The sequence below is a fragment of the Nansenia antarctica genome, assembly GCF_963989245.1.
Source record: "Nansenia antarctica genome assembly, chromosome: 4".
Classification (NCBI taxonomy): Eukaryota; Metazoa; Chordata; class Actinopteri; order Argentiniformes; family Microstomatidae; genus Nansenia; species Nansenia antarctica.
Window position 1 is genome coordinate 40,974,548 of NC_137689.1, and position 72,089 is coordinate 41,046,636.

Consider the following 72,089-nt stretch of genomic DNA (forward strand, 5'->3'; position numbering starts at 1 on the left):
GGTATTTTTATTCAGGACATTTACATTTAATATTGTTAAATGAAAAATGGTAGTACATTAGGTTTGGCGTAATTGTATGTCTCTGCTGTGTATAGCTCCCCACCGGAAGTTTAACAACAAAATACAGCAATATAAGGCAGTCCATCACTATCATTTTTGTATTTAATTTCTAAATCAGATATTTGACACCTAACCTACTGCGATAGTGCGCTCACAGCACCAACACCTGAAGCTTGTTGTAGAAAGTTTTTGCTGGGTCCTGTCTGGGCAGATTAACATATTGACTACCCCAACCCGGAAAACAATGAAACCGGTTTCTCTACTCGAGATTTGGCATTTGCTCAACAACAGATACATTTAAATGATCACGAAGACTAGTCTGTCTATAACACCTAAAAACCCACGACAATGTTGAACCACACCAGGGGGTTCAGCTTTACAATAAAAGCGTCAGCTAAACAGCATCTAGAGAACTTCAGAGATGTTATGACAGGATTCCTATGGTGCATCAAGGAGATCGAGGGATGGCCTGTCCAAGCACTGCTGTCATGGCAAAAACTGTCCGGGCGGCCAACATTTTCATCAGGTCATCTTTCAAAGGGCCTTGCTATGCCGATGCTAGCATTCTGGACAGATTTATTGCGAAGTAGCTAGTGTTTTAGATTGTACTTAAACTACCACGATAGCTAGCTAGATTTGTCCGGGTTGCCAGAATGTGTCCAGGTGATCGTCAAAGCTAGCATTCCTACCGCTCGCTGCGATGTACCCAGGGTTCCCACAACTTCTGAAAAATTCAAGCACCTTTCAAGGACTTTCAAGACTCAATTCCCTCAAATTCAAGGACAGATGAGAGACAGATCTAGATGAGAATTTATATAATAGGAACTATCCGCTCACAGACAACAATTAAAAAGAGAGGCTTAAATGTGTGAACACTAGATGGTCTCTTGCCTTCTCTACCACAGCACAGCAAAACAATATATTGTGAAATATGTGTAAAGTGAAGCAATACAGAGACTTATTTACTAGTTGACGAGCTAAGTAAAGAAAATGTGAATATATATATATATATATATATATTATTTTTTTAGAGAGAGGGGGGGGGATTCAAGCACTTTCAATGACCCATGTCTATTTTCAAAAACTTTTAAGACCTTGATTTTCTCAAATTCACAAACTTTCAAGGATTTCAAGGACACGTGGGAACCCTGGATGTACCTGAGTTGCCCTGCACATAATCCAGACATTAATCAGTGCCAGAGAATAAGTCAGAGAAGTGGTACTATACAGAGACTCAAGTGATCCAAAGGTGGCTAAAGCAGGGATCCAAGTGAGGCCTGGCAGGAAGTGGAGGGTTGAGGAAGCTGTTCACAGTGGTGTAGTCTACGTGATACGCTGGACTACGCCGTATACCCACTAGGAAAGGCCAAGGATTTCCATATACCCACTTAAAAATGTGTGAGGATACGTAACGTAGCGTTTTGTGACAGAACTTTCACTTTCATTCATAAAATTAACCCTGTCTGTGTTACGAAGCTCTTGACTTTTGGACCATTGCGACTGACTATAGCGTCATATACCATCAACGGGGGTACGTTTACCATTAACATGTAATTTATATATATATATATATAACGTTAGACAGGGAGCGCAGATTTATTTTTATGGCGAAATGAACGATATGAGGCTGGGAGGGGAAAATCACAGTATACCCACTAGAAAAAACGACACTACACCACTGGCTGGTGGCTGTAGTCACACGAGGCCGACCCGGGCTAGGGTCCCCAACTGAGCACCATCAGAGGGAAAGAAAAGAGCCGCCTAGTTCAGGAGGAGGTGAGAGCATCAGTTGAGGAGACAAGGATCTGCAAGGCTATAATTATGAAGCAACAGGGAGGTTGGACACAATGGGAGAATGCGGTCGAGTCCAAAGTCACCTGGGCCTGAGCTTTAGAAAGCCGAGCGAGCCACAACGCATCGAATTCCTCATCCAGGCAGTCTACTATGTGCTTCCAAGACCATCAAATCTGCACACATGGGGCATAGCAGAGTCACCAGCGTGCCCACTGTGTTCCAAGCGAGGAACTCTGGAGCACATCCTCAGCTGCTGTACAAAGGCATTGGAAGAGGGACGGTAGCGACGGAGGCACGATCAGGTCCTGAAGGCTATTGCTGAAGCCATCAGTGCAGCAGGTGAGTGGGCGAAGCGGTCCTGACCCTCCAAGCAGGCCGTCGCCCAGCAGCCAGAACCCACCAGAATAACATCTGCAGGCCTCCTGACCTCTGCAAGGGACTGACAGCTGGTGGTGGACCTCGAACGACAGCTGAAGTTCCCCAACCATATTGCAGCGACCACCCTGCGACCAGACATAGTCCTTGTGTCTGAGTCCACCAAGCAAGTTGTGCTGCTGGAGCTGACAGTCCCTTTAAAGTTCTGCGTAAAATCGACGCCGTAGCCTTGCGTAGTCCCGCGTGGGCCCGTCTTGCCTACGGAGAGGGTTGACGTGCACATCTCCAAAATGTTAAGAACGCTTCAGTTTCTACGCAACAGTAAGCTCTGTGATTGGTCCGCTTGGTAGCACATGATTCCGACTCTCTCGTCGGCCAAAATGCGGAAGCCATGACAGAAATGTCATTCACTTTTTCTGTAATTACTTATTAATAAAGATTTGAAAAATTATGATAACCATCGTATTATCTTAGTTTAATGTCATTTCAATGCATCATAGAACTTTTATTTACAACAAGCATAACAACAAAAAGAACGCTATTATGCCGCTTTGAGCTTTGAGCTCCGTTGCGTTCCTAACCGGAAGAGGCACAGCACAGGGGCATAGAAAACACACTGCCACCTAGCGATGTGACGGTGTAATTGCAGCGCGGCCTACGCAGAAGTGTAAAGTGCGAGAGCCCTTACGTAGGGAACGTAAGCTACGCACGTAAATTCGACGCAGAACTTTAAATCGGCCTTCAGACCAGCGATTCCCTCTGGTGGTCCGCGAGAGTACTGCAAGTGGGCCGCCATATCGTGGGCAGAATATTTTTTTAATAATTGTTTTTTTTTCCAAAAACGTTATAATTAAAAAAATATATGCATGGTACTGTATTTTTTTCTTTAAAACCTTCAAAAATGCCTCATCAGTGTGACACCGATAGATAGGAACTCCTAGTGTGTAAAATGCCTGTGTGGGCCGCAAATACTTTTGAGATTTTTAAGTGGGCCTTGAGTCCAAAAAGGTTGGGAACCGCTGCCTTAGACCCTTAACTGACGGTCCTTTATTCGCTTAACTACCTTAGAAGAAGAGAACAAGATGATAGGCTTAAAATCATGGAAGAGCCAACACAGTCTCCAGACTCCAAACCCCATCGAGCTGAAAAGCAAAAAGTGAAAGCAAAGCAGCCAACAAATGCAACACATTGTGGGAACTTCTGCAACAGTGTTGGGAAGAACTTTCTGAACAATATTTGATTTCCATTGGAGAATGCCATGTGTTCAGCTGTTATATCTGCAAAGATGGCTACTTTGATGAGTCAAAAATGTAGATTAAATTATGTTAACGAGAACAGTTTTTTATTTTTTTATTGCTTATTTGTATGCTTTAATTTCAGAGTACATTGAGACATTAAACTGCGTAGTGTAGCTTTGCCTGGCTCAGTGGGGCAAACTCCAATAGCCAACAGATCATCTCGTCAGATGACCAAAGTCTACATTCCTAACACTGCTATCAAAGCTACAATGGATACAATAGATACTAGCTACAATAAAAAACACTAATATTGGTCAAGGCTTGCATCATCATTTCATGACTTTTAGGTTTCATCTTTCAAATCTACATAGTTCCCTTTGGTCCAACACACTGGCCATCGGCGTTACTCCTTGTTGATTTCCTGTGTTTTATCCATCTGAGACAGCTGGACACTGTTGGTGTAAGCAGGTGCAAGGTGGTTTCCAACAAATAGGTTGCACAGCGAGTGGAGCTTCTGGTGTTTCTGTTATATTCCTTTCCCCTAGCCAGTCCTTTCAGATTGGTACATATGGGGTAGCAGAAAACTGAAAATAGAGGTCAAAATAGGTATGACCTTTCCTCCTACATGAGGTCACTGTTATGAATGGTATATCAACTGACCAGTTATTCTGTTTCAGCTGACAGCAAAAATAAAGAACCAATTCTATTGTTTTGTTCCTGCTGACCGCTCCACACAACTGGAAGTTTCTCACACAAATTGACACAAACACCAGCAGAACAATAATCTCTTGGCATTGTTCTGGTTGCTTCTACAAACTGAGGCAACACTGTTGTGTAATGTGTTGAAAAGGAAGAAGGATAAAAAAAAGGTATCACAGATTGAATGCAGTTATCAATGCCCTTTCAAGAAATTAATAATCATCTACACTACATTTGAGCTGAATCACCTTCGGTGCTAATACGTAGATTATATATTTTAGCTCTACAGGAAAAAAAACTTCCACACTGACAAATAGTAACAGCCACACCATTGAAAAGATGTGCATGTTTAATCACATTGAACTGCCAAATGATTCTGGATGAAACTGAACATGTTTGAATCACAGACATTTCAGGAGCTAAGGAACACCATTCCTTGTTTGTTGTATCATTAAGACATAAAACCCCAGATTTATTAGCCCACATATTCCAAGTCTCTCACGATATCACCATGGCAGACATCTGAGTAGTGAAACATAATGACATGTCAACTCTGCTCTATGCATTATGGGATTAATCCTAACTTGTGTGTGTGAAACCAAGACAATGTAAATCAATGTTAGTCCACCCTGTATAAAACCTCCCTTCTCCTCACACTCTGTCCAGCAGCAAGACCTAGGTCTGCATTAGGACCATGTTAGCACACTCAGGCGAAGCCTAAACTACAAGTACGGGTTCTAACATGAGTCTTCAGGTGTCAAGTTGTAGCTCATCGCATGGGGCGCGACTTGGCAAACCACCTCAACTACACACACGCAAAACTCAAACTTTCGCATAAATCGTGCATTTATGTGAAATCAAGATTTTGTGTTTAAGTGAAAGACATGCATACATCTGAAGTTAGGATTAGTCTCACTGTAAACCATGCAGAAAACACTCTCCCCACACTCACCCTAACCCCACCTCACACTCACCTTTAAAACAAATGGACCAATCATCACCAGGGCCCAGTTGTTCAAAACATTTAATCTGGATCAGAATGATCCATTCTTTTTTTGCTATCCAAGATCAGACCGAGCTGGCTGATTTCCCCTATACAACTCAAAATAATCCAGGTAGATTTGATCCTGGATAGCAAAAAAGAATCGGGATCATTCTGGTCCAGATTAAAAGGGCTGAGAAGGTTGAACTGTTCTTTTGGTTCAGAGCCAGGTCTGGAGGCAGCCTGGCCCCTTCCACCCACTGCTACATTGCCAGAATGCTGCATGACAGGAGGTGATGGGTTAATACCTCTAGGTCCTGTGGGGTTCTTCCAGGGAGGGTGGCCTACACTGCCAAGACCATGTGACTATGGGAGAGACACACACCTGACAATTGTGTTGGCTAACATACTATCCATTAAATGATCAAACGCTACACGTTTTCAAAGACATGACTTAAACCATGTGATTCTGAGAAGTCAAATCATATCGGCAGACAACAGTTTGTTAGCAGATTCCAAGTCATTCTGAGAAGACAAATCATATCGGCAGACAACAGTTTGTTAGCAGATTCAGACCACAGGATTGGATAGCTGACAACCTCAGAACAAGGTGGACATTTCCATAGTAATGTTCCCCTCTACTGCATCTACTTTAAGACCTTAATCTTGTTACATGTAGGAAAAGATCCCCTCCAACACCGGGAAGATCAAGACTGATTTGTTTTTCTTAATTTGTCAAATTGGGTTAATGGACATGTCAACAAGATGCTTGGTTGCGAGTGGGCAGACATACATTTGTCACACGACTGATGTTTGAAATGGGGAATATCATGGCACTTTAAAATACCTGTCGATTCATACACACAGGTTGGTAGTCAAGAGTTTATGGAGGGGGAAACATAGCTATACATAGAGTATCATTCCAACATAAAATACCACTCTATTGAATGAGTAAAAGATTCTGTCTTGGTTGTGATTCCTTTATAGCACACCAGGGGGGGCCCAAACACAAACACTCCCTTCATGAATTAGTGTGAAGAGTACTTATATGGAATGAATGGTGAGACAAACAAATGTTTATTATATAATAGTTGATAGGGGAGCATGAAACCAAATCATTGAGGGGAATAAATGACAGCAAACATGAAAAATCAAACATTCTCTTCAAGTGAGGATATCTCAACCAAAGGCTCTCGGCTCATTTCTCACCAACGACCCAATATCTCAAAAGTTGCCGGTCACATATCATTAAACATCTCTATTGCACAAAAGTTTGGCTGTGGAACAACCCAATCCTAACATCTCAGGGGTTTCTTCTTGGCTCTCTTCTTAGTCTGTAAATCAAAGACACACAAGGACCTTTCCAAAGCACCACTCCTACTCCTCACTTATCATATGCCGTTTACATTTATTTTTCACTATATTGATCTGTTTATGATTAAATGTGCCGGTGGTCGATATCTATGTTTGTGATGTGTATGTATGCCTGCGCGGTTCTTCTCTGAGCCAGTGGGTGTGTTGGTTGTTGGTTTGATGTTTGGACACATTCTGTATTACCTGCAAAAGAATCAACCGACTCATTCAACTCTTTTCTCAGTCCATTCCAGTGCAGGAGGAGCCAACTGGGGCAGTAGTAGCATGTATCGGTTATATATATATTTTGTTTATGGTTCTGTTAATGCAGTTCCTAAAACAGAAAGCAAAGAAAGAGGGGAAACTCTTAAAGACCCAACAATTTAAGAATGTATGTTTGTCCTTCCAAACAGACAGACAATATGGAACGATCCAAAAACAACAGCAGAGAAAAGATGAGGGGGGGAAAAAAACCATGAGCAACAGTCGCAGGAACAGAGAGGGCACTTCTTGGGAGTCAGGTCTCTGTCCTGCGACAGTACGTCAGTACGTCAGTTTGCGTTTTTTCAGGGTTCGGGTGTCAGGGTGTTCAGACGTTTGTCACACAAGAGCCGCTGGGGGCGCCCGTTCCTTGCCACCCACCATTTTGTAGACCGGCATTCAGCAGTGGAAGATGGCAGCTTCGTTGGCTGGGAGCGTCAGCGGAACCTTTTCACCTGTGGTACGTTAAGAGCAGGCCAGTAAGCTCCTCCCTAACCCACCACTCACTTTCCTTCAGCCCCGTCTACAGCACATCCTTTGGACAGTTACATTTTCATTTTGGCCAATACTGCAGAAAAAGCGAAAGAGGCATGGAATCCCAAAACTAATCACCCTAAACCATCCATCTCAAATTTCAGGTGTGCGTTTCTTTCGTTGCCCCCCCCCTCATGTCACTCTTGCCACATAGTCTTTCAGAAGAGCTGAGTCATTATGTTTAAGTGCGATGTCCAGAATAGGGTAGACACCAGAAGTACGAGGCTGGCTGGGCTTTCTCCACCCTGTGCTTTAGTGGGCAGGCCGGGGCAGGGAGGGGGGGCCTGTGTGGTGGGTGGTACTGTACTGGGAGATTGGCCTGGAGGGGTGGAGGGTGGGGGACCTCAGCTGGCCGTGGCGCGGGCCATGAGGTCCTCCAGCGCTTTGTCCTGGTCGTTGTTGTGCACCAGCAGCACCTCCTTGATGGCGTCCCTCTCGAAGCCCATCTCGCCGAAGCGTGACATCAGCTGCAGGCACTCCAACGCCTGAGACGCAACACACAGAGAGAGAGAGAGAGAGAGAGAGAGAGACAGGGTTGGGTTGGATATGGAATGGAATGGAATGGACTTTATTCGTCATTGCTACAGTACAGGTACCAAACAACGAAATTTAGGAGGGGTGGCTCCCCTGGTGTTAGGAAAGGAAAAAGAAAACACATTTTAGAAAAAAGCATAGATGCATAAAATCACAAGAATATACAGTGGGGTGCAAAGATTTGGACACCCCTGGTTTAAATGTTTGTTACAATTAATCTCCATGTGATTGAAAGCAAACCTGAACACTAAATGCTACAAAGTTAAACATTCTGCAAGCAAGGTTTCTTTTCATATTAATTAAAGTTTTTAAATGATAAAAAAGGAAAAGGGCCCTGTGCAAGAGTTTGGGAACCCTTTTGGATTATTCTTTGTTACCTTTTGAGAAGATGATTACCGTATTTTCCGCACTATAAGGCGCACTTAAAAGCCTTTAATTTTCAAAAAAACCGACAGTGCGCCTTATAACCCGGAGCGCCTTATATATGGATCAATTGGTTAATTTGTTGATCCATACTGGTTGTACACGGCGCTCAAGGCGCTCTGTCAAAATGTTTCAGTACGACTGGTAAACTACAAAGCCGCACCGCTTGCAGCATTACGGTAATCAGTAAACACCGGTATACTGTGCTTACACAGTCCCACACCACTTGTGTGTGTATAAAGACCCCAAGTAAAGAAGACTAAACAGAGTTTCCGAGGGAACAAAGTGAGATTCTTGGTGCTTTCAACTTTAAGTTTTAAAGTACCCACTCGATATAATAAACAACAGTTTAACGATCACTAAACACTTATCATTTGTGTATTGGATTCATTATTCTCGTTTGCCGGAGGCTACCGGTAAGGGAGGGTTGACTTGTAAACATAGTTTCGTTTTAGCTCGTGTTCAAAAGCAAGAACTGTGTGTTCATCTAGTTATGTGTAGTTATGTGTTTTTAGCATGTCGATGTTCTCCCAGTATGTTGTCATGTTATTAAAATACAGTTTAGACCTTCGTAGCGATGTGTTTTGTTAGCTGTTAGCCGCTAGCAGCGTTTGTTGTGGTTTGGTCAGAGTCACTTTTCTCCCATTCAGTGTTTGAGGTGAACCAACATTCAAATACGCCTGTCGTGTTCAATCTTTCTCTGATTTGAATGTATGACACATCATTTGAAAGCTTACAATCTGTAGTTTAAGCATGTGTAAAAACTGAAAAAGTACGTTGCACATTTCACCAGGAGCTGTCACATATTGGTTGTTGGTTATAATTGTATAGCCTATTGGTTGTTTTCTGGTGTTGTTTTGCTCTGTTTGTAGTCTACTTGATGTATTTTTATCAGCTGTTAAATCACCACAGCGGTTAATCCACTAATAGAGATAATAGCAGATTGAAAATGCTTGTAGCTAACTACTCTATATCTCGTGGTTGCAGCTATTGCGAATTGCTATTCACGCGAGTCAGCTGTGAATCACCGCAGGTCCTTGACGCTTGTTGCAAAAATGGATGACGAACGGCTGATACTTGAGGTGGAAAAATATATATTTTTGACAGTGGAGCAGGTAGAACGTTGACGGTGACAACGCTCAGGTGGAGCTTGGACAACGGGAAGTTGACACAACACCGATGGAGAGGTGACGCAACGCAGTAGGTGGAGCTTGGGCGTAAAGCAACCCCAGTCAAACGTTTGACTGCAGTATCTATTCTATGCGCCTTATAATCCGGTGCGCCTTATAATCCGGTGCGCCCTGTATATGAAAACAGTTCTAAAATAGGCCATTCATTGAAGGTGCGCCTTATAATCCGGTGCGCCTTATAGTGCGGAAAATACGGTACTAAGGCCCAGACCAAGGTGATTTACTCGTTAGGGCTTCAATGAGTCAGGTGAATATAATTCCAGGGTTAAACTATATATTCTGAAGTAACTCCATGCCTTCTAAAGCATACGACTGCGATGGCTGTGGTGTCTGGTGTTAAAACCATGGGTTCCTCTAAACAGTTGGATGGACGATGGACACGAGGATGTCAGAATCAAGATAGTTCATTCACCATCAAGGAGAAGGCTACAAAAAACTGTTAGAAACATCATCAGAAAATGGAAAATAAATGGAACAATTGAAGCCAAGGCAAGATCTGGAAGACCAAGAAAACTTTCAGATAGAATGGCCGGAGATCTGGTGAGAAATGCTCAGAAGAACCCACACATCACTGCAAAAAAGAGTATCAGAGATCAGACACCGGTCTAGTTGTTCACAGGACAACAATACAGCCTACCTTAAACAACAAAGACCTACATGGCAGAGTTGCTAGAAAGAAGCCTTTCCTACGACCTCAACACAAAATTAAGCGTCTGAAGTATGCAAAAGAAAACCTTGAGAAACCTGAAGCCTATTGGAACAATATGCTTTGGACTGATGAAACCAAAATGTAACTTTTTGGCCACAACCAAAGAAGGTAGGTTTGGAAAAAAAAGGGTGAAGCATTTGTAGAGAAGAACACCTTGCCAACTGTTAAGCATGGAGGTGAAGGTCAGGTTAGATATATATAAGAGAGAGAGAGACGACGAGGCCCCTACTGACGAGGCGAGCCACACTGTGGACGTACCTTCTCCTCTGAACACTATGGACGAGGTACCTTCTCCTCTGAACACTATGGACGAGGTCCCTTCTCCTCTGAACACTATGGACGAGGTACCTTCTCCTCTGAACACTATGGACGAGGTACATTCTCCTCTGAACACTGGGGATGACGTACCTTCTCCTCTGAACACTGGTACATCTCCAAGCACTCCTCCACCGCGCTGGCATCAAAGCCCCGCTCACACAGACGCGCATGGGTAAACAGGTAATCCAGCACCTGGGACAGAGGGTGGGACACAAACCATGAGGATGGCTTTATGTGTTGGCAAAGCCTTGATCTAAGACACGGTATGGGTTAGTCCAGATGAGTCAAATGTTCAAAATGAATGAAGCCCAACACTTAGGATGACATAATGGTTATAGGATACAAAAAGAAGACTGAATATGTACCTTTAGTGAAAGTTGTTTTGCTGTGTTCAGATCTAATGATGATGATGGCATCTAAATAGAAATATATTTTCTCGATGCAACCTAAGCTAACTGGCTAAATGTTATTAACTCTTGATGTTGCTAACACCTGCATGATGATGCAGGGGCACTAGCAAATACGTGTAACATTCTAAACAAAAAAGTGAAAAGTGCTACATTATTGCTACACTGTTTAAAAGGAAAGATCCCTGGGTGTTAAAACTATGGTGACCTCATGGTAATGATGCTGGATAGGTGTTTTTGAGACAAAAAAATCCCTAATCCAAATGCAATTATTTGATTAATCCCAGCATTATTTTTATTGTCTGGTGGATCAAACACATTGGCATACACACTGACAGACAGACAGAAACACAGACAGAGACACACAGACAGAGACACACACAGACAAACAGACATAGAGAGACAGACAGACAGAGACACACACACACACACACACACACACACACACACAAACAGACAGACAGAGACACACACACACAGACAGACAAACAGACAGACACACAGACAGATAGAGACACACAGACAGAGACACACACAGACAAACAGACAGACACACAGACAGATAGAGACACACAGACAGAGACACACACAGACAAACAGACATAGAGAGACAGACAGACAGAGACACACACACACACACACACACACACAAACAGACAGACAGAGACACACACACACAGACAGACAAACAGACAGACACACAGACAGATAGAGACACACAGACAGAGACACACACAGACAAACAGACAGACACACAGACAGATAGAGACACACAGACAGAGACACACACAGACACAAACAGACAGACAGAGACACACAGAGACACACACAGACACAGACAGACAGAGACACACACAGACACAGACAGACAGAGACACACACACAGACACAAACAGACAGACAGACACATCTCTCATGGCCTGCGGCTGCTGTGCCCACCTGCTCCACGTTCTGGCCCTGCCTCTGCATGGCGCGGAGGACCCCCTCGTAGGAGTAGCCCATCCCCACGATGGTCTCCACACACTGCCGCTCGCTGGGGGAGAGGCTGGGCAGGGCCCCTCCACAGGGGAGAGGGGCAGGCTCCGTGCCTGGGCCAGCATTCATCTGCATGGGGGGGGGCGGGCGGAGAGAGAGGACAGTCGTTATATTTGTCGTTAAAGCAGCTTACAGGGTTCCCACACCTTCTGAAACATCAAATTCAAGCACCTTTCAAGAGTCAATTCCCTCAAATTCAAGGACCCAACACGGCATAGTTTGAGACAGATCTAGATGAGAATTTGTATAATAGGAGCTATCTGCTCACACACAACAATTAAAAAGAGAGGCTTGAATGTGTGAACACTAGATGGTCTCTTGCCTTCTTTACCACAGCACAGCAAAACAATATATATAGATGTCATCCCTTTCCCTTCCACTTTAGTGATGTCATCTCTTTCCCTTCCACTTAAGTGATGTCATCTCTTTCCCTTCCACTTAGGTGATAAATGTCATCCCTTTCCCTTCCACTTAAGTGATAAATGTCATCTTTCCCTCCCACTTAAGTGATGTCATCCCTTTCCCTCCCACTTTAGTGATAAATGTCATCTCTTTCCCTCCCACTTAAGTGATCTCATCCCTTTCCCTTCCACTTAAGTGATCTCATCCCTTTCCCTTCCACTTAAGTGATCTCATCCCTTTCCCTCCCACTTTAGTGATGTATGTCTGTGGTGGACACCAGTGAAGATGTTTGCCAGCCAGGCCAGGTGGAGAGGCCAGGCTAGGTGGAGAGGTCTTGGAGAGCTCATTTTGCATCACTTTACTCATTACTACCTCTCACACCCACTGCCACCGAGTGCAATACTCATGACATTTTACTGGTACTATTTTATTTTAGTGTTGTGTCAATTGTCCCAATTGTCTCACTTATGTCTCTTGTACTATTGTTACTAATAGTGTGTTATTGTGTTGTGCTGCAATGTCAGGAAGGCCAAGGAGTCGACTCTCTTAGACTTGTGTAACGTGACATAACAACACAACTTGAAACTGAATGCAACCTGGTTTGGGACTGTGGCCTACGTGTGGGCTTACAGGACACTAGCCAGATGTTGTGGTTGGGTTCTCAGTGGTTCTCTACCTGTTTTGGGTTCCCGTTCTGGATGTGACTCTGTGGCTCCTGCCGCCCGATCACATGATGGGCTTTCTGCTGGGGCGGCAGGCTGCCGTTAGGGAGGGTGCGTGGGGCAGGGGCCGGGGCCAGGCTGTAGGAGTCCACGGGGTCAGACAGCTTGGGGAAGGTCAGCGAGCGGATGTTGCACGGGCGATCCGCCCGGCCCCCAGCTCTGTCCATGTCCAGCAGCGCCACCAGCCCGTTGGGTTTGTGGACGAAGCTTCCTTTGGTTGTCTGGGGTGTGGCCGCGGGTGCGGGGGGAGGAGGAGGGGGGGGGCTGTTGCTGCGCGAGGCCGGCCCGGCCTGGGGGGGGGGGGCCTCCGGCGGGGACACGGACTGCGGCTGGTGCTGCAGGATGCTGCGCAGCTCCTCCCGGTCGTCCAGCGTCTTCAGCTCCAGCTTGTCAAAGGGGTCCTCCTCGCGCTCGAAGTCGGCCAGGTCGAAGCTCTGCGGCTGCGGGGTGCTGCTGGGCTTGGCCTGCCTGGCGGGGGCCGGCAGGGGGGTTAGGATGTCGTTGTGCCGGAGGCCCGCCATCACCGGGTTCATGGCCGGCGGCGGGGGGGGGTCCTGCTCCTCGGCCGGGGGCTCGGCCTGGGCCGGGGGCTGGCGCTCCCTGCTCTCCGCCTCGGCCCGGGCCAGCGCCTCGGCCGCCCGGCCCTCCGCGGCCCTGGCCTCGTCCAGCTCCTCCCCCCAGCGCACGCTCCGGGCCTCCAGGGAGAAGTCGTACTGCCGTGAGGAGAGAGAGAGAATTAAACACACAGGAAAGAAATTTCATTGCACCACATTTACAACCCCTAAGTTCATGCGTCAATGGAACCTCTCCGCACACCTCACCCGTGCTTCAGCTGAAAGACAAACTCTCCTGACCCACCGGCTGAAAGACCTAAACTCTCCTGACCCACCGGCTGAAAGACCTAAACTCTCCTGACCCACCGGCTGAAAGACCTAAACTCTCCTGACCCACCGGCCTCGCACAGAAACAGCCCCCCACACACGGGGTCATGAGCAACACGTCAGTAGGTAGGACTGCACACGGCTGTTGAGCTTCCTCTGCTTGTTTTCTCTGGCGGCCTCGTAGCAAAGTAGCGAAAGCGCATCATCACATCATCACCCCCAAACTAAGAGTTGTAAAACCTTGTACAGGCAGGAGGGATCTGACTATGGTTTGACTACAGTCAGGTCCAGAGATATTTGGACTCTGACATCATTTTTGGAATGAATGAATGGTCTTTATTGTCATTAATACAGTACAGGTACCATACAACGAAATTTAGGAGGGGGGGCTCCCCTGGTGCTTGGAAAAAAAAACAAGAATTTTAGCTGTTTACCAAAACATCTTCAAGTTACAGTTATATACAGAATACAGAATTTGGGATTTAAGTGCAGGCTCTCAGGTCATGTTCTCACATGAAAGTCCAAATCGAGACCCGGAGCAAGTGGATGACTTCGCAACATTGTTGCATAAATTATTTCTCTGATTTGCGTTCTCACAGCCCTTCATGTAAACAAAGTAACATACGCAATCGAAGCAACAGACTTTGTAGTTGATTGGTCAGAAAATGTTAGAATTGCCCGTTGTCCCGCTCTTATCCAGATCAACACGCGTGCGCTGTTGTCTTCCTATGGACTGCGTCGGGCAGCGTTCTCACCAAAAGCGAAGCGAAGCAAAGTGATGGATGCGTCGTTTCTAACCAAAGCGAAACCACCCTTTTCAAGCGGAGCATCCGTTGGTTCTTTGCTGCGGGAGCAACTTCGAATGCGCGTTCTCACAGCTCCAAACGATGCAGAGCAAAGCGAACTTTATCCTAAACTCTGTTTCAAGTGAAGCAAATGTTCTAGTGAGAACACACCCTCAGCTTTAATTTGAGGGTATTCACATCCAAATTGGAGGAGGGGTTTTTGATATGTGGCCCCCTCTTTTTCAAGGGTCCAAAAGTAATTGGACGATTGAATCAACAGCTGTTTCATGGACAGATCTGGGCTATTCCTTTGTTATGTCTTCATCAGTTAAGCAGGTAAAAGGTCTGAGTGGCATCTGCATTTGGAAACTGTTGCTGTGAACGCACAACATACGGTCAAAGGATCTCTCAGTGCAAGTGAAACAGGCCATCCTTTGGCTGCAAAAACAAACAGAAAAATCCATCAGAGAGAGAACATTAGGAGTGGCCAAATCAACTGTTTGGTACATTCTGAGGAAAAAAGAACGCACTGGTGAGCTCGGCACCACAAAAAGGTCTGGACGTCCACGGAAGACAACAGTGGTGGATGATCACAGGATCCTTTACGTGGTAAGAAAAACCCCTTCACAACATCCAGGCAAGTGAAGAACAGTCTCCAGGAGGTAGGCATATCATTATCCAAGTCTACCATGATGAGAAGACTTCACAAGAGCAAATACAGAGGGTTCACCACAAGGTGCAAACCATTCATAAGTCTCAAGAATAGAAACACCAGATTAGACTTTGCCAAACAAACTCTAAAAGCCAGCCGAGTTGGAAAAATGTATGGAGGAGGCTTGGAACGGCTCATACGACATCATCTGTAAAACATGGTGGAGGCAGCGTGATGACATGGGCATGCATGGCTTCCAATGCCACTGGGTCACTTGTGTTTATTGATGATGTGACAGAAAACAGAAGCAGACGGATGAATTCTGAAGTGTTTAGGTCTGTCTGCTCAGATTCAGCCAAATTCAGCATAGTTGATTGGACAGCGCTTCACAGTACAGACAATGGCCCAAAACATAGGCCTACTGCGAAAGCAACCCAGGAGGTTTTTAAGGCAAAGAAGTGGAATATGGTGCAATGGCCCACGAACAAACAACATCTGAAGACAGCTGCAGTAAAGGCCTGGCAAAGCATCACAAAGGAGGAAACCCAGTATTTGGTGATATCCATGGGTTCCAAACTTCAGGCAGTCAGGCAGGATTCTCGACAAAGTATTAAAAATGTACTTTTATTTACGATTATGTTAATTTGTACAATTACATTTGAGCCCCTGAAAATTGGGGACTGTGTATAATAATTGTTCTAATTCCTAAACATTTCATACACATTTATGTTCAACCCCTTGAATTAAAGCTGAAAGTCTGCATTTCGATTGTTTCATTCCAAATCCATTGTGGTGGCATACAGAGACAAAATTATGGAAATTGTGTCAGTCCAAATATTTCGGGAGCTAACTGTATGTATTTGCAAAAAAGGTAAGCCTTTTGTGAGGATGCAAAATGGTTTTCTCTAAAGCAAACCTCTGACAGTGGATCATCGACATTATTCAACTTAACCAACCAAGTATAAGACGACTGAATTAAAGTTGAGGAAAAGCACCGCAACTTCTGTAGTTAGTTTAGCAAAGTGATGGGAGTACTCAAATACAGTATATAGCAGGAGTACTCAAATACAGTATATAGCAGGAGTACTCAAATACAGTATATAGGAGGAGTACTCAAATACAGTATAGAGGAGGAGTACTCAAATACAGTATAGAGGAGGAGTACTCAAATACAGTATATAGGAGGAGTACTCAAATACAGTATAGAGGAGGAGTACTCAAATACAGTATAGAGGAGGAGTACTCAAATACAGTACATAGGACTGCACCAGAACTCTGCTGCCCGTCTGCTCACCTCCACTCGCCGCCTGTCCTCCAAAACCTACACTGGCTCTGGGTCACCTTGCCGACCTCTTCCCCCTCCACACCCCCTCCCGTTGCCTCAGGTCTGACGACCAAACCACCCTCAAGACCACCAGGACCAAGCTGCGGGACCTGGGGTGATAGGGCCTTTTCAGCCGCAGCCCCGTCCCTCTGGAACGCCCTCCCCGACCACATCAGACAGGCCAACACCCTCCCAACATTTAAACAGGTCCTCAAAACCCACCTCTTCAAGCTCGCCATCACCAGTTAACCCTCTCCCCCTCCCCTTCCCATGTGTCCCCAGCACTACCTTAATTAGGCCCCTATACTTTCTTTTATTCATTTTTTGTTTCTTTTTATTATTACTACTCAATCTTTTCAGTTTGTAAAGCGTCTTTGGGTGTCTAGAAAAGCGCTATATACAAGTCTAATGTATTATTATTAGGGATGCACGATATGCATTTTTCCAACTGATACCGATAACTGATATTTACCCGCTTCTCGTGGCCGATAACCGTTATGAGAACCGATATGAGAACAGATATAATTTCACAGTTGATAACCCGTAGTTCATGCACACCTGAAGGTAAGAAAGGCTATGTAGTGAGCAAAGATTGATGATTTAATATTCCATAGTGATCTCACCAAATCTAACTTACATCACTATTGTTAACACAACAAAGAGAACACTTCTGACTCTTCAAATGTTGAAATCATTTAAGCTTCTTTCACACATAGTTCCCTGTAACTTCAATAGAATCCCAAGCTGTGCCGTCCAGCCATTTTCGCCGTTCACTCATGAGTCAAATGCCGGTAGATTCGCGTCTTGCTCCCTTTAACACATGTCGTCGTTTCTCTGGTTGCGAGATCTAAACTACTAGAACTGAAAGCGGCAGGTAACAGGCACGTAACATCCATATGCTGTATATATAAATAAATATATTTGACAACCAGCAAGACACCGGAGCACTCGTATCTATAACAAACGCGGAGATTGTATGAGCCCCGCGTCAGTCAGCCTTTCCGTAGAAATACATCGCTCCGTTATACAGTATATCTCAAAAGTGAGTACACCCTTTAGATTTGTGCAAATATTCTGTTATATCCTTTCAGGGGATAACATTATCCTACTGAAACTTTGATAGAACTTAAAGTAGTCAGTGTGCTGCTTGAATAACAGTATAGATTTATTGTCCTTTGAAAATTACTCAGTACACAGCTGTTAATGTCTAAACAGCTGGCAACAAAAGTGAGTACACCCGATAGTGAACATGTCCTAATTGTGCCCGATGATGTTGTTTTCCCACCCTGGTGTCATGTGACTCGTTAGTGTTACAAGGATTCAGGTGTAAATGATAAGCAGGGCTGTTAAATTTGGTGTTTTGGGCACAATTCTCTCTGAATGCTGGACAACATGGCACCTCATGGCAAGGAACTCTCTGAGCGGCTGAAAAAAAGGATTATTGTGCTTCACAAAGATGGCCTTGGCTATAAGAAGATTGCCAACACCCTGAAAATGAGTTGCAGCACAGGCTAAGATCATACAGCGGTTTTCCAGGACAGGTTCCACTCGGAACAGGCCTCGCCAGGGTCGACCAAAGAAGTTGAGTCCACGTGCTCAGCGTCATATCCAGAGGCTGGTTTCCAAAAATAGATGTGCGAGTGCTTCCAGGTTGCAGAAGTGGGATGTCAGCCTGTCAGTGCCCAGACCAAACGCCACACACTGCATCAAATCGGTTTGTATGGCCGTCGCCCCAGACAGAAGCCTCTTCTGAAACCGATGCATAAGAAAGCCCGCAAACAGTTTGCTGAAGACAATGAATCCAAGAACATGAGTTACTGGAACCATGTCCTGTGGTCTGATGAGACCAAAATAAACCTGTTTGGGTCAGATGGTGTCCGGCGTGTGTGGCGGCACCCTGGTGAGGAGTACCAAGACAAATGTGTTTTGCCTACAGTCAAGCATGGTGGTGGCAGCATCATGGTCTGGGGCTGCATGAGTGCTGCCGGCACTGGGGAGCTGCATTTCATTGAGGGACACATGAATTCCAATATATACTGTGACATCCTGCAGCAGAGCATGATCCTCTCTCTTCGGAAACTGGGCCGTAGGGCAGTTTTCCAACATGATAATGACCCTAAACACACCTCCAAGATGACAACGGCCTTGCTGAAGAAGCTGAAGGTTAAGGTGATGGACTGGCCAAGTATGTCTCCAGACCTAAACCCAATTGAGCACATGTGGGGCATCCTCAAGAGGAAGGTGGAGGAGTGCAAGGTGTCCAACATCCGTGGGCTCCGTGATGTCGTCATGGAGGAGTGGAAGAAGATTCCAGAAGCAACCTGTGCAGCTCTGGTGAATTCCATGCCCAGGAGGGTTAAAGCAGTGCTAGATAACAATGGTGGTCACACAAAATATTGACGATGAGAGAGCAGTGAGCGGATGACTGGATGTGAGCATGTATTTGACTAATGCCGATAGGTTCGTGTCTTGCTCCGAAACCAGAGCTGTCGGCGCCGACAGGATTTTACAGCGTTCCTTCAAACAATGGTAATTCATTAACTATATGCCCAATCTAAACAATTCAAACAGTTTCTGAAAGCAGAGAATTTGCACTTTTTGAACAGTTGAACAGTATAGGCTTATTACAGTAGTTCACCGAACTTTTGCCGAACATGTATTGCAAATTGCAAATCTGCCTCAGAAACTCAGAAAAATTTCCACACCGGGGAAGCCATGTTTCGCTCTCGTCTCGACACTGCGTGGCTGTACGCAGGCGCAGCATCATGAGCGCGACAACCGGAACCAGAAATATTTCCGGCTTCATATTATCGGCTCTATATCGGCTAAAATGTTATAAAACCGATAAATATTTAATAACATTAATTTCCCAATATCGGGCCGATAATATTGTGCATCCCAAATTATAATTATTACTCAAATACAGTAGAAGTACTCAAATACAGTAGATAGAGTTCTCCAGCACCCATGTAATTTCAATCATTGATGCGATGGTGCCACGTTGACATTGCTGCGGGAACCTTTGGAGAACTACATTCTGGGGGGAAATGCTGGACTCAACTGGACTCACCTGCATGTCTGCCAGCACAGAGACACAGTCAGGCAACTCACCTGCATGTCTGCCAGCACAGAGACACAGTCAGGCAACTCACCTGCATGTCTGCCAGCACAGAGACACAGTCAGGTAACTCACCTGCATGTCTGCCAGCACAGAGACACAGTCAGGCAACTCACCTGCATGTCTGCCAGCACAGAGACACAGTCAGGTAACTCACCTGCATGTCTGCCAGCACAGAGACACAGTCAGGTAACTCACCTGCATGTCTGCCAGCACAGAGACACAGTCAGGCAACTCACCTGCATGTCTGCCAGCACAGAGACACAGTCAGGCAACTCACCTGCATGTCTGCCAGCACAGAGACACAGTCAGGCAACTCACCTGCATGTCTGCCAGCACAGAGACACAGTCAGGCAACTCACCTGCATGTCAGCCAGCACAGAGACACAGTCAGGCAACTCACCAGCATGTCTGCCAGCACAGAGACACAGTCAGGTAACTCACCTGCATGTCTGCCAGCACAGAGACACAGTCAGGCAACTCACCTGCATATCTGCCAGCACAGAGACACAGTCAGGTAACTCACCTGCATGTCTGCCAGCACAGAGACACAGTCAGGCAACTCACCTGCATGTCTGCCAGCACAGAGACACAGTCAGGTAACTCACCTGCATGTCTGCCAGCACAGAGACACAGTCAGGCAACTCACCTGCATGTCTGCCAGCACAGAGACACAGTCAGGTAACTCACCTGCATGTCAGCCAGCACAGAGACACAGTCAGGCAGGCAGAACCCGACAGGGAGCCCCACTTTGGCAGGGCAGCGGAACTTGTCGTTGATTTTGAAGGGAACTTCATCAAGGTAGCTGATGGGGCCTAGGGTGAGAACAGGGGCCTGAGTAAACAAACACTACACCCAGCTGAAGAAGCACCTGAATGAAATATGTAGAAGAGAGAGAGAAGGCTCGCCAAAAGAAAGACACACTCACCATTGTTGTGGGTATCTGATCCAGCCTTCCTCGCAGCCATTTAGAGACACTGAAGAGAACAGAATGTAAAATGAACACATATGCACACACACACACACACACACACAAGAAGGAGAAACGGCATAAAACCAAAAGATCACCACACCGTGAAAAGGACAAACTTAACCTCTGTTTAATCTCATATTACGGTTCAATTTTTGTTTTTGAAAATCCACCTATCCTATGTTCTCATTGGGAATTTCAAAAAAACCACAGCCACATGTGGCTGGAAAGTACTAGTTTTGGAAATTCACTATTCAATATTTTCTTAACTTCCCCCATGACATCACAGGGGGCAGTTTTTGTAGGACCTTTGCAATTAGCTTGCAATTTTAGGTATGTAGACACTTATGGTGCTCTATGAGGTTAATAAGTGGTGGAGTACCCCTTTTAAGCAACACCATATCTGATGCCTCTACCTGTGAACCCACAGACCCACCGTCATTTTAAAAACCCTTCGTTTTCTTTATTCAATTGTGCTTAGTATCAAGACTGACCGAGGGACAGGGTGGTAACCTAACTAACTGTAGCTTCTAGCTCATCAAGAACCAAGTTCAGCCCCCTGTACAAACATGCACCGCAGCTTACTGACCCTCTCAAAACAAAAAGAGTGAAATGTTCCAGAACCTAGCCTGAGTAGCCTCCCTATCAGAGGGAAGACGACATCCACACTTCACACTCCTGCTTGACTTGAAACACAAGGTGTGTTTTGAAAGGCAATGGGAGTGTCACATTTGGTCAACAAAAACATCAACAAAACAATGTAGGCCTATTGTTTGTTAATAATGCTGGGCTTAGCTAAACCACCTGGGGGGTATTCCATCAACGTCACTAAAGGACAATCCAGGCTTATTTTGATAAATCCCGCAAGATTTATTAAAAAAAAAATCCAGCCTTATAAGCCTGGATTTTCCTTTAGCGAGATGAGTTATCAAGTAGGCTCTGTTGTGCAATGTTATGTGTTGTGCATGCTTGTACGTGCTCACTGTGTCAACTATTCATGAATATTCATATTGCTCTGGCCTCGGTGCTTCCACTCGTGACTACAACCAATATGAATTATTCAACCCTTCCGTGTTGGCAGAAAACGGTTGCCTTTAACAACCATCTTCATGTACGCTACAGTACTTTAACAACTATCTTCATGTATATGCTACAGTACTTTAACAACTATCTTCATGTATATGCTACAGGACTGCACATTGGAGGCAACCAAAGCAAATTAGCTTCTTTATCTTCCCTATTCCATCGTAGCACAACATGGCATACTGTGGCTTACTAGAGCTTGACATGCTGTTCTCCTACCATCTAATAGGGCTTTCACACCGCCACGGAACCCTTCCTGTTCCCGTTCTGGAACCTCCAAACCTTGGTGCTGCCTGGCGAACCAGCCCATGTTCATATCAGTGTAACCGGAACCATCAGCGTCATCAACGATGGGTGACGAAGGGGCGGGATAAACAAAAATGTCACAAGATGGCAGCTACTTCATTGGAAATCACGATAATATCTTCCACTACAGTATTTGAAATAAACACTATTTTCTATGAAAAGACACTTTCTAAACATGTTCTCTTACTAACCAGCTGCTCCGTTACTGGAATTGAAATGGCTTATGAAGTTTAAGTTCGCGCGTGCGTGTGTTTGCTGAGCATGTGAAGAAGATAGAGAGAATGCCAAAACTTTTTATCATTTTTTTCATCACCAATGATTGGATTTAGATTAGATTAGGCTACATGTTCTCCTTCCTTCTTGCTAGTCTTCACAGCCTAGAATATAACACACCCCACTGACAACGTCACAGTTCTAGTTTTTGGTTCGAGAAGAACCACTATTTTCTGGTTCCAGCTGCAAACCAACTTCTCAGGCTCCGAACCAATTTATTTTCGGTCTGAACACGCGGCCGGTTCCAGACTAGGTTCTGGAAGGCAAACCGGAACGGTTCCTTGGCGGTGTGAAAGCCCTATAAGAGACTCAAAAAGTACAGGATCCTCAGGTCCCGTACCAGCAGGCTCCAGAACAGCTTCTGCACCCTCACTCAATTACCCTTGGCACTACTACTGATTACAAATACCGGTACTACCTTTACACATGCCATATTTTTGCATATTGCATATACCTCTAGGCGGTTAGAGAGGCCGGCTAGCAATCGGAAGGTCGCTGGTTCGATCCCTGCCTCAGGAGGGAGCTGCATGTGCCCTTGAGCAAGGCACTTAACCCCTAATTGCTCCAGGGGCGCCGACTATGGCTGACCCTGTGCCTAGAGCAAAAAATACCACATTCCAACAATTGATTGACAAGTTGATTGCATGGCAAATAAAAACATTTTTTTTAAATAGCCTCTATTTATATTTTATACATCATACTGTACAAAGCTTACTACTATCCTCTCCTGTATCAATCTCCAATTTGCATCAATCTCCTCTCTCACTGACTCACTATCATGTTTTATATCACTATTTGCACTTCTGGTTAGATGCTAAACTGCATGTGGTTGTCTGGTACTTGTATTCTGCAATGACAATAAAGTTGAATCTTATCTAACATATTGATCACTTGACAAAGGGACAAGGAAAATAGAAAACAGCACAAAACGATGGATCCGATTTCCATCTTTCATTAAAAAAGACGCAACACAAAATAGCTCTAGGAGAAATTCTCAACTCAAGCCACAAGACAGGCGCGGGGAGCATGAAGGGCTGTTTTGTCTGATCCTCTGCAGCTATGACATGACACAACACAGCTTTCAGTTCACAAGAAAATTGGTTCAAATCAGTAGGGACGTGAGCCGTCCTGCTTTCAGAACTGTCTTTTTTTTTATCAGCATGACCAGAGTAGCACAGCGAGCTAGCCTAGCTTGTACGTAGTCTTTGCAAACTCTCTTCCTGTTTTTGGGTGGTTTTGTTCCATTGATTTGCATCTTAAGCCACATAGTATAATCTGATCATTTGCTCACGTCATGCCACCCCTAACACGTCATTATAAGAACATAATTTGACTGGAACTGGTGTTGTTCAGATGTAGTAGAAGTAAAACGTTCAGTGTTTACATCTAAGCAGTGGGCTGCTGAGTAGTTAATCAATATTGATGAGAAGGAACAATCTATCACTCAAACATATGACGTGTGCTATAATGCAAACAAACCGATTTGAAGGCAAGGCCTCAGTAATGAAAGACAATTCTCAATTGTTATTTTGCATCGTTTAGGCCCAGTGTAGTGAGTGTACAGTATAATTATTTATCAGATGTATATGGGACCTGTCTGTAGCATTTTCAGTTAGCTTAAACTAAAGATTGAGGGACATGAATCAACAACATTATTGACAAAGTTCATCTTGGTCACAGACTGTCAGCAAGTGAATTATTTGTTTAAATCATGTCACACCGCTATTCAGCAACCATACATCGCTGTTTAACATGTGAATAATGCAGATACTGATACTCGTAATGTAGGGTGGACCCCGGCAGGCACACTATGTACTCTACCTCGGGACCACATCAGCAATATAGACACGTCATGGCGGGACACTCAACTGGAATGTGTTTGCTGCAGTGAAATATGATTAACTGAGCAGCTCTTTCCACCGGTCCAAAACAACAAAATCATTATCGCAACAGTTGACATGAAGTCACGTATGCTAGCAAAGACTAGCTAGCTACACACAACTGCGTGATCTAAACACACCAGCCGGGATACTCGACCAGAGCTGTACGAAGCATAATCAAATCATGCTTCATATACTTCAACTTTGTTTGAAGAACCTTCTCATGACAAGGCACATTAATACTTCCCAGCTAACGTTATACAGATAGCTCTACGCATAAGCTAATGTCGCCGCTAGCTAATTGCTGTTAGCTAGGAATCAGCCAGTAAAACCAACTAGTGTACAGACAACAGTTCTACTGGACCTTAGTCACTGACACTGTGACATTACGGTCTCGACTGGTCTTAGCTTACTACGTCGCTACACACCATTAATGACATGTTCCTGAGCCATACATACCACGAAGGCAACACACTAGGCCTTTGGCAGAATACCCGAAGTCCACATCAGAGCAGTACCTTGTAGCTAAGCTAGCTTCTGTGCGCTGGCCTGTGTTGTGCGGCTCCGTTTACTCCCCCTGCCACCGCCCCTCAAGAAAACGGACAGAAATCACTTCAACATCTGCCCTCTTACCAGTATCTGCTCCGTCTTGCGTCTCAAAATACTTATTTACGCCTCTCCTCAAAGACACTATTTCTCAACTCTCCTTTGGAATAAGTTTTATTGAAATCGAAATCTCTTTCCTGCCTCATCGTAGGACGCCATCTTGATTTGTCCGTTCCTGTCTGACGTCATTTAATGACGAAAGACAGAAAAATAAACACCTACACGTTCTATGGAAGGCCAGAAGCGCAAATACCGTCTCAGAGATCTCGCGTGAAGACGTCGTATTTTGCGTCCAGACGTTAGTTTTTTTACGCGTGGACGGGTTATAGCCAATGAGGGACCTTGAATCAAGGCAGTCATACATATTAATGAGGAGTGTCACATCATTGCTATCGACAACAACGTAGGGGTACGTTGCGCATAAATTATGAATGAATGAATGAATGAATGAATGGTCTTTATTGTCATTAATACAGTACAGGTACCATACAAAACTCTGCTGCACGCCTCCTTTCAAACACCCGCTCCTGTGACCACATCACTCCTGTCCTCCACTCTCTCCACTGGCTCCCCATGAAAGAACGCATCCAATTCAAAATCCTCATCCTCACTTACAAAGCCCTCCATAGCCTGGCCCCCCCTTACCTGACTGACCTCCTTCTCCCCCACCGCCCTACCCGTACCCTCCGATCCTCATCCATTGTTCCCCTCACTGTCCCACCCTCAAAACTCAAAGGCTTCGGTCACCGTGCCTTTTCACGAGCTGCACCCCGCCTCTGGAACTCTCTCCCCCAACCCTCACTCCTCACTTTTAAATCCCACCTCAAAACCTACCTGTTCTCCCATGCCTACAGCCTCCCCTACCCCTAGCCATCTCCCCCATCCCGGCGCCCCCGCCCCCCCCCCCTTGACACGCATACAACCTCCCCTACCCCTACCCATCTCCCCTAACCCTGCCACCCTCCTGATATGCATACAACCTCCCCTACCCCTAACCACCTCCCCTGTCCCTACCAACCCCCCCCCCCCTCCCCGTTCGCTGACTCTGTGTTCCATGTTACTTGTTGTTTTTGTGTTTTCCGTATCCCCTATATTGTCAGCGTCTTTGAGCCTCGGAAAAGCGCTATATAAATTCAATGAATTATTATTATTATTATTATTATTATTATACAACAACATTTAGGAGGGGGGGCTCCCCTGGTGCTAGGACAAAAAATACTAAAACAAGAAGGGAAAAGAGCTGGTTTACATAAATAAAGGCTATATACACTATCCACTATACTATACTACTATACTATACAAATAAAACACTGTGCTGTACTCTATGCTATGCTATAAATATCCTAACATTTCCTATCTCTGAACCTTATGTACACGAGGGTTGTCATATTGCACATAGTATTATTGCACATTCATTTAAAGTGTCGCAGTTTGCAGGTTTGAAATGTTCACATGTTGTATTTCAGTATTGCACTTATGATTACAATCTAGTAGCTGCCATCAAATTGTCTAGATTGTCCAGGGCCTAGAACCTAGGTCTTTGCTGTGTTCAGGGCCTGAATGGCCCTAGGGTAGAAGCTGAGCTTCAGTCTATTTGTCCTTGCGGACATGGTCCTGAACCGCCTGCCTGAGGGCAGCCGAACAAAGTGTTCGTTCCCAGGGTGGGATGGGTCCCTGGAGATCTTGGAGGCCTTCCTGAGGCAGCGTGTGTTGTACAGCTCTTCCAGAGAGGGGAGGGGGGCGCCGATGATCTTCTGGGCCGATCTCACGACTCTGTAGCGCTTTCCTCTCTGCGGCTGTGCAGCTGGAGAACCACAAGCAGATGCAGTAGGTGAGGATGCTCTCCACTGTGCAGCGGTAGAAGGTCACAAGCAGCTCCTGTCTGAGGTGGTATTTCCTGAGGACTCTCAGGAAGTAGAGCCGCTGTTGTGCCTTCTTGATGATGGCTGCTGTGTTGGTCCTCCAGGACAGGTCATCCTGTATGTGCACCCCCAGGAATCGGAGAGTTGAGACTCTCTCCACGCTCCCTCCATCGACGAGCAGGGGCTGGACCTCAGATTTTTTCCTCCTGAAGTCCACGATGATTTCCTGGGTCTTTGACTGGTTCAGCAGCAGGTTGTTAACCTTGCACAGCTTGCCCAGCTGCTCCACCTCATCCCTGTACGCCGCCTCGTCCCCCCCCGAGATGCAGCCCACCACGGTGGTGTCGTCTGCAAACTTTATGATGGAGTTGCTGGGGTGGACGGGGGTGAAGTCGTAGGTGTAGAGGTTGTAGAGGATGGGGCTTAGCACGCAGCCCTGGGGGGACCCAGTGCTGAGTCTGAGGGCTGTGGAGGTGTGGGAGCCCACCCGCACCCTCTGGGGGCGGTCAGACAGGAAGTCCTTGATCCATGCACAGATAGAGTGTGATAGTCCCAGGTCTAGTAGTTTGGTCACTAGCCTGTCTGGAAGGATAGTGTTGAAGGCAGAGCTGAAGTCCACAAAGAGCAGTCTCGCGTAGCTGTTCCCCCTCTCCAGGTGGGATAGAGTGGAGTGGAGAGTCGTCGCGATGGCGTCCTCTGTGGACCTGTGGGCTCTGTAGGCGAACTGGTATGGATCCAGGTTGGGCGGGAGGCGTGTGACTATGTGGGCCCGGACCAGTTTCTCGAAGCACTTCATGATGATTGGTGTGAGTGCCACCGGGCGGTAGTCGTTTAGGCAGCTCACCGTGCTTTTCTTCGGGACTGGGATGATTGTTGAGGTTTTCAGGCAGGGTGGGATGGTGGCCTGGGACAGGGACTGGTTGAAGATGTTGGTGAAAACCCCGGCCAGCTGGTCGGCGCAGTCCCTCAGCACCCGTCCCAGGACGCAATCCGGCCCTGAGGCTTTTCTGGGGTCCACCGCCTTCAGCACGCGTCTCACTTCATGCTCTGTGAGGGTAAGGCTGCTGAGAGCTGGAGAGAGTGGTGTTTGTGTTGTGGTTACCTCCGTTCGCCCCTCGTCGAACCGGGCGTAGAAGGAGTTCAGCTCTTCTGCCAGCAGGGGGTCGCCCTCAGCGGCTGGCTCTGAAGTTTGTCATGTGCTGAACCCCCTGCCACACCCGCCTGGAGTCGTTGGTCAGGAAGCATTCCTCAATCTTCTCTCTGACGTTGCGCATAAATTACTGACGTGGGAGTCTACGGGCTCCCTACGCAGTCGCTACGTATGGAAGGCCACGCCCTGCAGGCACCTACGTCAGTTTAAACGTAAGCCAAGAGGTGTGGTTAAGAACGATCCAATTTAAACTTTCAGCAGGGGAGTATGTTTCTTCTTTTGTTGTTTAAAAGCATTATCGTTATAAAGTTAACTATTATAAAGTTAACTGGTAATGCACGTAGACGCTGTTTGCCATCTAACACCCAGACAGCAGTAGAATGGAACAGCCCGTTGGCTATGACAGGCCATATGACAGGCAACACGGCAAAGATCTACGTGTGGACACGTAAAAAATCACGTAGACACGGCAAAAATCGATGCGTGGACACGGCAAATATTGCCGTCTGGACACGTGAAAAATCTAAGTGTGGACACGATGTGTCTAGACGTTTATTGCGCTTATGGCCTTCCATAATAGTCTGAAGTCTGTGGAATCGGCTGTGTAAGAATTCAGATGCAAAATAGAAATGTTAGAATTAAAATGCTCATAATTACAGAAGTGCTATATGAATAATGTAATAATGTAATGTATTATTAAATTGAAAATGGAGATGCAATTAAAAAAGTGAACAAATACTAAAGTATCTGACCGCAACCCGACGCCTATGTTGGACATATATGGCTGAAAAGTTGTAAAAAGCCATGTTTCCAACATCCCTACTCATGAAATAAATTATGACCATGGCCAAAGAGAATAACGATTGCACACATCATAGGTTGATGTAGGCCCAAATTAAAAAGATTGGGCCCATGAAATCCATAGGGCACGTGCTCTACTTTTCCGCGGAAGCGCGCACGTCGAACGTGGGTCCAGCTACGCAAAGACGTTTAGCAGCCAGACACGCGCAATGATAGCCGGAAGCATCGATAGGATGAACATATAAATCGATCAAATTCTGTGGTTCGTTCGCAGTGTAAAGCTTTCAATTACTGTCTTTTTCGCGAAAGTTAGCTTGATAAATTATATACCTCTCCAGTTGTGAAGTGGTGTCGCGAGTGATGTGGAGAGGGAAAACTGTTAATTTCCAACGAAGTTACTCGGTAAACGTTTAGCTGACGTGTGGAGAAGTTGAGGCTGGCAGAAAGAGCAGATAAACAAACATAAACAACCACGGAGATCAGCTGAGCGCCTGTGCAAACGGGGGGCAAACCAGGGAGACGGAGAAATGTCAGAGAGAGAAAGTCGACGCTAGTTTTGGACCCAACAATGGCTTACATAGGGTCCTAACGTTGTTGTTTAGCTAGCTACCTTCATGCCAAGTGCCAACACTGGCACAAAGAGAAGATAAGGAAGGATTCCCTGATTTCCTGACGCTGCCTTCCATCCTTGACAAGATAAAACAGTTGTGATTGTCAGTATGGTTCTGAGCGGGACATGCCAATGACTTGACTGTGTGTGCTTCAACAGTTACAGATCGAAAAGCTTGTTCTACCCCCTTGAGAAAAAGTGCCAGATAGTGTAAAAGCTGCGAGTAGAGGTAGGCCTAATGTTTTTCTTATCCCCCCCTGGCAAATAGCAGTCAAACTAAGGCCTCTGTCGCTGCCAGCCATTGCCTTTGCTTGATATACTATAGTGCTTGTCCTGCATTGAAATCTTAAAGATTTTTTCTTTGGTCTTGCCATAAAGGTTGCTCTCTCTGTACCCAAAATGCATGGATTTCAGAATACATATTTGTTGTGCTTACCTATGGCCCAACCCAATATGCATAAAAAAAAACTTGAAACCTCTTTGAAGTAAAACTTGAACTATTTATTCATTGCATGTATTGCTCCGTTAGCCTAGTCTTGAAACTGCTTTCAATGTGCCCTACTGTGCTGTAGGGCTGCTTCCTTGTAACATACACCTGTCAGGTGTCCAGTTTGTATGTTGTTGTGTCTATTGGACTTTGTTGAAACATTGTCAATAGTCATATTCAATAAAGGCTGCATCCCTGAAGAAGAAAACCAACTACCAAATCTTAAAGAGAGTGCATATTTGAACTGGATAATTATTCATTATCCATACATCCCTGTCCACTTTACCCTTCTTCCTCCTCCCCTCCCTCTCATCTATGCTCTTCTCTGGTGAACGGTGTCAGAAGTAGGAAAGTCTAGCCATGGCCCATCAGACCACCCCCAGCTCCCAGAAGGCCTTGATGATGGAGCTGAAGTCCCTCCAGGAGCAGCCGGTGGAGGGCTTCCGCATCACCCTGGTGGAGGAGTCGGACCTCTACAACTGGGAGGTGGCCATCTTTGGGCCCCCCAACACGCTGTATGAGGGGGGCTACTTCAAGGTGAGGGTCAGACAAGGGGGGGCCAGTCATGGTGTTGTTGCTTAGGGGAGTTGTAGATATCTACCTGTCTGTCTTTTTCTAGATCCCTATAGGCCTATATTTTTTTCTCTCTCTCTCTCTCTTGCTGTCTCTCTCTTTTTCTTGTCCAGCCTCCTTCCCCTTGCTGTGTGATCGTTATGCTCCAGACACCTATTTTTAGCTTTGGATGGATATAAATGGCACCTTGGCATAGAGAGGGGGGGGGGAGTGAGTCAGGGAGGGAGACGGAGAGAGACATGATGAGACTACTCATTACTGACTTGAGTGTGGCATATTATGAGGGCAGTGAAAGAGCTAAGCTCACGTCCAGACCAGAGCATGCAGGCTATGTGGTGTATACAAGTAGTGGTTGAAGTGTATCTAGTTATAAAATGATATATTCACATGGCAAATATCCATAAAAATAGTTTGGTAACAAACTCTTCAGTTCAGAGGGCTTTAGTAAGGACTGCATTTTGCATTAATATGCAAAACAACCAGAAAAAACATCACCTAGACATTCATTAATGCTCTTCTCAGACAAAACAGTCATGTCACATGCAAACTCATTTCAACTGTGGTTTACCAAATAAATGTCTACATTTTAAAAATAACACCACTCAGGCATTAATAAACACCTAATGGTTCAGATTATGTAAATAATTATGTTAAAATGTATGTTAAAATTAGATTATGTAAAAAAAAAAAAAAAGACCAAAAATGGAGATAGAACCTTATAATTCTAACGTCACAATATATGTATGATACTGAGGTGACTCCCTAAAGTTCTTTTTGAAGCGGTGATAGTGCTATCTGTATGGAAGCACACTTGGTTTCACTTCGATAGAAGGCTGCATATCCACAGAGCTTTCCACAACTGGTCTCACAATTTGCTTTATATTGAATGAGGGGCTACTTAATAATACTAGTTTATCTTACTTTATGTCCATACAGGGTAATGGAAATGTTTAGTTTAAAAAAAAAAATATGTACGTACGCACGCATGCACAGTCAGTCGACCCAGCCATGTCATAATATGCTCAATTGCACATTTGATACAGCAAGCTTTGAGAATCGATGTTTTGTTCTTAAATACCGGGGTTATTGGCCTTTGATTACCATTCTATGTGTCCCCTTCTTTTTCCCCTCGCAGGCCCATATCAAATTCCCCATTGACTACCCCTACTCACCCCCAACCTTCCGCTTTCTCACCAAGATGTGGCACCCCAACATCTATGAGGTAAGAATTACACATTGAGTTGACTTTAATGTCAGTTGCTTTTATTATATAGGTGGGGAAACATCAACACATCAACAGGTACACAAGTTGTATGCAAGCTCCAGAGTTACTTACTATTGTAGTTAAAGCAAGGTGAGGATTGTGGTCTATCCGTCGCTATGTAAACCATGTTGACGACAGTGGCTGGCTGTTCTGCTCGGCAGAACGGTGATGTGTGCATCTCGATCCTTCACCCCCCCGTTGACGACCCTCAGAGTGGAGAGCTGCCCTCAGAGCGGTGGAACCCCACACAGAACGTCAGGTAAGACAACCTAGCTGACTTCAGCTAACACAACCTAGCTGACTGTTTTTAGTTCCTCTTCAAGTTAGAAGGACAACCTTGAATTCCCACAACAACAAAGAGGTTACACACCACTTTTTTGAGTAAAGAGCTACGGATGGATGCCGGAGAAATGTAACCACTTTCAAATGCATATGTATAGCTAGGGATGCAAAGGCTGGCCATCCATGATATCAAAATGATAGTTTACAAACAATGGAGTAAAACAAAGGTATACTTCTGATAGAGTAAGACAGTTGAACCAGAGATAGTATACTATACTGAGATATGCTTTATAACAAAAAGTATTTATCACATATTATTTGTCAACTATGTCACAGAGTTTGGCTAACTGTAAAATCTGCAAAAAAAAACAAGGTTGTGGTCCTAGATTGCAAAAAAAAACATAGGGACAAGTTGGTGCCTCACTTTATGGTTGAACTTAGCTCACTGGGCATTTCGAAGTTATATTCTTCAAGAATAAATGGCCATCATGGCTGTACCAATCCAGAGATGCCCCTTTTAAAGGGAAAGTTGACATGAAATCCATCCATGTGTATTTCTGGTCAATCCATAATACATACCGTCCCAAACTAAATAATTTCACAAGCAGCTGCATCATAGCGATCGAAACTCATAATTGACTTCCTAAAAAAAAAAGTAGCATACCGCAGTAAAATACGTATATCGTTTTTGCACTTTGACCCTCCTCTACTATGCCAGTGATGGCAATCTCTTGTGCTGTTTAACAGAAGGACCTCGCATGGAAGGGAGAGGGGAATCTTGGGAGTTGTAGGAATTGACTGAAATTGGCTTTTTTGTTTGTTTGTTTGTTTGTTTGTGTGTGTGTGTGTGTGTGTGTGTGTGTGTGTATATGTGTGTATGTGTGTATGTGTGTGTGTGTGTGAGTGTGTGTGTGAATGTGTCTACTGTTTAATGAAACCTACTGAATAACGAAAACAACAAATTGGAATACACTATAAAATCCATTCCACTTTAAGGTGATGTTTCACCCAAAAAATCTGGTTCAAATATCTTCTCAAGATATCCTTGGTCCTGGGAACGGACAAGGTTAAGAGCCAGTGGACTAGAATACCTACCTAACAGAATCTGCTCTGAACTGGACTGTGTGTGTGTGTGTGTGTGTGTGTGTGTGTGTGTGTGTGTGTGTCTGTCTGTGTCCAGGACCATCCTGCTGAGTGTGATCTCTCTGCTGAACGAGCCCAACACCTTCTCCCCGGCCAATGTGGATGCCTCCGTCATGTTTCGCAAGTGGAGGGACAGCAAGGGCAAGGACAAGGAGTACGCCGAGATCATCAGGTACACACACACACACACACACACACACACACACACACAGTCAAACGGTAATGCTCCTGTAACAACACTTCCATAGCTGTGTATAGATAGAGAAATCAGTCATCAGTCATCAAGGAGTTCCGGTTGAGAGAGAACGCTGGCGTTGTTTGTTCGCTGCTTCTCCGCCTGAAATCTATGTGTAGCAGTATACAAAGTAGATTGTCCTAGACACTTAGATTTAGATTTAGTATTAGATTACCAAGTACCAAGTAAGTTTGTTTACTATCAGTGCTAGCCAGCATAGCCAGCTAGCGGGAGCCCTGCCTACGACCACCCGCAAGCAACGCTAACCTAACCTACCGGTCTCAGCGCATCTCACACTGTGGCTAGGCTACCGGTTGACTTTGTTCTACTATGGCCCGGCGAGGCTTGGCTAACCCTTCCTCTGGATATAATGACCATCACTTATTCCACCTACGAACTCCTCCGCCTAAATCTCCCAAGCTCTCAGTCTCCAGGATTAATTTCCAACATTAAGGAATAGAGATGCTCCGATCAGGGTTTTTGGTGCCGATCACTGATTCCAGTGATCGGCCGATCCGATATCACCGATCACCGATCACAGCGTCGAAAATGGCAATTGAAGCATTCTATTTATTGTGTAGCATTATTTATGTTTTTAATTATTCTTTTTTTTGTAATCAATTATTTATTGCAAAACAGTACACATGAAAAACTCACATTAATACACCAAACAAAATAAGTGTCTGCCCTGATTTCCCCCCCCCTTATCTTGACCCCCCCCCCCCCCACACTATAAACACATGAGTAACCCCCCCCCCCCCATGGCGATAACATCCCTTCCACCCCCCCCCCCCCCCCATAGTTCTTCATTACACTATTTGGTATATCATACAATCATAATAATACAACAATTACAGGTTAACTTCACATACAACACAGCCTACAACACAGTCACTCCATCAACTCTTTTATCCTATGTATTGCAGAGGTCCATGTTTGAATTGTCCTTTCTTTAGCTCCATGTATTCTGGCTATAGATTGTTCCATGTATAGTATGTCCAGGAAAGACAGCAGCCATTGTTTACGCGTAAGAGTATGTGGAGGATTCCATCGTAATGCTAACATCTTTTTGGCTGCGGTAAGACCAGCAAATAAAACACGAAACATGGAAGCTGACAGATCTAACGATGAAGTATCATTCAAGATCAATAATCTCGGACAACAAGGTATATGGATCCCCAATAGATTAGATAAAGTGGAAGATATTAGTTTCCAAAATGCCGCCACCCCAGGACATTCCCAGTACATGTGTAAAAAGGAGCCCACATGACCGAGTGAACACAGATCACAAATTGAGGAGGGTATGATTTTCATGAGGTGGCGTCTTCTCGGAGTGAGGTATAACCTGTGTAAGAAGTTAAAGTGAATAAGCTTATGATTAGGATTTTTAGATGTGATATCCAGATTGTCCCAAACAGTCATCCAATCAATATCCCCATCAGAAAAATCAAGGTCTCTCTCCCATACCTGGTGAACAGCAAGAGGTTTACAGGAAGCTTCTAGTAAATTAGTGTATAATTTAGAGACTAAACCCCTTGTCTGTACTCCTACATCTAACATCGTGTGAAGCTCATGGGTATATAGAGATTGTCCCCAGGGAACACCATATGCACGCATGGAAGATCTAAGTTGCAGGTAAAGAAAAAATGAGAACCCTGGTAAATTGTAGGTCATACGCAGATCATTAAACATTCTAAGACCCTCATCATTAGAAATGTCAGAAAGAACATGTATACCTTTATCACTCCATTGGGGATATGAAAAGGGAACTTTTCCGGTTAGAAGAGCGAAATTGTGGAAGATAGGAGTATGGGTGTGCCACTTTAACTGAGAGTGAGTTGCCTTCTCGACAGCCAGCCATACTGATAAAAGAGAGGACATTATAGGGCCCAGCTTAGATTTGGATTGTTTAGTAGATAGACTTGAGTACACTAAGTCCTGTAAGCGGTGAGGGGAAGCCAAATTTTCCTCTATCGCTCGCCATGAAACCGATGCATTACAATCTAACCAGGTTGATAAAGGGCGCAGCACATACGCCCAAAAATACATTTTAAAATTGGGGACAGCTAGACCTCCATCCTGTCTGCTGCGCTGTAGAGTGGATAGTTTTAAGCGAGGGCGCTTGCCTTTCCAAATACATTTTGATATAAGACTATGGATCTTGTCCCAGTAACCCTTGGGAGGTGAGATTGGCAACATATTGGAATAAAAATTTACCCTGGGAAGCACATCCATTTTGACAATGGAGACACGTGCTTGTAGGGAGTGTGGATGAAGTGACCATCTATTCATGTCTGCCTCCACTCTGCTTAAGATGCCTTGGAAGTTTTTGGTTACAACTGAATACAGAGAGGGAAAGATATCTACCCCGAGGTATTTAAAAGACTTAACGACTGGAATGTGAGATGGTAGGGTAGATGGATCAAGAGAAGTACTGAGAGGCATTAATGAAGACTTGGACCAATTGATCTTGTAGCCTGACAGAGTGCCAAACTCTTCAAAAGTGTCCAACACTCTGGGAATGGATGCTGGAGCCTTATCCATATATAACAGAATATCGTCGGCGAATAATGAAATGTGGTGTGATGTATTACAAAACTTGATAGAGGAGATAAGAGGGTGTTGCCGAATCTTTTGAGCTAATGGCTCGAGTGAGAGACAGAATAGGATTGGCGAGAGCGGACATCCCTGCCTAGAGCCCCTTGAAATTTTAAAAGAAGGTGAAATTATATTTCCTGTAGAGACCATAGCTGAGGGGTTTGAATACAAAACTTTGATCAATTTAGTGAAGTCTGAACCTAAGCCAAATGTGTCTAGTACCAGCCACAGATAGTCCCATTCCAGCCTGTCAAAAGCTTTTTCAGCGTCTAATGATAGGACTGCACATGGAGACTTAATATCCTGAGAGAAGTGGAGTACATGGAGCAATCTACGAATATTGTCCGCAGCTTGGCGAGTTTTTATGAAGCCTGTTTGGTCATGATGAACGAGTTTGGTCATATGCACGTCAAGTCTAGAGGCCAGCACCTTGGCATAAATCTTTACATCGGCATTCAATATTGATAATGCTCTGTAGCTGCTACAGAGGGTGGGGTCCTTGTTAGGTTTTAGAAGGAGAGATAGAATGGCAGAGTTGGTGTCCCTATTGAAACACCCTTTCTCAACAGAAGTAGTAATCATGTCTAACATGAATTGGCCTAACACATCCCAGAAGGTAAGGTAGAATTCAGGAGGGATGCCATCCCAACCCGGCGATTTACCCTTCTTCATCTTTTGAATAGCGTTTATCAGTTCCTCCAGGGATATTGGAGTCTGCAGCTGGTCAGATTCGTCCTTATTCAGGGAGGGAAGATCTAGGCTCTGCAAAAAAGTTTTACAATTGTCCCTGTCTAGAATGACCTCGGAAGAATATAGCTTACAATAGAAGTTACGGAATTCAGAGTTAATTGCTTTGGGGTCGGAGATGGTATCATGAGAATCACTAGGCTTGATAGTTGATATGGTTGAGAACTTTTCGTCGTGTTTCAGTCTAAGGGCTAGGAGGTGGCTAGGTCTGGGGCCGTTAAAATAATAATTTCGTCTAGTCTTATGGATTAAGAATTCAGCTCGTCGTCTAAGAAGAGAGTTAAGTCCTAATTTGGTAATACGGATATTCCTGTCCCTAGTTTCAGAGAAAGATATCTGCTGCTGTTTTTCCAGTGTTGCAAGATCGGATTCCATCTCATCAATTCTGCCCAACCGAGTCTTGTTAAGGTGGGATGAAAAAGATATTGAAACGTTCCTGATACACCCTTTCAACGCATACCAAAAGATACGAGGGTCATCAACACTACCAACATTCTCAGATACAAATTTATCAAGCTCGCTCCTAAAATAAGTACAATAATCAATATTTTTCAGAAGGGTTGTATTGAAGCGCCAGCGTGATGCTTTAGTTGGTGTATTAGCTAAAGTCAATTTGACCATAATGACACAGTGATCAGAAAGTGGACAAGGAAACATTAATGCATCATGTAATTCAGAAATGGATGGAGAAATGAAAATGTAATCTATACGCGAGTATGTTTTATGTCTGTTGGAAAAGAAGCTGTATTGTTTAACCGAGGGGTTAATAACTCTGAATGTGTCCAGGAGGTTAAAGTCTGATATAAAACGTGACAGAAAGGCCGATGCTGAATTTTGGGAGTGAGAATGTTGGTCCTGAGGATGTGAGCGATCTAAGGCAGGGTCCAGGGTCGCATTCATGTCCCCACCCATGATCAAAGCATAGTCCTGTAACTCTGACATTATCACTGACAGTTGTTGGAAAAACTCTTTGTCAAAAGGGTTGGGGGCATAAACAGACAAGAACGCCAGCTTTCGCCCAGCAATAATGGTTTTGATCAGTGAGACCCGCCCATCAGCACTGCCAGACTTCTCCAGAACATTTATAGATAGGGAGCGTTTTGTTACAATAAGAGAACCACGGGATTTGGAATTATATGAAGCCGACGCTGCTATACAGTAGTGTCTGTTAGCAAAACGACGTACATCAGCTGCTTTAAGATGTGACTCCTGTACAAATACTATATCAACCTTCTTCCTATAGAGGTAATCTAGACATGCCGCACGTTTGATCGGGCCATTTAAACCATTCACATTCCAGCTGGCTATTTGAAGAGTTGTCATACTAGATGAGAGTTGGGCTGTGTAGAAAGAGGGGCAACAGTAGGAATTACCCACTCCCTAGAAATGAACAACAGGAGTAGACCTGTGGGTCTGGTAAACAAAGACAGTACATTGTAATGAACATCAATATAGTGAGAACAAGAAGAACTATAACACCCCCCACCCATATCGCCAAAATACCCAGAAATGCCACCAAATAACGTGTGACAAGAAAAATAATAATAAAAATAAACAAACATATTCCCCATATCCCCAAAAAACATTAGACACCTGACGCTGAGAACGGGGGCTATAAACACGGTCACCTAGCCCGTTCCCTTAACCAAAACAGTTGCCTACATAGGCAGTATTGGGTAACTATCCCATAAAAAGAAAAAACGATATTATTCTGATGCATAATTTTCTATGATAGACTTAATAATTGCTGTATTTAACACCAACCATCCAACCTGTACTCCTGCGTGTGCGAGAACGATCACCAAATTGCGTTCAGTCCCCAGCCTCCAATGGCTTCTGTGCGTTGAGGAAGTCCTCTGCTTCGGCATGCGAGTCGAAGACACGCTGATGGGAACCGTGGATCACTTTAAGCCTGGCCGGATAAAGGAGGAAAGATTGGAACCCTCGCCTCTTCGCGATGTCCATGGCAGTAGAGAAGAGTCGGCGCCGAGCGATGGTGTGTTGGCTGTAGTCAGCGGAGAAGCGGATGCTCCTCTCGCCGAGGTTGAGCGGTGTCAGCCGGGCAGCTTTGAGGATTCTGTCGCGGTCTGTGAATCGTAACATCTTGCAAATGAGGGTCCGTGAGCCATTGGCATTGGCATTACGGGGAAGAGAGAGACGATGTGCCCTCATGACTTCTAACGCCTCTCCGCTCAAGTTGGGGAACCATTTGGGAAGATTGGAGGAGATGTATTGGACCGCGTTGGAACCCTCGTTTCCCTCAGGTATTCCCATAATGCGTATGTTGTCACGTCGGCTACGGTCCTCTAAATCAGCTAGCTTAGTTTCGAGGTTAGCCTTGTTATCAAATGTAGTTTCCTCAGCTTTCTCCATCTTTTTGCGAAGTTCAGTGCATTCACCGCGGAGTTTCTGCACGTCTTTTGTACAGTTAGCTAGGTCGGTCTTGATTGCATCAAGTTTGCCGTTCATACCAGAGAATTGGTTTTCAATGAAAAGACGTTGGTCCGCCATAGCCTTACTCAGCATGTTCGCTAGCTCGTTTGTCTCCACTTCGTCTTGAGAAGATTCTGGGTCAGGAGAGGATGGCTTGGACTTTCTTGTGTGCGGCATTTTGAGCTATGAGTTGTTAAATAACATTTACTGTATCAGAATTATTAAATAAAAGTTTACTATGAGTAGTTTCAAAAGAAATAAGGGAAATAGGGCAGGAGCGAGCGCGCTACGCAGCCATCTCTTCTGCAGGTCACGTGACTCCCCATGTTTTTAATTATTCTTAACACCATTGACATTGTATATTAAGTATTCAAATGAAATTAGGAGATGAGGAAGTATCATGAATTGACAACCATCTGTTTTTTTTTTTTTCCCTTTTTTTTTTTTTTTTTTTTTTTTCTTTTCTTCCAGATTTTATCCCTTTTTCACCCAATTTGGTAGCCAATTTAACCCAACTTAGCATCCAATTATCCCCTGCCTATTGCATTGGATCCGCCGCCCGACCCCGTGGCCGGCAGTCCCAGAGGAGGGCGCCAGGCAGACTAGGCTGACTGGCTCCTCGAGCCCAGTACCGTTATTCCGGCACCCCAGGGGGCGGTGTTGCGCGACGGATCCTAGTCCAGAAATACTCCTATACCCCCCCTCGGAAGCGGCCGGCCAATATGCCGCTTCCCGTGTGCCTCGGCCATTATCTGGATCTGGCGAGCCGGGATACGAACCCCGGCCCCGGTGGGCAGCATGCACTAGCGGCCAGTGCGTAGACCGCTACACCACCGCGGGGCAACAACCATCTGTTTTATTGAATTCACAACCACCTGTAGCTTACTTCAGGAAAAACAAATAAAATGTGAAAATAAAAATCATAATAAATAAAATGTACACTGTCACATAAAATGTGCAACATTCCACTCGAATGAGAGGAACTAGGGGCTCTTAGAGAACTTGGAGCTTATACTGTAGCTTTCCTGAGGAACAATAAACATACCCAAACTAAACTGCAACATAAACAGGCTATAGCCAAATATAAAATACTGTTTCAAGTCAGTCAGTTTCAAGTCATATTTAGGAGGAGATAAGACAGAAAGTCAGCAATAATCAATAAAACAAAAAAACAAAACATTGCACCTAAGGAGATTTCAGACTCAAACCTTACTTCTGATTAAACAGCATCACTGGCAGATTAGCCTTGAGAAATACAAGTTTCTCAGCGTTTTTGGCACTCAGCCTGTTCCTCTTATCATCTAAAATATGTCCTGCTATGCTGAAAAGTCGCTCGCTATCTACACTTGTGCAAGGTGCACAGAGGAAGACCTAAAACTCGCGCGCTAATAGTTGTTGCTATGGGCCTTAGCCTAGCTTAGTGACTTCCTGCTCGCGGGGTCACATGACGTCGCTGAACACTACCTACACTACGCTCGTGAAGTCGCGCTGGAACTCTGACCAGCACTCGTGGAACGCCTCTCTTCCAATCAAAGCACTCGGTCCCTTTATGACGTCGAGCCCAGTGTGCGCTTCGGCGCTCTCGGAGCGAATCGACGAACGCAGCAAATGCCGTATGATATTCGTGGTATTGAAAGACCTTGCGTGCGTTCCTCCGCGAGGAATTTCTTTTGAGCAGACATTACAAACTGCATATTTGTTGTCTCTTTCCGACACTGACTGTGTAATATTGCCAGACTAGCGACGCCATTTCTCTATGTAAACTGATCGGCCGTGTTTGATCGGCCGTTTTGAGAACTCCGATCAAAACCGATCAAGGGCATATCGGCCGATATCGGTCGGCGCCGATCAGATCGGAGCATCTCTATTAAGGAACACGGTCTTCTATGGCAACCCTGGTACATCTACAGAGGCAGCAGGCGAAAGTTTGTTTACACTGGAAACTCCACCCCCGCTCTGTGGACCAATCGGGATCCGGCTACAACTTCATTACACCAACCCATCCACTCCCTATGGTCAAACGTGCGCACTACGTCTCACAATAACAACAACAAACGTATGCATCCTTCCGCCTCCCTACGTTCCCTGACCAAAGCAACCCTACCCATCCAGACTCCCTGAATAACAAGGGCCTTATCCTCAGCGAATTCATCACGGACAACCAACTGGATATCTTCTGTATTACTGAAACGTGGCCTAAACCACTGGAATATTTCTTTCCCTCAACCAGACTGCACCCCCTGGATACACCTATCTGGAATAACCACACCAAGATGGACGTGGTGGTGGAATAGTGACACCACATTGTCAAAACATCAAAACAACCACAATATCTATTCCCTCCACCTTCTCATTCGAGCACCTCGCCTTCAAACTGTCTGGTCCTAAACCCCTGGTTACTGCTGTCATCTACCGCCCCCCTAAGCCAAACCCGGCATTTCCTTCTGATCTGTCTGAATTTCTAACTCAGCTTTGTGCCATTTCACCATCTATTCTGTTATTAGGCGATTTTAATATCCATGTTGACTCCAACTGCAAAACCTCAACGGAACTCCTGGACATTCTCCACTATTTTAACATTACCCAACACACAGATTTCCCCACCCACAGAAAAGGACACACACTGGACCTGGTCTGCACCACTGGCATCACCATCAGCAATCTGACCAGCACAGACCTCACTATCTCTGACCATCTGGCCATCACCCTGGACATAGACATCCCCACCCCCCATGACAAACAGAAATGCACCATAACATTCCGGAACCTCCAAAGTCCATTAACCCCTCTTCCTTCTCCTCCATCCTGGCTGACTCCATCTCTGACTCTGCCCTCACTCCAGGTGTCTCCCCCACTGAACTGGTCAACACCTACAATGATGCACTTTCCTCCTGCCTTGACCAGGTTGCTCCCACCAAAAGCAAATCTGTCTCCTTCACTCACTCTGCCCCCTGGTACACCGATCAACTCCACCATCTCAACACCAAAGGCTGTCAACTTGAACGCCTACACAAAAGAACTGGTCTCACTGTCCATTTGGATGCCTACAAAGTTCACCAACAACAATATAAAGAAGCCTTCAACCGTGCACGCTCCTCCTACTATTCCTCCATCATCGATTCTGGCCATAACAACCCCAAAACACTCTTCTCCACCATCAACAAACTTCTCCAGCCCATGGACATTATCTCTAACTCATTCACCACCAGCAAATGCAACCTATTTCTAACATTTTTTCAAAACTAAATCGACACAATACACAACCAGTTGACTGCTGCCTCTCCCACCACCCTCCCTGACCCCCATTCCAACCCCCCACGACCCCCAAGTCATCCTCTTACATCTTTCAGTCCAATCACTGATTCCGTCCTATCCTCCACAGTCACCAGCATGAAGTCCTCAACCTGTGCATTGGACCCCATTCCCTCCTCCCTAGTCAAGGCCTGTCTCCCCACACTCACCCCACTCATCACCAGTGTTGCCACAGTTACTTTGAAAAAGTATTCTGATTACTGATTACTGATTACTCCTTTAAAAAGTAATCTAGTTACTTTACTGATTACTTGATTTTAAAAGTAACTAAGTTAGATTACTAGTTACTTTTTTAGTTACTATTGGCAGCTGCCTAGGCACCCGACCCCCCCCCCCCCCCCCCGCAACATAAAAATGAAAACTGGTTTTTGCCAAAACTCACTTTATTTTAACAGTAACTTAAATTACATAACTAAACAATAACTTGTTAGACATGATTACTTGAAGAGTGAACTCAGCTGTCAAGACTGGAAGGAGGCCATGAACACGCTATGGAGGCCATGAACACGCTATGGAGGCCATGAACACACTATGGAGGCCATGAACACGCTATGGAGGCCATGAACACACTATGAGTGAAACAGTGGAAAGGGGCGAGTAAACCAGTGGTTGTATCTCATTAACAGAAGCTTCTCAAACCTCTTGTCAGAAAGTCTGTTCCTTCTAGGCGTGAGCACCAAACCTCCCAGACTAAAGAGCCGCTCTACAGGAGCGCTAGATGGGGTTGGAGTGTTATACTTCAAGAAAATGTTCTTAATGTTTGGATACTGATTCAGAATCTGAAGCTCATGCCCTGACCTCAAGTAGTCCATGACTTCCTTTTCTGCCGAGTAGGTCTCCTCTGGCTCCGCCTCAAAAGCAAAAAAGTCCATCTCGCCTTGGTTGGCAGTCGTGGTGGGTACACTGGCAGGGCTCTGTGCTGCAGGAGCAGTTTTGCGACATTCTGCTGTGAGAAGCTCCTTTACTTGCTCCCTCCTACCTTCATCTCTCAGCCATCGGAGTTTGAATTTTGGACAACTAGCAGCTGCGAGAAGGGCATCTTTGTTGTCCAGCACACTGGCAAAACGAGTCTGGATAGCCTGAAAGATATAATTTGATATGTTTATTATTATCTAGTTGTAGCCTATAAGGTCTATTATTTATACCTTTATTTACTAATTATGTATGCAATTAGTTTGTGCAACTGACAACCTACATACTGCAGTATGGTGTGACTCTGCTCCATGTTCATGAATAGTGCAATGAAAATGTATTTATTTATCTTTAAGATCGAACAACATAGCATACCTGCACTATGGCATCTGGAAGGCCTGCAGTCATCTTGGATAGGGTGTCTTTCACAGCAAGGGTCTTCTGCATCAGGACTTCAAGTGTGGGCAGTAAAGTCCCATACGGACAGTCACCTTGTAGGATATCCAGTGCTATAGTTAGAGGCTTCATGACGGTACAGTACTCATGCAGGTACTGGTACTCCTGGTCTTTGAAGCACTTCACTCCCAGCTTGTTGCACAGAGTAGTCAGCTCATTCATGGGGATATCTGCGATTCTCTTTATGGCTTCGTAAAAGGAATTCCACCTTGTGGATGTCGGTACCAGGAGCTTTCTTTTGTTAACCTCCTCCACCGTTTCTGACGCAACGGTAGATCGGCTTGCTTTCGTCCAGAGAGCTGTGCATTTTGCTGTGCTGCTCCTATACACAGCCTTGCTCTCTGGTTTGGAAGTGATGTACTTCTCCACATCACTTGTAGAAATAAGGTTGAGGGCAGGGGCGGCGCTAGGGGGTGGCTACTTGGGCTCAAGCCCCGGATGTTTTCTGAAAAGCCCTGAATGTTTTACTTTTCAAAAAAAAAAAAAAAAAAACTCTCGTGAGTAACGTGCAGTACCGGAGTCCAACAGAGAGGCAGCAGCTGCGCGACATTAGCCTGCGTACTGCGTAGCCTGCCCTGAAGAAGTGATCTCAATCAGTGCCTGACTTTGTAAGGATGGATATCCCAAAGTTTTTTTCAACAAAACAAGCGCCAAGAACTGTTGCAGCAGCAGTATCAGCAGCTGACAAAAATGACATCACCAGCAGTGATGACATAGATGATGTTTCAGGTTTGTGAATCTTATTAGAAAGGTGACTGACTCACTGACACTACTTTTCCGGTTTGCTAATGCTAGCTGGCTATCATAACATAACGTTATGTTTATAATGAAAATGAAACATAGCAAGGTACTGTTACGGTACATGGTAAGAAATCAAACAAAGGATAATACTTATACAAATAAAGTGAATAACAGGCTGATAGTCTTTGATATCTGCACTCTGGTTGACTGAGTAACAAGTGAAAAAGAATGATGTAACGTTAATGTTACAGCTAGTAAACATGGAGTAACCACATTAAGTATGCCCTTATGGTAGTATGTATGTATACAGAACATGACTCAAATCTATCCTAAGATGTAACGCTAACTAACTAAGTTTGTTTAATGTCCCAGGGGGGATTTGATTTCACAGTACTATACACAGGCCAACAATACATGTAATATATCGTCATATAACACAGGACAAGACAATCAATACAATATAAGTGGTAAGCCCAGAGTCTGCCCTGATATACATACTGTAACATAACTAGCCTCAGCCCATCAATTCTGTAATTCTATACAAATATAAATGATGGTGACTGACGTGTGTGTGTGTGTGTGTGTGTGTGTGTGTTTACTGTCTATTTTGTAATACAGCCTTTTGTCCGCTTTAAGGTGGTGGTAAGTTGAAGGTTGAAGGCAAAAAATTTCGGCGCGCTACGCGCGCACCTTATATTCTCCCTCTGGGCTAAGCCCCCTACAATCCGAAATCCGCCTCTGGTTGAGGGTATGTGAAGCACACCTTTGGTGCGGGGGAAGAATCAGCTGGCCATCACTATCATCCTCAGCTGATAGGATTTCTGACACATCTAAAAAAGTGACATCATCCGTGGCCGTGAGAGTGGACTCCTCCACCGTCTCATCATCGGACTCTGTGACAGCAGGCTGATAGACTTGAAATGCCTTGACAAAGTTAGATCCATTATCTGTCACTGTTGCTACTACTTTGTTGATTAGTCCATATGAAGAGTGAATGTTTTCGATTTCTGCACCAATAACATCATACGTGTGTCTACCGCGGATTCTCCTACACGCCAATGCAGCCTTGTTGCGGTCTAATGTGGATCTACTAATCCAGTGGAGCGTTACTCCCATATAGCTCCTATTGTTAGCTGTCCAAATGTCCGCTGTAGTTGACACATAGTCGACCTCGTTCAGCGCAGCCTTCAGATGTTTTTCCATCTCTGCATACTCCTTCTCCAAGTACGAAGAAAAAGATGTTCTGTGAGGTAGCTCGGCATTGGTAGTAGTGGGGATCTTGTTAATGATGGCACGGAAAGAGGGCGAGTCAACTGTGTTTATGGGCAGCATTTCCTCTACAACATACCGCCCGACCAATTTATTCAACTCTCCCACACTTACAGGTTGTGATTTTGTAGGCCTACTTAAGTCCAGCTTTTGTTGCTTGAGCGGTGTGGGACCTCCCGCAGAAGTCGAGGCCGCGGTCTCTGGGTCTCTCCGCGAGCTTGACTGTGCTGTGCTGAGATTCCAAATGTTTCTTTAAATTTGATGTTGTGGTTTTACCACAGGACAATATCTTCTTGCCAGCACAGAGTGTACAACGAACATTTATGTTCTTGTCATCCTTTGCTGACACAAACTCAAAAGAATCCCTATATTTCCAGCTATTTAACGCATATCTCTGTTCTCGCTCCATTGTGTAGGCTACGCTTCTGTTTACACTGTGCAATCAGCGTGGTGATACACGTGAGCGATTCTGCTCCAACCTCGTGTTGAAAACGTGAGCACTGACGTCACTCCCCAAGATGCGAGAAAAGCAAACAAATGTTTGTTTACTATCGAACATTACAAAGAAATACTGCATTTAGCCTAAGTTATGAGGTAGTAACGCAATAGTAACGCACAGTCACTTGAATAAGTAACTTTAATCCGATTACTGATTTGGAAATAGTATCGCGATAGAATACTCGTTACTGGAAAAAGTAATCAGATTAGAGTAACGCGTTACTTAGTAACGCGTTACCGGCATCACTGCTCATCACAAACATAATTAACTCCTCCCTGTCCTCCTCCTGACACCACCAACTACCGGCCCATTTCCAATCTCACCTTCCTGTCCAAAGTCCTCGAGAAAGTTGTTGCTGCCCAACTCAAATCCCACCTTGACTCCAATAACCTGTATGAACCATTCCAATCTGGCTTCCGATTCCCTTTTCTACCCCTATGGCTCGTTTTCGAGTGCCACTTGATTTTGAGCCCAGACCTCGGAACAGAGCCACAAGCCATAGTGGTTGAAATCTTTCCCTATGAAATGGGACAACCCTTCAAGACACTGATACGTCATCAGTAGTATCATAAGAAAGCATTGACGCTCGCGATTCATTCACAACTTAGGTTTTACGCTATCAATCGATCAAACAAGTCATCAAATAAAAAAGAACAACGCTTCACTATCAGACCATGACAGAATAACGGTGCTCTAACCTGTATGAAACCTGTGCTCCTATCCTGCCAGTCTGCACTGATATAGGACAACAGTGCAACAACTTCGCGGCTGAACTTTAGTTACATTTACGGCGTCATATGCTATCAAAGGGAAACATGGAAAAATGCATGACTTACAGGGAGTGGAGATTTATTTTTATGCCGTTCCGAAATCCGATGTGACAGGAACGCTGGAGAAACAACCGCTGTCCACTGCATTAGTCAACTACATCTCCTTGATGAGTCTCCCGCTCACTGCTCTCCATCAAAAATGGCACAGCACATCGGCATAATAGCGATTTTTTTGTTCAGCTCGTTATAAACAAAAGTTCTATAATGCATTGGAATGACATTAAACTAAGATAATAAGATCAGGGCTCGACATTAAGGCTTGTCCGTTTGTCCGGGACAAGTACATTTTATGTTCGGACAAGTGGACTTCCTCCTGCAGTTGTCCGATGGACAAGTCAAAACAAAAAAAGAAATCAATATGTATTAATATCTGCAAACATGAATTCCTCCTTCCGATCTGAATAGTAAAAAAAAATAGCAAGCAAAGCGATGCCGCGCCTCATTCTTGCTATTTCAGTCTCTCGTAGTTCGTTATCTTCATAGTTCGTAAATTCGCTCAGAGCGCCAGAGCGCACACTGCGTTCAACGTCATGGAATGGAATGGAATGGACTTTATTTGTCATTGCTACAGTACAGGTACCAAACAACGAAATTTAGGAGGGGTGGCTCCCCTGGTGTTAGGAAAGGGGGAAAAAAAAAAAACATTTTAGAAAAAGCATAAAAGCATAAAATCACAAGAAGGTAAGGAGCTGGTTTACATCAATAAAGGCTATGTACACAATCCACTGTACTATACTGCACAGATAGTCAACTAGGGTTGTCATATTGCACAAAAGTATTTTTTCACGTTATTTTAAAGTGTCACAGTTTGCAGGCTTGAAAATGTACATGTTTGTGCCTCAGCACTAGCTGCCATACAATCCGTCCGGACTGTCCTGGGCCCAGAACTTAGGCCTTTTCTGTGTTCAGGGCCTTGACGGCCCTGTGGTAGAAGCAGTCCTTCAGTCTGTTTGTCTTAGCGGCCGGGGTCCTGTACCTCCTGTTCGAGGGCAGCCTGACAAAGTGTACGTGCCCAGGGTGGGTCGGGTCCCTGGAGATCTTGGAGGCCCTCCTGAGACAGCGTGTGTTGTACAGCTCCTCCAGAGAGGGGAGGGGGGCGCCGGTGATCTTCTGTGCTGTTCTCACGACTCTCTGTAGCGCGTTTCTCTCCGCTGTTGTGCAGCTGTGGAACCAGTTGCAGATGCCGTAGGTGAGGATGCTCTCCACTGCGCCGTGGTAGAAGGCCACCAGTATCTCCTGCTTGTTGTGTTCTTTCCTGAGGCATCTCAGGGTGTATAGCCGCTGTTGTGCCCTCTTGATGGTGCCTTTTGTGTTGTCCTTCCAGGCCAGGTCATCCCGCATGTGATGTCCCAGGAATCGGAGGGTTGAGACTCTCTCCACGCTCTCTCCGTCGATGAGCAGGGGCTGGATCTCGGACTTTTTCCTCCTGAAGTCTACGATGAATTCCTGGGTCTTTGACTTGTTTAGCAGCAGGTTGTTAACCTTGCACAGCTTGCTCAGTTGCTCTACCTCATCCCTGTACGCCGCCTCGTCCCCCCCCGAGATACATCCCACCACGGTGGTGTCGTCTGCAAACTTTACGATGTAGTTGCTGGGGTGGACGGGGGTGAAGTCGTGGGTGTAGAGGTTGTAGAGGATGGGGCTTAGCACGCAGCCCTGGGGGGACCCAGTGCTGAGGCTGAGGGCTGTGGAGGTGTGGGGGCCCACCCGCACCCTCTGGGGGCGGTCGGTCAGGAAGTCCTTGATCCACGCACATATAGAGTGTGATAGACCCAGGTCTAGTAGTTTGGTCACTAGCCTGTCTGGAAGGATGGTGTTGAAGGCGGAGCTGAAGTCCACGAAGAGCAGTCTCGCGTAGCTGTTTCCCCTCTCCAGGTGGGATAGAGTGGCGTGGAGAGTCGTCGCTATGGCGTCCTCTGTGGACCTGTGGGCTCTGTAGGCGAACTGGTATGGATCCAGGTTGGGCGGGAGGCGTGTGAGTATGTGGGCCCGGACTAGTTTCTCGAAGCACTTCATGATGATTGGTGTGAGTGCCACCGGGCGGTAGTCGTTTAGGCAGCTCACCGTGCTTTTCTTCGGGACTGGGATGATAGTTGAGGTTTTCAGGCAGGGTGGGACGGTGGCCTGGGACAGGGACTGGTTAAAGATGTTGGTGAAAACCCCGGCCAGCTGGTCGGCGCAGTCTCTCAGCACCCGTCCCAGGACGCCATCCGGCCCCGAGGCTTTCCTGGGGTCCACCGCCTTCAGTACGCGTCTCACCTCATGCTCTGTGAGGGTGAGGCTGCTGAGAGCTGGAGAGAGTGGTGTTTGTGTTGTGGTTACCTCCGTTCGCCCCTCGTCGAACCGGGCGTAGAAGGTGTTCAGCTTTCCCGCCAGCAGGGGGTCGTCCTCTGCGGCTGTTGGCTCTGAAGTTTGTCATCTGCTGAACCCCCTGCCACATCCGCCTGGAGTCGTTGCTCATAAAGACGTGATTGGACAAAAGGCATTCCATGAGTGCTGATCAGATTCCAGAGCGAGTTTACGAACGCAGCCATAGTGTTGTGGGTCTCCTGTCACTAGTGCCATTCACGTGAACATGCGCGTATTCGCTTCTTCTCAATGCCTATGTCTTATTTTCATGTAGTTCGATGCGATCGTATATTTTAGGTTTGATGTTTTAAGACCAGCACATCGCAATACGAACTTCAGAATGACACTAATTATAGATTTCTCAATTTGAATATAGGATAGGCTACTATCCAAAAGCTAGCAAATAAGATTGCTTCCATTGGGGAGAGACTATAGTTACAAACATTTTTTGTAAATATTCCTAGATATTCATCCCTTTTGTGGCCAATCTTAATCTAAAAGGGTTAGGGTTAGGGGTTACGTTTTTAAATAATTACAAAATATTGAATACATTTGAAAATTAAGGATACATCATTATCAAATCAATAGTAGTCAAATGTATTATTTGCATACACATACACTCACTGGCCACTTCATCAGGCACACCTTGGGGTTGGACCCCCTCTTTTGCCTTCAGAACTGCCTTAATTCTTTGTGGCATAGATTCAACAAGGTGCTGGAAACATTCCTCAGAGATTTTGGTCCATATTGACACTATAATATCACGCAACAGCCCGTCTGGCACCAACAACCATGCCAGGTTCAAAGTCACTTAAATCACCGTTATTTCCCATTCTGATGCTGGTTTGAACTTCAGCAGATCGTCTTGACCATGTCTACATGCCTAAATGCATTGAGTTGCTGCCACATGATTGGCTGATTAGATATTTGCGTTAACTAGCAGTTGAAAAGGTGTACCTAATGAAGTGGCCGGTGAGAGTATAATATATTATTATTCATATTATTGCTTTTTCAAAATCTTTGGATTTGGACAAGTAACTTGAGCTCTCGGACAAGTAAAAGATAAGTTCACTTGTCCGAAGGACAAGTACCTGAAAAAGCTTAATGTCAAGCCCTGAAGATGGTTATAATAATTTTTCTAATCTTTATTAATAAGTAATTACACAGAAAGTAAATGACATTTGTGGCTGTGTTCCGTATTGAATAGAGTCTGGTCCTGAAATCGCTCCAAACAAAGCCGTGGATAGCCCTCCTCCTTCCCCCTAGCTATCGATGAAATATGAATTGGGACACCCCTACCCTAAACGTGAACGCGCAAAACGAAGCCGTAGGGGTGAATTGGGATTGGCCCATACTCCTCTCTGCTGACTCCGCCTTTGACACCACCAACCTCACCCGTCTCCAACACATTGGCACCGCCCTCTCCTGGTTCAAGTCCTATCTCTCAGACAGACATCAATACATCTCAATAAATAACTGTAACTGCTCCAGTCACCCACGGTGTCCCCCAGGGTTCAGTGCTCGGCCCCCTCCTCTTCATCCTGTACATCCTTCCCCTTGGACAGGTCCTCCGCCGCCACGGCCTCCGCTTCCACTGCTATGCCGATGACACCCAACTCTACCTCTCCTCCAAAACCATCTCCCCTAACACCCACTCCACCCTCACTACCTGCCTCAGCAACATAAAATCATGGATGCAACTGAATTTTCTGAAACTCAACTGCAATAAAACGTAAATCCTCATCATCGGCCCAAAGTCCCTCACCCGTTCCACCCAGACATTCGCACTCCACATCCAGGGGCGTGCCACCAAATTCTGGGACCTATACATTAACAATCTCTGTGGGCCCCCTTCCTCTTTTGATCCATGACTCTCATGCATATTTTGATATAGAGCATTTAAATAGGAGAGCAATTTCCAATAGGCTATGAGACCAGTGGTGTCATTTCAGCAAAAGCCAAGGTATGGCAAGGTACCGAGTGATTTTCTTTTAAAATCAGTTGTGCAATAATCAATTTTAGTGAGTTGTTTCTACGATTGACTTACATGACATTAAGGTAATGAATAAAGGTGATCGACAGTAGTAATCTCATGGTACAAATCTCAGGTAGTAATCTACATCTTTCCTAGCAGGTGGACCTGGTTCAATCTCATTATAGACATAAAATAAATAAAAGAAACATTACAGATTTAGCTATTCTCAACTCTAAATTAACTGCACTGTTAAAAACACTAGTATTGTAAGACCAGGGTATCCGCGGTGTCTTGAAAAGTATTAAAAGTTGATAAATAAATTTTGGGAAAATCAAGACCCTTAAAAAGTATTTAAAAAGTCTTATCACGATTTTATGAGGTCTTGAATTGTGTAGGTATTTTTCTGAATTAGACTCTTTCCAAAGAGTTTGAGTCGTAAAAACTTTTAGTAAAAGTTCGTGAAATTCTGTTGTATGATAGTGGCCTAGTCTATTGCAAACTAAAACTGTTTTTAAAGATGTCACTGATGTAAACGGTTACAGCTCGAAGTGGTGGTGAGGTCTGGAAAAATATTGACAAGGTCTTGAGAATAGAGACATGGTTGACATACTTAAACTAGCGGTTGTACCCTTTAATGTTCGCTAACTAGCTTGTTAGAGTACAATTGCGGGTGATGTTAGGTCCGGTTTTTCACTAAAATAACATATTAGAACATGTTTCTGTTAATACAACATGACATGGACTTGTTCATTAATTTGAACCAACAGTATTATGGCGTTTATACTGTTTGTTTAACCCACCTGAATTAACGAAGATCATGGACAAGGTTTTAACATTAACAAGGAATTATTAAGGCTACTAGCTAGAGCAGAAACCTTGATGTCCCGCTCCACTAGCGCCTAGCGTGGAGTGAGATGGAGCCGGGAGGATTTTGAGTTGCCGTTGTGTGGATACAATCACAAAAATGACAAAACGTGTTTCAGATTTAATTTTCATGGGAAAAAGCCAGTTTTTTTAAGCCAGGTATGGCGAGTGCCATAGATTGCCATAGCAAAACCTATAGAGACACCTATAGAGACTTTTATTGAGTAGATTGAAGAGCCGTACACAGACAGGTAAAGTCAAAGAGCCGCATACCCCTGGACTAAACCATTTTGCGCCAAGAGGGGTCTCACAGAGACTGAATTTTTCCACCTCAGGAACATTGCCCGCATCCGACCCTCCCTGTCCTTTTCCGCTGCTGAAACTCATCCACACCCTTATAACTTCCCAACTGGACTACTGAAACAGCCTGGGGTGATGGGGCCTTTTCAGCCGCAGCCCCGTCCCTCTGGAACGCCCTCCCCAACCACATCAGACAGGCCAACACCCTCCCAACATTTAAACAGGCCCTCAAAACCCACCTCTTCAAGCTTGCCATCACCAGTTAACCCTCTCCCCCTCCCCTTCACATGTGTCCCCAGCACTACCTTAATTAGGCCCCTATACTATTTTTGTTGTTGTTGTTTCTTTTTATTATTACTACTCAATCTTTTCAGTTTGTAAAGTGTCTTTGAGTGTCTAGAAAGGTGCTATATAAGTCTAATGTATTATTATTATTATTATTATTATTATTAAATGCTATTCGCCATGAAGTGCATATTGTTATAGTTTTATCCTTTCTCTTATTATTGCATTGCACAGTTAATTGTTGATCTCCCCTCCTCTCTCCTCTCTCCTCTCTCCTCTCTCCCCTCTCCTCTCTCCCCTCTCCCCTCTCCCCTCTCCCCTCTCCTCTCTCCCCTCTCCCCTCTCCTCTCTCCCCTCCACCCCACAGGAAGCAGGTGGTGTCGACGGCGGCAGAGGCGGAGCGGGACGGCGTGAAGGTTCCCACCACCCTGGCTGAGTACTGCATCCAGACCCGGGTGCCCTCCCAGGACAGCAGCTCCGACCTGCTCTACGACGACCTGTACGACGACGACATGGAGGAGGAGGAGGAGGAGGAAGAGGAAGAGGAGGAGGAGGAAGGGGAGAGCGACCTGGAGTCTGGAGGGGAGGCGGACGGCGGGGGCACCAGCGGGGGGGAGGAGGGGAGCACCCGCTGCTACGACAACCAGGACGATTCTGGGAACGAGGAATCCTGATGATGACATTTTGGAGAGCCCAACCCCTCCCCCCCTCCCTCCCTCCCTCCTTTGTCTGTTTCTGAACGAACGGCTAGCGTGTCTCACTGTTTTCCGTCTCTCACTCTTGGTTGGTTTCTGCCTGGATGGTGGTGGGCTCTCTCTCTTTTTTGCTGTGATCTTATTCTGACCCTCCTGTCTGTCTCGTCTGTCTATCCATCTGCCAGCCAATCTGTCAATCTATCTCTCTGTCTGTCTACCACTCGTAATGTCATGGACCCTTAGACACACTCTGCAACCTCCCCCCTCCCTCTCTCTCTCTTCCAGACACCCCCTCAGGCCCTCCCACGTTCTCCTCCTGACCTTTGAACCTTGACCCCTGACACACACACCCCCCCCCCCCCCTTCATGGGAGGTGTGCTCCTCTTCCCACAGCAAGGTGTATTGCGTACGGCCCTCCTCCACCCCTACTGCTCCACCCACCCACCTCCCCCTGCCTCTATACCTCAGGGCCTCCCAGTCACCTCAGAGAGAACTCCAACTCACATGGAACTCCTCACTTTGATGTTGGGTTTCTCTGTTCTGAGGGATGATGATAATGATGATGATGATGATGGTGCCTCATACAGACAGTGAGCTCAACGTCTGGAACAACACTGCTGCTTCCACCCGCCTACTCTCTCCACTGTCTTCAAGGGGGGGGGTTGGTTCCGGACAGTGCCCCCCCCCCCCCCCAGGCTGAGTTTGACAGTCATTAACCCGGGGGGTATTCCATCAGTCGCTAACGGAACATCTAGACTTATTTTTTTTTATCTTTGAAGTCTCGTGAGACTTATCGAAATAAGCCAAGATCTTTCCTTTAGCGGTGTCGATGTAATACCCCTCCCTGCCATATGTGTGCACTCTTCCATTTTGCCCATGTTTTTACACATCACTACACCAGACCAGACTAGTCTTCTACTGCTGCTTGTTGAGGGAAGTGGCGCTCTGGTGGTTGGGAGTAAAGTCACAGAATGAAGGAAAGCGAGCTAGTGAAGAGAAATGGAAGATAGGAGGAATCATTTTAATCACCTATTTAAACACATGCATAGAAGTATCAGCTATTATTTATGTCCGTACTAAAGTAGTTGGTTAAAAGAGGCATGTTGGTCTTTATGACAGCACATGTAGCAGCCACACAAGTAGGTTATGAATGGTCTTATGTTCAGTGGATGATGCTTTGAACACACCTTAGGAGCGTTTCTACCTAGTCACATTGTTGGTGCCGTTGTAAAATGGATGTGTTCAGTACATATTGAGACGTGGCAGCGTAGGGGCTGTTAGAGAGGATATCTTGGAACTCTGAAAAAGAATGCTTGGACTGAAAAGAGCAGCAGGAGTTCTTAATTGAGGCCACATCGCAACCAATCATCCTCTGCCGTTTTCGTGTGTGTGTGTGTGCGTGCGTGCGTGTGTGTGCGTGCGTGTGTGTGTGTGTGCGTGCGTACGTATGTACATGCGAAGCAACTGTTTTACCATGACTTGTTCTATGGAGTGATGGTCTGGGTTGGGTGAGTGTGGAATACTGTTTTGTGTTTTTATGAACTATAAAGAGACTTCACTCATTAGTCTGATCAACAAAGATTATGGAGAAACCCCCTTCTTGAGAACCTGCCAACATGCAGGGATGTGATGTCATGTACTAGTGAGCACCAGGAAGTGATGGACTGAGAGGGGGGGGGGGGGCGTATCAACAGTCTGGAATGGCCTCCTTGTCTTATGTCCTGCCCGTAATCCTGTCTATTACCTTGTTTTCACCCGTCCTGTTTTGGGACTAGAGATGGAGAAGAGGAGATGAGAAGAGACCATCTCAGAGGAGTGAGATGCTCCTGTGCTGAGCCTTGCTGTGTATGGATACTAGGACACGGAGACAGTTGGAACAGTTCCCTCCTAAATCTTCAGCTTCAATGACAATCAACTTGAAGGACCATGTTTCTAAGCTGTCAGACATGAACAAACTTGTGTAGTGTTCTAAAGCTAGACAGAAGTGGACTCATTTTGTTCATTTATTGTGTGTGTGTGTGTGTGTGTGTGTGTGTGTGTGTTTTTTTGAAGTGTGAAGGGACAATTTCAGGAGCTTTTGCCTCTTGAGGATAAAAATTGTCCCACATTTTAAAAAAAAGAAAAAATAAGAACGAAAAAAAAGAAAAGTACCTATCCCCTGTGTCGGCAACAATTGATGTGGATGCTGCACTTCTCGTTGGTTTGTTGTTTGTTTTAATTTCTTTTCTTCTTCCTTTTGTGTTGTGAGGATGCAAATGTCACCTATAAAGTTTATATTCTAAAAAATATTGGAGATGAATTGGAGCTCTAATATTTGATAGGTTATTATTACTGTCTCTGCCAGTGGTGGGAAATGGATTTCTCTGCCACATAACGTGAAGCTGGTCTCTTGTGTCATTTCAAGCAGACATACCAGTCAGCCAGGCAGTGTCAAACAGACTATACCATGGTGCCGTAATGTCAACCTGTGACTGTAAGGACATCCTCCTGGTCTAATGGTAGACTTTTGGTTTAGGAGACCCGGGTTCGACCCATCCATATGCAGTGTCCTGCGTAAGTATTTGGACAGTGAAGCATTTTCTTTCTCATCTTTTGGCTCTACACTCCCAGTAGTTTGGATTTGAAATCAAACAATTACTATGAGGTTAAAGTATAGGTTCTCAGCTTTCATTGGGTATTATTTCTATAAATATTGGTTTCACCATTTTGAAACAAACGATTTTCATCCGTAGTGCCCCTATCTCAGGGCACCCACAGTACACTGCTCAAAGAAATTAAGGGAACACTTCAAGGATATGCCTCCCCAGACCATCACTGACAAACCAAACCGGTCATGCTGGATGATGTTGCAGGCAGCATAACGTTCGCCACGGCGTGTCCAGACTCTCTCACATCTGTCACATGTGCTCAGTGTGAACCTGCTCTCATCTGTGAAGAGAACGTGGCACCAATGGCGAATCTGCCAATTCTGGTGTTATCTGGCAAATGCCAGTCGAGCTGCATGTTGCTGGGCTGTGAGCACAAGTCCCACCGCCTCATGTTACCAGTAGTGACAAGGGCACTAGCAAAATGCAAAACTAGGGAAAAATCTGTCTGGAAGGATAAGGAGTGAGAAATGGTCTGTTGTCATCATCTGCAAAACTATTTCTTTTTTGGGGGGGGTTGTCTTGTTGCTGTTGCCTATCCTGTTGCCTTGGTGTTATACTGTGATGATTAAGTGTTCCCTTCATTTTTTTGAGCAGTGTATTTGGTCAGATTGATTTTACAGTGGGGTGCAGAAATGTGGGCACCCCTGGTTTAAATGTCTGTTACAAAAACTCTCCAAGTGATTGAAAGCAAACCTGAACACTAAATGCTACAAAGTTAAACATGACACCTTTCTGCACATTTTAAGGTTTCCTTTTATTTAATTTTTTCAGTGTTTTAAAATTATATAAAAAAAGAAAAGGGCCCTGTGCAAAAGTTTGGGAACCCTTTTGTATTATTCTTTGTTATCTTAGATGATTACTAAGGCCCCAGACCAAGGTGATTTACTCGTTAGGGCTTCAATGAGTCAGGTAATTCCACGGTTGAACTATTCTGAAGTAACTCCATGCCTTCTAAAGTATCAGACTGTGGTGGCTGTTGTGTCTGGTGTTAAAAACCATGGGTTCCTCTAAACAGTTGTCCATGGATGTCAGAATCAAGATAGTTCACTTCCACCGTCAAGGAGAAGGCTACAAAAAACTCTCGCAACGTTTCAAACTACCCATTTCCAGTGTCAAAAACATCAGAAAATGGAAAATAAATGGAACAATTGAAGTCAAGGCAAGATCTGGAAGACCAAGAAAATGTTCTGATAGAATGGCCCGAGAGCTGGTGAAAAATGCTCAGAAGAACCCACATATCACTGCAAAAGAGTAGCAGACACCGGTCTAGTTGTTCACAGTACAACAATACAGTGTACTTTAAACAACAAAGACCTACATGGCAGAGTTGCCAGAAAGAAGCCTTACCTACGACCTCCAGTGGCGTAGGGCAGAGGTTCCCAAACTTTTTTTAACCAAGGCACCCCTGAAGCTTTCCCCCTTCTCCAAGGCACCCCAACTCTACGAAGATTTTTAAAATGCCTCGGAGCTTAAACTAAAAACAATACACGATGAATTGGTTTGAAAATGTGTGTTTATATATAATACATAAGTATTGCCCCAATGAATTTTAACAAGATAATAAAAGTCATAAATGAACTGTAATGGATGGGCAAGAATGCATAGGTCAGTCAAACTATCGCTAAATTAAATAAAATTGTGGCCCTCAAGGATTGTACAATATGGGAGGAGACTCAGAGGGAATTCTTCACACAAATAAAATATCAAAGGCCTGTATAATCAATCAATGGAACAATGCTTTTTTGGGGGGCTTAAAATAATGCCTTAAAATGTAATTCTCATTTCAATGCTCATTCTGAGATTATTATTTCACATCTTCTGAACCAAACGGGTAACTCACAACTATAATAATTTAACAATAATAATCATAACAGAATTGTAAAAATTGAGAGAAATACAAAACAAAGAAATATGTTGTGCGCATTAGTGGGACACATGCGCCTGCTTTTGGGAGCAGAGTCTCTATGCGGGGAGAGATAGTGGACAGCGCGACACGCAGGTCCTGTTCCACTGACAGTCGCGTGCGTGTCTTGTTCTTGACGTATGCTAGAGAAGAAAAAGCCAGCTCGCACAAGTAGGAGGTTGGGAAGGGTAAAAGCACCTTGATGGCGCTCTCTGAGAGAGATGGATATTCATGTCCCACAAGCAGTCAAAACCTATCCAAACCTAGCTCACCATGTTTGAGCTTCAGTGTGCGGTCCATAATGAGCTCTGCCAGTTCATCTTGAGCTTTGCTGCTCAAACTAGCGGCTGATGCTGATGAGAGGGGGTTGAACGGATCCCGGAGCCAGTCAAAGTCTTCGTTCATTGGAGGGAAATAGGACTCAAATCTCTCCTCCAGCATACGTAGGTGCGCAGCGATCAGATTCAAGAAAGACGCTGACTTGTGTGCTGCGTCATTGGCCGTCAACGTAAACATTTCAATGTTTTTCTTGGCCACCCCATCTTGCCACCGTCTCAATTTGGATCGGAATCCGTTCAGTTTGTCTGTCGCTGTCAAGATATTCTCAGCCTTCCCTTGCATTTTTATGTTGAGGTCATTAAGGTGGCTGAAAATATCTGCCAGATAAGCAAGCTTAATCCACCACGATTCATCTTCCAATTGTTCTTTGTATGGCAAGTCGTGCTCACTGACAAAAGTGATCAGTTCATCTCGGAGCTCATAGACACGGGATAACACCTTGCCCCGCGACAGCCAGCGGACCTCTGTGTGTAATAAGAGCCCCTCATGCTCGGACCCCATCTCATTGCACAATGTGCTGAACAGCCGTGACTTCAGCGGGCGTGATTTTACATAATTAACCATTTTCACCGCTTGGTCCAAGACTTCAGTGAGGAGTAGTTAGTTAGTAACTAGTAGGCCTAGTTAGTAAATTAATATCTTTCAAATCTGAGAAATATATATTTTATTTGCTTATGAACTCCATTGCACATGTAATAAACAAACGTTTATTCATGTATTATTATTATTATTATAATTGTATATTATACTTGTTTCTTTTTTTTTTTTTTTTTTTTACGAGCAGATTTGGCGGCACCCCCGGACAGGTGCCGCAGCACCCACTTTGGGAACCTCTGGCGTAGGGGACGGGCCCGCAAGCGACGCATCGCAGGGGGGCCCCCAGCCTCTAGGGGGCCCCCTAACATTGGACATAATTCACCCATGGAACTATGGGTTGGGAGTATTGTTCCGCACGGACAGTTAAGTGCGTGGTACCCGAGTTGTTTATTCAGTTACTGCTTGAGTGTGTTGTTGACAAACGTTCATGTCCTTCATTAAACGTTTAGCTTTGTCATTTGATATGCCGCCTACGACTCCCGTCTCTCGGCACTACAATACCAACTTTTTTATTAGATTAGAAAAAAATGTAGGCAGCGAGACACAAGACCCTGCAGAAAAATGAGCAAGCGAAAGTACCTCAGTGGTGCGCAAAAACGGAAAGAGCAATATAAAATGTAACAAAATGCAGTGAAACTTCCCCAAATTTAATATTTTCTCACAAACTGACCCAATGCAGCTTCTGCGACTAAAGCGGGCAGCATTGAAAGCCAGCGCGCACGTCAAATTGATTTAACAAACATACTATGTTACATAGTGAAGGACTTTGCAAAAACTAATGTCAGGAGGAGAGGACGTGTTGGTCATTGTTAAAGGTAAGAATGGTCTATTATTTGATATTATTAGAGATATGTATTAATCTATGAATCAAATTAACTCGGGGTGGTGTGTAGCCTGTCTGTCTGTTCTTGTTGCCGTTTGTGTATGGATATGTCCGCACAGTCACACACACGGTGTCATTCTGAGCAAACGGGCAGCGCGCTGTAGCTGATAGCTGTCCAGGCCAACCATACGGTCTACCTGCTGTAGTAGGGTTAGGGTTAACTAACGGTCTATGCTGTAGTAGGGTTAGGGTTAACTAACGGTCTATGCTGTAGGCTATATGCAGCCTTAAAATAAATTTACCGCTACATCCATTTGAGTTAACCTCCGTTGCGAAAGGGCCCCCGCCGCCACCTTGCCGGTGGGCCTCGGGATTTTGCGGTACGCCACTGACGACCTCAACACAAAATTAAGCGACTGAAGTATGCAAAAGAAAAACTTGAGAAACCTGAAGCCTATTGGAACAATGTGCTTTGGACTGACAAAACCAAAATTGAACTTTTTGGCCACAACCAAAGAAGGTATGTTTGGAGAAAAATATTGTGCTGGTGGAAGGAAGAATGGATTCCACCAAATATCAAGACATTCTAGAGGCTAATGTTCGAAGGTCAGTCCAGAAATTGAAGTTGAAAAGAGGTTGGGTATTCCAACAAGACAATGACCCGAAGCATACCTCAAAATCCACCATGAAGTACCTCCAGGAAAGACGGATGAAGGTTTTGGAATGGCCATCACAGTCCCCAGACTTGAATATTATTGAAAATCTGTGGAGAGATCTCAAACATGCCGTGCATGCAAGAAGGCAGAAGAATATTTCTGAGCTAGAGGTGTTCTGCCAGGAAGAATGGGGAAAAATTCCCAAAACAAGAACTGAAAGACTCTTAGCTGGCTACAGGAAGCGTTTGCAAGCTGTTATAGTTGCCCGAGGAGGAGTTTAAGGCTGCCACGATTAGTCGACTAGTCACGACGACGTCGACTACCAAAATCGTCGCCGACATTTGGTAATCGCCGTAGTCGCATGTTTTTTTTTAGCTGAAATAAGCGTTTTTTTTTTTTTTTGCCTAGCACCAGGGGAGCCCCCCCTCCCAAATTTCGTTGTTTGGTACCTGTACTATATCAATGACAATAAAGACCATTCATTTCATTCGATAAGCATTCGTTTTTCTTCCCTGAAGCTGCCACTGGCTAGTGTAGTATATTGCTATGTTTAGCATAGATCTGGGATTGATTGCTATTGCCTCCGTAGCATTACATCTTGACAATGTTATCATCGATTGACTAGTGTGGTCTAGTTGTTGTTGGAATGGTGAATAAAGACGCACGTTGAACGTTGCTCCAGAGACCAGAGTCATTATTATTATAAAGTGTATCTTGTAAGTCAGAGAGAACAACAAGACACAACATGGTGTCAGAAGATGTGACTTCTTCACAAATATAAGGAATTGCGAGGCGCCGTCGATCTACGCAGAAACTTTGTGGAGAACTATAGTTAGCTATCGACCCTGTGCGACGTTCGTTCGTAGTAGCTAGCGAGTGAAAGCAAAGCATGGAACAGTTCAAGCCTCCCGCGCCGCTCATGCTCTCTGGAAACGTGAGTGAGAATTGGCGTCGGTGGAAACAACGTTTTGAACTGTATATGATTGCCACTGGTGCAGATGATAAAGATGAGCATGTGAAAATAGCCATCATGCTGCACACCATAGGAGAAGAGGCATTAGAGGTATATAATACATTCACCATTGATTTTGAAGACCCAGCATACGAGACAATGAAAGAGATCATGGATGCATTTGAAGCATACTGTATCCCCAAAAAGAACATTGTTTTTGAACGTCACCAATTCTGGTCCCATTCTATGTCAGAGGGAGTTAGTGTCGACAAGTTTGTGACTGAACTCCGTCAGAAATGCAGAGACTGTGAGTTTGGTGCAGGTGAGAATGACACATTGAGAGACAAAATGGTGTTTAGCCTAACTGATCCTCGCATGAAAGAGAGACTATTGAGAGAGACAGACCTAACCCTGGACAGAGCACTAACCATATGCAGAGCTGCAGAAGCTGCCAAGTCACAGCTGCAAGCTATGGGGACAGGGCACGCAGACGCCCCAGTTCAAGCACTGTCCAGAGGAACTACTAGCTACTCTGAGATGAGAAGAGGATACAGAAAACAAAGATCGTCAGGAAGAGCAAATGAGCAGACGGACAGCACAAACACATGCGGGAAGTGTGGAGGGACACACCCGCCCCGCCAATGTCCTGCCTTCGGGACCACATGCCACAAATGCAACAAGAGAAACCATTGGTCCAAAGTGTGTGGCGCACCACAGCATGGGACAGTCACAGCAAGGGACGTCAGTCAACTTGAGAGCGAGGTAGATTCTTTATTTGTAGGCTCAGTGTTCTGTGTTAGGGTAGATAAGATCACGCAGCAGACAGACAACGCGTGGTACACCACAGTCAACCTCAGAGACACCCCGGTCAGATTCAAGCTGGACACGGGGGCGGAGGCGAACGTGCTTCCAATGTGCATTTTCGAGGAGATACCGGGGCCCCCACGACTAAAGCCTACACAGACACTTCTCATTGCCTATGGAGGAGCACGCCTGAAACCGAAAGGAACAGTGACATTCACGTGTGAGACACCCAATAGAGCAAGAGCAAATCTAATTTTTTTTGTGACTGCACAGTCCACCACGCCCATCCTGGGCAGAGAAGCGTGCGAGACACTGCAGCTCGTGAGGAGAATAGAGACGCTTGCAGTCAAGGCACCAGCTACAAAAGAGGAGCTGGTGGAGCGGTACGCATCTGTTTTCAGTGGCCTGGGTGAGTTCCCCGGTGTGCACCACATACACACAGACCCAAGTGTGGCCCCAGTCATCCACGGATGCAGAAAGATCCCAGTCAGTGTCGTGGACAGACTGAAAACAACCCTGAAAGAGCTTGTAAAAAAGGACGTCATAGCACCTGTGACAGACCCGACCGAGTGGGTGAATAGCCTCGTCATCACTGAGAAAAAGAACGGATCACTGAGGGTGTGTTTGGATCCTCGTGATCTGAATGAGGCAATCAAGAGGCAGCACTACTCGATACCAACCCCGGAGGAAGTCCAGAGCAAGCTCTCTGGGAAGTCAATATTCACGATCCTGGACGAGAAGGACGGATATTGGCAGGTGAGACTTGACGAGCCATCATCTATGCTGTGCACATTCAGTACGCCGTGGGGAAGATTCCGCTTTAAGAGACTTCCTTTTGGCATCAAGTCCGCCAGCGAAGTTTTTCAGCAGAAAAACTGTGAGGCTTTTGGAGACATCGAAGGAGTCCATATCATCGCAGACGATATGATAATCGCCGCCGCCACAGAAGAGGAACATGATGGCATCCTTCACAAGGTCATGGAGAGGGCACAGAGAGCCAACGTCAAGTTCAACAAGGAAAAAATCCAGTACAAAATCAACACCGTCAGATACATGGGCCACGTCATTACACCAGAGGGAGTGAAACCGGATGACACAAAGGTGACGGCCATCAACAACATGCCGCCACCAGAGGACAAGACAGGGCTGCAGAGGCTGTTGGGGATGACGAGGTATTTGGCTCAGTATATCCCTGATGAAGCTTCAGTGACTGCCCCGCTCAGACAGCTGCTGAGGAGAGATGCAGCTTGGCAGTGGAACCATGAACATGATGATGCTTTAATCAAGCTGAAGTCAGCCCTCACCAACGCCCCTGTGCTGAAGTTCTATGACCAAGCCATGCCTCTCACCATACAGGCTGACGCGTCGAAAGATGGACTGGGAGCTTGTCTTCTCCAGGAGGGGAGACCGCTGTGCTATGCCTCACGAGCTCTCACAGAAGCTGAGAGAAACTACGCCCAAATAGAGAAGGAGTTGCTGGCGATAGTGTTCGCAGCCAAACGCTTCCACCAGTATGTTTACGGCAACACTGTTACAGTCCAATCTGATCACAAGCCACTTGAAGTGATTTTTAAGAAACACCTGAGCAAAGCCCCAGCAAGACTACAGCGCATGTTGCTCCAGCTTCAACGGTATGATTTGAAAATAACATACACGCCAGGAAAAGACATGCACGTCGCCGACACCCTTTCCCGCGCGTTTGTCACCGAACAGGCCGACAGTGGAAAAGAGGACCTCTTCGAGGAGAGAGTGATCCACACGATGGAGGCTACTGCTGCCATGAGCTCAGACATGCTCAAGATGCTCAAAGAAGCCACAGCAGCTGACGAGACACTACAGGCAGTGGCTGAGAGACACCGCAGCGGCTGGCCCCAAAGACGACGTAGTGTGCCCGCCAGTCTCTACCAATACTGGCCTCAGCGGCACATTATCCACATCAGGGACGGACTACTGATGACCGGCGACAGAATTGTGATTCCTCAAGCCGCCAGACAGGTGATACTAGAGAGACTACACCTCGCACATCAAGGTATCCAGAGGACAAAGGCACAGGCCCGACAAGTCGTGTACTGGCCGGGAATGACTCGTGACATCGACAACGCAGTGGAGAGATGCTCTCCGTGTCAACAACTCCAACCACAGAACCAGAGAGAGCCCCTCATGTCACATGATATCCCTGAGATAACATGGCTAAAGGTCGGGGCTGACATCTTTGAGCTCCAGGGCCAGTCATACCTTGTTGTGGTGGACTATCTGTCCAAGTACCCAGAGGTGCTCCATCTACCTGACAAGACCGCTCACACAGTCATCCGCAAGATGAAAGCAGTCTACGCGAGGCACGGGATCCCAAAAGAGCTGGTAAGCGACCATGTTCCTTTTGCAAGTGCAGAGATGAGGGAGTTTGCAGCATCCTGGGGAATACAGCTCATTCACTCCAGCCCTGCATATCCTCAATCCAACGGTCTGGCAGAGAGGATGGTGAAGACGGTCAAACATGCACTCAAGAAAGCTTTGCAGACCAACATAGACCCCCATCTAGCCCTGCTAGCATTGAGAAACACTCCAATAACAGGCACAGATGTTTCCCCAGCTCAGGTGCTTATGGGAAGAGTACTACGAAGCACGCTGCCCTGCTCTACAGCTGTTCTACAGCCAGCTACCCCGAGAGGAGTTCATGCCAGGCTGAAAGATCTCCAAACCAGACAGGAGCACTACTACAACCGCAACTCACAGCCCTTACCTGAGTTTGCTCCTGGTGCAACGGTTCACATGGAAACGAGACGTGGATGGATGCCAGCCAGAGTCCTAAACCAACGAGAAGAGCCACGGTCATACAACGTGAGAAGCCCGTCTGGTGTTGTCTTCAGAAGGAACAGACGTCATCTCAGGCGTATTCATCCAAGTCTGCATCAAGAGAGAGATCCTGAGCCACTGGAGCAGCCTGCACCTGTGAGCCCGCTGGGAGGACCCCCAGAGTCACCGGATCATCCAGCTCAGCACCCGTCCTCCTGTGAGGGCGAGAGCTCCACTCCTACCTGCCGCACCAGAAGTGGCAGAGCTGTGGCGCTTCCGGCAAGGTATCAAGACTTTGAGATGGGCCAACGCTGAAGGTTGTGCTCCACCAGGGTTAAGTACTGGTGACCTCTGACCCTTAGTTTAGTTAGTTACTAGATGATAGTTGGACACATTTAGAAAGTGTGGTATGTTTACAAGTTTGATTTTACTCCAAGTGAAAGTTCACAAGTTACTTGACAAGTTATAGTCAGGTCTGCACTGTTATTGTTTAGATCATATACATTAGTAGTGAGTACAGTGAGTACAGTTCTTAAAGAAGAAGATCAATCCATCGACTGAAGCCATAAGGCCCAGTGACACTTATTGTCTGTTTCATCTTTTCAGAGACTAATTTTCAGTTGACCCAAGAGAGACTTTTAATGCTTAAAAGGGGGGATGTAGTATATTGCTATGTTTAGCATAGATCTGGGATTGATTGCTATTGCCTCCGTAGCATTACATCTTGACAATGTTATCATCGATTGACTAGTGTGGTCTAGTTGTTGTTGGAATGGTGAATAAAGACGCACGTTGAACGTTGCTCCAGAGACCAGAGTCATTATTATTATAAAGTGTATCTTGTAAGTCAGAGAGAACAACAAGACACAACAGCTAGCGTCTCCCAGTGTCTTTGATGTACATGCGCAGTGTCGGTCATCCGGGGCACACGTGACTTCCCCGGAAAAACAAACAGAGAAATGTCTTCCTGTCCTCGTACCTCTAAAGTGTGGGAGCATTTCAACCACAACGTTGAAAAAAAGAATGTAAAATGTAAAATTTGCAAAGCTGAACTCGCTTATCATGGCAGCACGTCTATGATGCGCGAGCATCTAAAAAGGAAGCACGTTGTGGCAGATGACGAGGAAGACGATGGCTCGTCTCGGTAAGCTAGTTAGCTTGTTATTGGCTAACGATATCGTTACGTTAAAAGCCTTCTTACATTATTTTACGTTGTCATCAAAGCGATACTTATCAAATAGCTAAAAATGTTGTCTTAACGTTACAGTGCTAAGAAGGCGCGTTCTACTATGAGATGAGTGAAGCAAAGCAAAACTTTTGTACTCTGTACAAGTATTTACTTTTGTTTTTGTATTCTTTTGGTTGCCTAGTGCCTAGCCTACCTCATTTTACTCAGCAGTTTGCACCCTCTACTACTCTTTACATTACATTACATGCAAGTGATGCCAGAAATAAATCTGCAAAGTTCATTAAAATATCTATTTTTGAGTGAACAATCATTTTAATTGTCTTTATTTTTAGTTAGCACATGCCTACAACAACAACTAACAACTTCAAGCTAAATTTAGAAGCTGATTTAGAAGATGATAGCTAAATAAGAGCGATTGAGTAATTGTGCGATAAGCTGTAATTTATGATCCGATTAGTCGACTAATCGTTAAAATAATCGGTGACTAGTCGACTATGAAAATAATCGTTTGTGGCAGCCCTAGAGGAGTTACAAAGTACTAGCCGACAAGGTTCCCAAACTTTTGCACAATACAAGGCCGTTTTATTATTTTGAAACTGTAAAAAAGTTAAAAATAAAAATTCATCTTGTTTTCAAATGTGATTAAATGTGTCATGTTTAACGTTGTACCATTTAGAGGTTAGGTTTGCTTCTTTTCATTAGATATTAATTGTAAAAGGCATTTTGACTAGGGGTGTCCACATTCTTTTCAGGTAAAAATTAAGCACTCATGTTTAGTATTTGGTCACATACCCTTTACAGATAGCTAGCTCCTCTCAAAACAGTGAAATAGACCCAACTACTCCGAAGCCGGTGGAAGGTATATATGGTCTTACAAAGTTGTACATAGTAATGTATCAAATAATTCCGGGGTGAGGTTCCACCATCTTCTTCATATTGGGACTATTCATCACTGATAAAGGGCTCTCTAGTTGTCATAAATCAACACATGGCAATGGCTCAAAAACTACTTTCAAACTGGTATCCACATCTGACTGGATATTTAGAAAAAAGGGCTTCACAAAATGTTGCAATCTCCCAAGACTCCTCTTCAGCAAATGAAATGCATGTTCAATCTGTAGATTGACTTGACTTTGCCAGTCAAGACCTTTCCACGTTTTGGCCAGAACTCCCTAGTTGCTATGACTGTATGATGAAGCACTGTTCAGTGAGTTTGGAGGCATTTGCTTTTACAGACATTGCAACTTGCAGAGTTGTCAGCTGGTGAAGTCTTTTGTGGATGGTAGTCTGACACACCTACCTCCTGTAGTGTTCCTGGTCTGTGGATGGTAGTCTCTGACACCCCTACCTCCTGTAGTGTTCCTGGTCTGTGGATGGTAGTCTGACACACCTACCTCCTGTAGTGTTCCTGGTCTGTGGATGGTAGTCTGACACCCCTACCTCCTGTAGTGTTCCTGGTCTGTGGATGGTAGTCTGACACCCCTACCTCCTGTAGTGTTCCTGGTCTGTGGATGGTAGTCTCTGACACCCCTACCTCCTGTAGTGTTCCTGGTCTGTGGGTGGTAGTCTGACACCCCTACCTCCTGTAGTGTTCCTGGTCTGTGGGTGGTAGTCTGACACCCCTACCTCCTGTAGTGTTCCTGGTCTGTGGGTGGTAGTCTGACACCCCTACCTCCTGTAGTGTTCCTGGTCTGTGGATGGTAGTCTCTGACACCCCTACCTCCTGTAGTGTTCCTGGTCTGTGGATGGTAGTCTCTGACACCCCTACCTCCTGTAGTGTTCCTGGTCTGTGGATGGTAGTCTCTGACACCCCTACCTCCTGTAGTGTTCCTGGTCTGTGGATGGTAGTCTCTGACACCCCTACCTCCTGTAGTGTTCCTGGTCTGTGGGTGGTAGTCTCTGACACCCCTACCTCCTGTAGTGTTCCTGGTCTGTGGATGGTAGTCTCTGACACCCCTACCTCCTGTAGTGTTCCTGGTCTGTGGATGGTAGTCTCTGACACCCCTACCTCCTGTAGTGTTCCTGGTCTGTGGATGGTAGTCTGACACCCCTACCTCCTGTAGTGTTCCTGGTCTGTGGATGGTAGTCTCTGACACCCCTACCTCCTGTAGTGTTCCTGGTCTGTGGATGGTAGTCTGACACCCCTACCTCCTGTAGTGTTCCTGGTCTGTGGGACAGTTGTTTGGGGGATTCTTCTTCCTTCTCATGTTATTATGTTTTAGTCATGTAGAAGTCTCCAGGCCATTTGCAATTGCTGAGATCACCAGTGCTTTCTTTCTTTTTTAATGACTTACCTGTAAATGATTTATTTCAGATTTTTCAGCATCATAGTGGCGTCCTTGACATTCATCAACACCTCCTTGGTCCTCATGTTGACAGACACCTAGAGAAGACTCCAAAGGCAAACGCCAATTCCCAGCATTTACACAAGCAAAGTATTGTATTGCTATAAGTATTGGCAAGAATTCAAATCAGTTTTTGAGGTAGAGAAGATTGTAATATGGTTATACAGTAATACTGACATTGTGAAACTGCCACCATTTTAAAGTCACGGTCTGGGAAAAGGTAGCCCTGCCACATGTTTTGGTAAGTATTTGAAGGATGGGCCTGGGGAAATTCAACTCCTATCAAATGTATAGATAGTTCTCTAGATGGAAGAACTATGACATCAACATAATAGTTTTAAACATTTTGTTTGTAAACAATAGTAATAAAACATTGTAAGTTATGATAGGGTAGGATGGTTGTGCTTGGCTCATCAGGCATGTACAGTGGGGCAAAAAAGTATTTAGTCAGCCGAGTAAAAACAATATCCAGAAAATCTGTCTTATTTGCAAATTATGGTGGAAAATAAGTATTTGGTCAATAACAAAAGTTCATCTCAATACTTTGTTATATATCCTTTGTTGGCAATGACAGAGGTCAAACGTTTTCTGTAAGTCTTCACAAGGTTTTCACACACTGTTGCTGGTATTTCGACCCATTCCTCCATGCAGATCTCCTCTAGAGCAGTGATGTTTTGGGGCTGTCGCTGGGCAACACAGACTTTCAACTCCCTCCAAAGATTTTCTATGGGGTTGAGATCTGGAGACTGGCTAGGCCACTCCGGGACCTTGAAATGCTTCTTACGAAGCCACTTCTTCGTTGCCCGGGCGGTGTGTTTGGGATCATTGTCATGCTGAAAGACCCAGCCACGTTTCATCTTCAATGCCCTTGCTGATGGAAGGAGGTTTTCACTCAAAATATCACGATACATGGCCCCATTCATTCTTTCCTTTACACGGATCAGTCGTCCTGGTCCCTTTGCAGAAAAACAGCCCCAAAGCATGTTTCCACCCCATGCTTCACAGTAGGTATGGTGTTCTTTGGATGCAACTCAGCATTCTTTCTCCTCCAAACACGACGAGTTGAGTTTTTACCAAAAAGTTTTATTTTGGTTTCATCTGATCATATGACATTCTCCCAATCCTCTTCTGGATCATCCAAATGCTCTCTAGCAAACTTCAGACGGGCCTGGACATGTACTGGCTTAAGCAGGGGGACACGTCTGGCACTGCAGGATTTCAGTCCCTGGCGGCGTAGTGTGTTACTGACGGTAGCCTTTGTTACTTTGGTCCCAGCTATCTGCAGGTCATTCACTAGGTCCCCCCGTGTGGTTCTGGGATTTTTGCTCACCGTTCTTGTGATCATTTTGACCCCACAGGATGAGATCTTGCGTGGAGCCCCAGATCGAGGGAGATTATCAGTGGTCTTGTATGTCTTCCATTTTCTAATAATTGCTCCCACAGTTGATTTCTTCACACCAAGCTGCTTACCTATTGCAGATTCAGTCTTCCCAGCCTGGTGCAGGTCTAAAATTGTGTTTCTGGTGTCCTTTGACAGCTCTTTGGTCTTGGCCATAGTGGAGTTTGGAGTGTGACTGTTTGAGGTTGTGGACAGGTGTCTTTTATACTGATAACGAGTTCAAACAGGTGCCATTAATACAGGTAACGAGTGGAGGACAGAGGAGCCTCTTAAAGAAGAAGTTACAGGTCTGTGAGAGCCAGAAATCTTGCTTGTTTGTAGGTGACCAAATACTTATTTTACAGAGGAATTTACCAATTAATTCATAAAAAATCTGACAATGTGATTTCCTGGATTCTTTCCCCCCATTCTGTCTCTCATAGTTGAAGTGTACCTATGATGAAAATTACAGGCCTCTCTCATCTTTTTAAGTGGGAGAACCTGCACAATTGGTGGCTGACTAAATACTTTTTTGCCCCACTGTATAAGTATTAAGAATCAATAGGTATTCGGTTGTTAAGTCGTGACGTGTTTCCGGGTCCAAAGTTGGCTGAGGCGCTCTCTTCGAAATGCCTCAGTAATAATAATAATTCATTATATTTATATAGCGCTTTTCCGAGGCTCAAAGACGCTGACAATATGGGAAAAACGGGAAAGTGCTGTGTCCCTTGTTGTATGAATAGTTCCGAGTCTAAAAAAAAGATTGAACTGTCATTCTACCGCTGTAGTACACTGGTACGGGGAATTTCTGGTTTGGACCCGGAAATTGCTAAACGTCACGTTTGACGTCAGACTTAACAACCGAATAATTCTTGAATTGAAATGAATGATGATTTGAACAAACCCCAGATTGTGCCTTTTTCAGAGATGTTCTACAATCATGAAGTTCAACAAGGGAGTGAGATCTTTGTGTTGCACAAATGTTCAACTTCAAACTTCAATTTCAAAGGACAGTTTCTCTCTTAAATTCACTGTGTCCAGTTCTTTTATATCAATGTGAACTTGCAGAAGAGGTCAGTTATCAGTTTAAGAACGTAGAAAGAATTTCCGCTTCTTTTTTTTTCCTAGACAAAGTTTACCAAAGGGGTCCACAACTAGTGCCCAATGGAATTAAGAAGCTGTTAGTTTTAATGAGAAAGTATTCATTAAACGTCATTATTGTCAAAAGTACTCATCTGATCTCCCAAGCATGAAATTAGTCAGTGGTTGTGTCTGGTCCCTTGAAGGGGTGAAATAGAATCAGTTTTTCATCTCCTTGATATAATTGCATTTGTCTCCCGCTGGTGGTAAACCTTTGTTGTGGCAGCATCTTCTGATAATGCAGTCCTACTGATTTCTCCTTCTACCTGCAGTACCAACCATGATAACAACTTCAGCGTTTTACCTCTGAGAGAGACTATCACATCTCTCTATCTTAGTCATCACGACACAACGCTGATATGAACAAACATGACAGTACAGTCCTACAGTGGAATTCGTAAATAACCAAAGACAACCCTATTGAGTCTATGGCACTATTGTGATATGATGCCTTCATGTAAACACACATGTAAACACACATGTTTATTTGAGTGTGTGCAGGAGGTAGATAAATGGCAATCCACTCCAATCCAAACAGATTTTCAGGGAGTGAGACCTCTCTGTGTGTACAAGTCTACAGTAAATATGTCCCACCACGAATGATGTAGCAGCCCTCCTTGTGTGAATAGGTGACAATTCTAACATATAACAGAAAGGTTATCAGAGGGTGTAGTGGTTAAATTCGATTATTTCCAAGGATTTAACTGTATTATTTGAAAACAGTCAATTGCCCAAAAGGTGCTGAAAAGGGTTGTGCGCTCCTCTTTGCACCGTATGCATTTTTTTTACCGCAAGATTAATCAGTGTCACCTTGAAACTAACAACAAATCTCTAACGCAAGACGCATTGTTTGCAAAAATGTGGCCAATCTGTGTCATTTTGTAAATGCAGCATCTGTATGGCAAGACACATCATTCACCCAAGTATTGTCAAAAC

General features: G+C 45.1%; 3 protein-coding genes across 5 annotated transcripts in view; 1 reads left to right on the forward strand and 2 right to left on the reverse strand.

Moving 5' to 3' along the window:
- Positions 1 to 6,227: 6,227 nt before the first annotated feature.
- On the reverse strand, positions 6,228 to 25,049 carry ubap1 (ubiquitin associated protein 1). 2 transcript variants are annotated; one of them, XM_080530261.1, is made up of 7 exons: positions 24,942 to 25,049; positions 20,725 to 20,773; positions 20,487 to 20,611; positions 12,991 to 13,749; positions 11,817 to 11,981; positions 10,561 to 10,662; positions 6,228 to 7,781 (listed from the first exon to the last, which is right to left on the reverse strand). In XM_080530261.1, the coding sequence occupies exons 2-7, from the start codon at positions 20,762 to 20,764 to the stop codon at positions 7,641 to 7,643; spliced, it is 1,332 nt and encodes a 443-aa protein (XP_080386387.1). In that variant the 5' UTR covers positions 20,765 to 20,773; positions 24,942 to 25,049; the 3' UTR covers positions 6,228 to 7,640. The 2 variants fall into 2 exon arrangements, with proteins under 2 accessions (XP_080386387.1, XP_080386388.1); XM_080530262.1 differs by lacking the exons at positions 20,487 to 20,611; positions 20,725 to 20,773; positions 24,942 to 25,049 and adding an exon at positions 20,159 to 20,183.
- Positions 25,050 to 29,510: 4,461 nt separating this feature from the next.
- Positions 29,511 to 53,565, forward strand: ube2r2 (ubiquitin-conjugating enzyme E2R 2; the record flags this gene model as incomplete). Its single annotated transcript, XM_080530393.1, has 6 exons — positions 29,511 to 29,566; positions 30,167 to 30,361; positions 31,533 to 31,619; positions 31,823 to 31,920; positions 33,124 to 33,258; positions 53,259 to 53,565. The coding sequence occupies exons 2-6, from the start codon at positions 30,185 to 30,187 to the stop codon at positions 53,563 to 53,565; spliced, it is 804 nt and encodes a 267-aa protein (XP_080386519.1). The 5' UTR covers positions 29,511 to 29,566; positions 30,167 to 30,184.
- An 18,160-nt stretch (positions 53,566 to 71,725) lies between these two features.
- The window catches only part of nudt2 (nudix (nucleoside diphosphate linked moiety X)-type motif 2), a 3,889-nt gene continuing 3,525 nt past the window's right edge, over positions 71,726 to 72,089 (reverse strand). For both annotated transcript variants that reach the window (XM_080528658.1, XM_080528659.1), the window contains exon 3: positions 71,726 to 72,089. This exon is cut by the window's right edge and continues 653 nt beyond it. The gene's annotated coding sequence lies outside the window, so the exon portion shown is untranslated.

Coding starts and splice junctions, on each gene's coding strand:
- ubap1 (XM_080530261.1), bottom strand. CDS start 20,764: ATGGCTGCGAGGAAGGCTGGATCAGATACCCACAACAATG. Junction 10,663..11,816: donor AGGGCCAGAACGTGGAGCAG/GTGGGCACAGCA, acceptor CCTCTGTCCCAG/GTGCTGGATTACCTGTTTAC. Junction 7,782..10,560: donor ACCAGTGTTCAGAGGAGAAG/GTACGTCATCCC, acceptor GTTGCGTCTCAG/GCGTTGGAGTGCCTGCAGCT.